Source organism: Danio rerio, chromosome 12 (assembly GCF_052040795.2).
Source record: "Danio rerio strain M-AB ecotype USA chromosome 12, GRCz13ab, whole genome shotgun sequence".
In the NCBI taxonomy this organism is placed as follows: domain Eukaryota; kingdom Metazoa; phylum Chordata; class Actinopteri; order Cypriniformes; family Danionidae; genus Danio; species Danio rerio.
In genome coordinates, this window is record NC_141032.1 from 14,438,702 (window position 1) to 14,510,790 (window position 72,089).

General features: G+C 34.4%; 2 protein-coding genes and 1 long non-coding RNA gene across 5 annotated transcripts; 1 reads left to right on the forward strand and 2 right to left on the reverse strand.

Annotated features, from left to right (window-relative positions):
- Positions 1-555: 555 nt before the first annotated feature.
- Positions 556-6,568, reverse strand: foxh1 (forkhead box H1). 3 transcript variants are annotated; one of them, XM_087275378.1, is made up of 4 exons: positions 6,507-6,568; positions 4,696-5,133; positions 3,093-3,197; positions 556-3,006 (listed from the first exon to the last, which is right to left on the reverse strand). In XM_087275378.1, exons 2-4 carry the CDS (start codon positions 5,059-5,061, stop codon positions 2,059-2,061), a joined length of 1,419 nt encoding a protein of 472 aa, XP_087131504.1. In that variant the 5' UTR covers positions 5,062-5,133; positions 6,507-6,568; the 3' UTR covers positions 556-2,058.
- Positions 6,569-14,037: 7,469 nt separating this feature from the next.
- On the forward strand, positions 14,038-58,798 carry ppp1r16a (protein phosphatase 1, regulatory subunit 16A). Its single transcript, XM_087275993.1, has 12 exons — positions 14,038-14,118; positions 14,265-14,418; positions 37,896-38,393; positions 39,398-39,468; positions 42,523-42,668; positions 43,337-43,440; positions 45,275-45,399; positions 48,211-48,336; positions 48,717-48,792; positions 48,873-49,002; positions 52,179-52,341; positions 56,683-58,798. Exons 3-12 carry the CDS (start codon positions 38,147-38,149, stop codon positions 57,154-57,156), a joined length of 1,662 nt encoding a protein of 553 aa, XP_087132119.1. The 5' UTR covers positions 14,038-14,118; positions 14,265-14,418; positions 37,896-38,146; the 3' UTR covers positions 57,157-58,798.
- Positions 19,108-21,982, reverse strand: LOC147841331 (uncharacterized). The gene is made up of 2 exons (XR_015503977.1): positions 20,834-21,982; positions 19,108-20,779 (listed from the first exon to the last, which is right to left on the reverse strand). It is a non-coding gene; the product is annotated as an uncharacterized LOC147841331 (long non-coding RNA).
- Positions 58,799-72,089: the final 13,291 nt, after the last annotated feature.

Consider the following 72,089-nt stretch of genomic DNA (forward strand, 5'->3'; position numbering starts at 1 on the left):
CTGTTTTGTTCCCCTTTTTTTACAAGTGTACACAGTGTACTTTAGATAGGCTACTTCACAAAATGAATATTGACCTTTAAAATAGATTATAAAACATATGATGCATTAGATGTATTAATCTCATGATTTTTTTATTCCTATCAGTGTTAAGGCAGTTTTTTGGGGGGTCATTCAAAAAGCTACTCTGAATGGCTTCAAAAAACAAAAGTTATGATATAACTGTCAGACAGTAACAATGTGATCAAAAATAATGTACACTCTTAGAAACAAAGGTACAAAAGCTGTCACTGGGGCGGTACCATTTCAAAAGGTACATTTTATACACACATAAATATAAATTTTATCAGGTCCACATTTGCACCTTAAAAGGTACAAAAGTAAACCCTACAAGTGCACAAATGTTCTTTTAAGGTACCAGTGTAAACCGGTGTAAAAAATTTACCACCCTGTGACAGCTTTTGTACCTTTATTTCTGTGTGTAGGAACCAAATATGTGCTGTGAGTCATATCACTAAAATATTGTATTTGATATTTAAACACTAAAAAATAGAGAAATTAAGGAATTAGGTAGCTTTATACAAATATGGTTAAAATGAACATACTGAAAACAAATCGACCAATACAGTTTGACTGCATTCTCATGACATAATAATACAACAAAGAAAGACTCAAACTTAGTGGAACAAGTTAATCTCTCACAAACTGAGGATCCCCTCTACACTCAAATTAAAGCCCATTGCAAAGAATAGACCTGCTAGAGGGTGGAAGTGTTGGGGGTGTGGATGAATGATTTTAAAAAAAGGACAGGACAGAAAATAGCAGCAGGAGGTGATGGGATGACGTGCACCAGACAGACAGAGACAACCACAGACCACAATTAAACGATGCTTACATTCAATCAATGACCAAATTGCTCAATATGAGCTTTTAGATCATTTTATACAAATTGACATTTTTAAAAGGGTGAAATAAGCAGTCATATTAAAAAAGGCAGATTCTAAAAATCGTAGTTACACCACCTACATTCCACAGGAACACAATGAGTAGTGATAAGGATTTGACACAGTAAACTGATAAAAATGGCTCCAATTACAGTTCTTCAAAGTGAATGTTTGCCAGTAATAACAAAACACACACACAAGACTGGATCTCATCAGATCTGTCAAGCCCCCACCACTGTTATCAGAAACTGAGATTGGACTTTACCAATTGGAATGGGGGTGTAATGAAAGTGTTTTAAACACAACTAAGAACTGGCTGTGGGAATCATGTCTAAAAAATATACACATACACAAAAAACATGGTAAAAGCTAATGTATAAAAAGTGACACATTCATGGCATAAAGGCCTGTCTTTATGTAAACATTGCAGGTTCCTCACAGTTTCTACACATTCACACACGAACACATTGCTTATTCCTGCAACTGTCCATTTACGAAGTAAAACAACTCATAAACAGACAACATTCCACTGCTCAAGTCAAGTGTTTCATTGCATTATCACAAAACATTACAAGGGCCAATATTAGAAAACAAGAGCAGCAAATGCACCTCTTCAAAGATTGTAAAATTCTGAGGTAGTAATTGTGTTAAAGAAAGTCACATGAGTTACAATGGAGTCAATTAAATGTTTGGTCAATATTGGCCTGTTTTAACTGTATTTTCAGTTCTGTTCATAAAGAATTTCCCTGAGACAAGCCACAGTTGGTCTATCCTGTGATGAGCAGCATTAGTTATTGCAAATCTTTGTATAAACTTGCACTGCCATGCCAAACATGTGCATAAACTGTACAACAGCTTGTTGCCAGAGCAGTGCAGCACTGAAAATATTATCTTTATACCCATCTACCACAAAAAAGTTACCTTTTTACCAGTAGAGTAGTAGCATGTACCCTTTAAAGTACTAGTATAAATTTTTGTGCGTAAATAAGGCAAAATATCCCTTTGAAAAGACTGCTCCTGCAGCCAGCTGTTGTACATTTCCCCCAGAGAATGTCAGCTGTGCCCAAAATAGGAAAACCTTTTCCTCCAAGACTATTCTGAGATGGATGTGGACAGTTTAAAGAGAATATTTGCAAAGGGAAGGTCCGTTCTGTAGGGCATACTGGTTTGGAGACGGATGAACAGTCTGATTGTTGGATCCAAGCGCATCAAACACGCTCTTATTGGGCGGAACTGATTGCAGCATACTGTCCAAGTCCATGAGAAGGGGAGGTGCTTGTATGGATACTGGCCCACTTGGCAGAATGGGCCAGTATGGGTGACCTATCAGATGTGATGTAGTAACGTGTGCACCACCATAACCATAGAATGGAATACCACCTAGTGGCATGAATGGATTTCCATTAAAGCGCATGCTTGGAGGGGCTACAGCATTGGGAGGGGTGTACTTGGCATAGGAAGTAGGTAGCTCCCATGGCGGGGTGTTGCCTCGTTTGGAACTTTTGTTTGGTGGAGGACAGGAGTCACTGTATGCATCTGATGTTATTCCTCTGTCTCCTGATCTTTTCCCAACAACTGTCACCCCTCTCCAGTCCTCATCAGAAAAATCGGATGCGGGACTGACAGAGCTGGCTGATGAACTGCCATTGTATGAAGCATTACAAGGGCGTGGGGGAGTGGTAGAGCGAGTGTGTGGAGGAGGTCCGACGCCCCAACTTTCTCTCTCCCGTAACCCCTCCCCAGCTGAACTGGCAGGCCTGAGGCTATGCAGGAGAGAATCTATAGCAAACGTAGAGTCCAATTTGGGACGATATGGGTCCTCTGATGGAGGTGGGCTTTGACGGGTTGGAACAGGGGGTAAAGATGATTCAGGGGGAAGAGGTTTGGACTTGTTCGGCTGACTGTAACCTTGAAAGATGTACGGAGCCAGGTCCTGAGCAAAGATGGTTTCATCCTGACGGGACACTGCTGTATTTTGTCTCTTTAGCAGCTCCAAGGGAATTCGGTTCACTTCCACAGTCCAAAAGTTACCTTTACCTTGAGGTTTTCCAGGATCTTTAAGCACCTAGATAGTTAAGGGCAACAAGATAATGTTACACTAATGGCAAACCATCATATAAAAGTCAATTAAACACTAGAAGTCATACACACCTTGACAAAGCAGTCATATGAAGACAGGTTGTGTCGGACAGAGTCCCTCCAGCCTTTGTAATTCCCCTTAAAGAATGGAAAGAGAGTGCTGATCTCCTTCAGAATCTGTTCCAGTAAGACAACATATTGAAAGTTAATTTTAAAAAAATCATATCATCATCATTATTATTATTGACCACAGCCTCTAAAATATTTAAACAGAGATTAGCCCACATTGTAAAAAAAAAAAAAAAAAAAAAGAAATTCTGAATTTTATGGCAGCTGAAGTGCTGGAAAAAAAAAAAAACGTAAAATAACAGCTGTTAAATTACAGACATTTACTGTAAAATAACAGAGGCTAAATTAAAGAAATTTAAATTTAGGGAAAATTTCTGTAATTTAATGTTCGTTATTTTATGGGTAATTTCTGTAATTTAACGGTCGTTATTTTTACGGGGTTTATTATGGCACCCAAGCTGCAGGAAGTAAACCGGAATATTGAAGATTTTTTTTTTCTTTTTACAGTGACTATATTATTTTTAACACTCAAAAAAGTTATTGTGCATAGAAACATGGCCTATAGTAAAATCGCATTCTTAAAAAAATGGGATGATGTTTATGTGCAAATATGCATATTTAATAAGATTAATAAAAATGAAGTCTCATAACTACATGGCATAGAATATTGTGAAATCACATAAACGCGAGTATTTTAGTACTTCAAAGTGCTAATTAATAAAAAAAATCATCATAATATTGTATGATAGCTGTGGCCGAGCCCATTTTGAAATCACTTTTTTAAATCAACATTCTTTGTGTGGTGAAATGTTATATGAGCATATATGTATATTTAATAATATCAATAAAATTTGAAATATTTTCGAAATCTATAATAAATTATTTTTTTAACCAGTATGAAAACGGGTGAAATCCCCACGCAAACACAGGATAAAACCGCAAGGCCTTCCACAATATATATATCATTTTTTTATTTTTTTTAATCAGGAGGCACTGATAAATAGTCAGCAAACTGTTAATCCCGAGTGCAGATTCTTACAAGTTGCGACATTTCATAACAATCCCGTAGTAATTGCAACACAGTGTGATTCCAAACACAGTTATCAGCATGATAGAGTATCGGCCTCTGCTTTCACTATTCACAAGACAAATCCCATCGAGATCCAGACATGAGGCAGATTACGCGCCCAAGGTAGATTTAGATGCGCAAAATGCATTAAACTCACCCCACATATAAATAGTCCTGTACATAGGCTAATTTAAAACATTTTTGGATGTAACTGCGGAAAGCCTCAACATTTCAATTAATGATATTGCAATTGCGACCTTACACTTTAAATTGAGAGTGAATGCGTGGGTTTGACAGTTTCCTAATGAAGATGTTTCAGCTAAAACCCTTAAACTTTTAAAACCCGCAAACAAATACAGGGGTTTGTTGGGGTAGAGCCACGCATCATATTTCAGTACAAACTTTCACATTTAATTCACTGTGATGCTTGCTGTTTCTTTGCAATTACATATTAAATTTACTAAGGTTTATACATTATTACTCATTGCGCATTTTGACTAAAAAAAAAGTTTAAGTTTTTCAATTACTTAACCCTACCTCTGATAAAGTAAGCTTCTTCTCTGGCGAGTTCTGGATGACCATTGCGATCATTGCCAGGTAAGAGTACGGTGGTTTGGGATAACGCTGATAGTTTTTCTTCTTTCCTCCACTGGAGTTTCCATCCTGCAGTTCCCATGGGCCTTGATTCGTCGCTTTGGCTCTATAACAAGAGTCCTGCGCCATCCCTGTGGACTTATCCAGCCGGCCACCGAGCTCCAGCAAAGGGTTTGAGGAGCGATGACAGCTGCGCTTGAAAGAGGAATAGCCGATTCTGCAGTCAAGGTGATGGTCGCGTTGTGCTCCTTCTCCTACGGTGATCACGGGTGGTGCCAACAAGCCTGGACCCCCCCAGTGCTTTGTCATGCTGATGTAGTGGGGGGAGGTGGAAGGTATGGTCGCTCCTCAACCCCTCAGACTGCTGGCTCCAGGTCAACTCTATTTGAGCAGCAAACAATTCACAGTTTCATGTCAATCCCGCTGCGTAATGGGAGTGAGAATGAGGCGCGATGCGCGATCACCGCGGGGGAGGACACTATACATCAGCGATCAGATTTACTGTGAAAGGCAGTTTAAGTGGCCTTTCCACGATATGTCCCACATGTGTGGACCTTTCTCCTACAGTAAAGAAATGCAAATTCGATTAAAAACGCTTGGTCAATTTCAGATTGCGCAACTTGGAATTTAAAAACAAGTTACAGAAAAAGAACATCTTTAACCACTGAGATTAGCTTAATATTTTAGATGACATGCCATGACAGTGACAGCAGTGTCACTTGAAGTCACAAGCAGGTTGTTGTTTAATAGCCTAATTGAAATGATTATCTGAGGGCATTTTATTTATAAATCATGAATACAGTTGTAGCGCAATTATATAGCTCGTACACCCAGGCCACATATTTAAAATAATTTGCAAAACTACTATTACCAACTTATTCTCTAGTAGTTTTGCAAATAATTTTAAAAGTGTGGCTAGGGAGTCTAAGAGATATAATTGCGCAAAAATTGTTTTCATCATTTATAAATAATCATTTCAGATAATCATTTCAATTATGCTAAACTGTTAACAAAGCCAAATTATGGACCAGTAATTGCTAGAATGTATTCCATTACTAACATAGAACAAAGGTTTACGTGTTGCTGAGGAAAAACACGTTTCCATGCTGTGCCAGATATTAAGAGGCGTGAATGATGAACGAATGCAAACAGCAATACACAGATTAACGCCCAATCAACAATCAGGAAATAACTGCAAACTGATCTCGCAGGTAAAGTTTACATGCACGAGATGCCATTACGAAAAAGATATATACATTTGTCAGATTAAATGACGTTGAAATTATATGAAATTCCCAAAGTCGAAGTGATTGCTTTTTGGGGATTGTGTTGGATTTAAAGGAGAACTCTCATATCTCAGCAAGAAAGAGAAAACAAGTTGGATTAGAGAGAATCTGTTCCGTCCCCGGGGTTCATAAACACAATAGAGGGATGAAACTATACTTATCACCCCGAGAGTCTTCAAAACAGATTGACAACATTTTTTAGCACGTTCATTTGGAAAGTTTTTTCCCCACGTGCACATCTCTTGATCTTGTTTGCTATATATTTGAAGGAAACAAATACATTTTTTAAAAACATAAGTTTAGGTAAAATAAAATATAACAATTCTTTAAATTAACGTTCTAATTTAATTTGAATTCTTAACGAATTATGTGTTGTGTTGCACAGTGCACATTTTGAAAACTATAACAGAGCAACTATGTACAGTAAATGCTCTTAGAATTTACAGCGTAAATAAACGCTTCTCTTACCTGTGATATCTGATTATATTCACGCGCGCCACTAGCTCTTTGAGAATGTGCTGCTCATTTCCGTAATGATAGCCTGGTGCTCTCTAATCAAACTAACGCTCCAAGCTGATTGGACGACCAACATTACCTGCCCAAATCAAGACTGCATTTTCCCATCTTTTTTTCTTTTATTGTAATAAGTTACACATTACATTAAAATAATATAAACATATTTAATAGGTTAAAAATACAATATAATTTATAATAATAATAATAAAACAAAAGTTTAAATTTACAAAAAAAAAACGTTGCTTTGTTTTATTAATAACTGCAGTTTTGTTACGTTAATAATAGCAAATAACTATTAAAGACAAACTGAACCACAATTTCCTGTCAGCTTTGTAAATACAAAATTACTAAAGTTTACTAAAGTTTATTTTCCAAACACTTACTGCAGCATAATAAATTCTCATGAAGAGGAATACATATCTTTAAATTGAACCATCTTCACTTCATCTAAGGAAAAGCAGAAAGACTCCATTTCCTTCTGGAGAAGATCAGACAAAGCTTTAAGGTTCATTTCAGGGGTCACCAGTTTCAGATTAAACACTTGGGATAAAGTTAGAGAGACCCCTCCCCCTTAAATTGGTACATTTTAACTGTAATATTGAAAGTGTTTATTTCAAACGTAAAGTTATTGTCCCTTCAGTTTTGGATGATTCGTTTTTATATGACCCAATGTTCTGCTATTGCAGCTATCAGTGGTCATGAGCTTTTTATGACCCCAATGAGTTAATAGACTGCCAAGCTGGTGTGTAACCTGCCTGCTGTGAGTGCTGGCCATGTGTCTTAACTCTGTCGAAATAGAAATTATGAATAGACTGGTAAGTTCTAGAGGGCCAGAACTACCTGTAAAGTACTGAATTTTCATTACTCTGTATGGTGAAACATTTTTATCAATTTGTTTCACTAGTATTGAAATTTTAATCAGAAAATCATTTAAGTCAGAAGTAAATCAGTTTGATTTAGATTTTTTAAAACTTGTTTGATTTTATTATTTGAGCTGGCGTGGGAAAGATTTAAACTGGACATAACTTCTTCTTGTTTTTTTCATTTGTCACAAGAGTTTTATATTTCTCCACATAGGAAAATGTAAATGAATTGAGCATCAAACACCTTAATTAAGTATTTCTGTATGGAGTTTGCATGTTCTCTCTGCGTTCGCATGGGTTTCCTCCAGGTGCATCGGTTTCCCCCACAGTTCAAAGACATGCGGTACAAGTGAATTGGGTAGGCAAATTTGTCCATAGTGCATGAGAGTAAATGAGTGTGTATGGATGTTTCCCAAAAGATAGGTTGCAGCTGGAAGGAAATCTGCTGCGTAAAAAACATATGCATATATGTTTTATGTGTGTGTATATATGTAGACAGTTAAATGTGTTATCTTTCATTAAAGATGTTAGGTGACCAAACTACACTGTAAAAAAATAAATTGTTGAGAAAATATTAAAAAAACGAGGCAACTTAATGCAGTAGGAACTTTGAGTTGTCTCAACAACTATTTTTTCATTCTTCTCAGGACAGTTTTTTGTTCAGCTAACAATTTGGTATACTCATGCAATGTTGATTGTTTTATTTTACTAATAAAGATATTATTGTCACATCAACTGAAGCAACAATTACTGCTATTGAATCAATAATTTTTTTCTGTTTAGTGGATGATTTTTTTTCAAATTTGCTAAATAAGTAATTCATGCTGGTTAGCATATCATCCTGTTTTTAATCATTTTGTTAACAAATGACAAACACAAACATACAATGTCATTCTTTTTCCTTTGGCTTGGAGCTTTTTTTCATCAGGGGTCGTCACAGCGGATTGAACCGACAACTTATCCAGCATAAGTTTTACACAACGGATGCCCATCCAGCGGCAACCCAGTACTGGGAAACACAGTCTTTGGACTGTGGGGGAAACTGAAGCACCCGGAGGAAACCCACACGAACGCAAGCCAACTGACCTAGCCAGGGCTTGAACCAGTGACCTACTTGCCGTGAGGCAAGGCACCCCTCTTAACTTCTCCAATTTATTTCCATTGAAAGCAGCAAATAAACAAGCTTAGTTTTCGATCGTCACGTCACAAGTGCGCAAATTATTTAAATATCAACATTCTTGTTCTACAAAAAAATATTTGTTCAGAAAACTTTGTTAAACATGTAGACAACATTTTAGCGAACATTGTTGACATAGCATATTTTTATGTAGATCAATAGTTATTCATAATTCTTAATATGCCAGAAAAAGTACAGTGTACTAAACAAATAGTGATACTATTTTTTACAGTATAAGTATATTTATATATTTTAATGGGTTGGTCTTCGTTAGAAAGTTGTACAGCATTTGCAGTTTGTAAATTTTTAAACAAATAACGTTTTGTTATCAAGCAATGTTTCGTCATGATCTCCTCTGTCAAACTGAGAGAGATAACAAGCAACAAGCAACAACACAACAGCATTTGAAAACCAACTGGGGAGTGCATACATCTTTAACATTCCTATATTCCTCAACATATGCAGATGGACACTTAATCCAAATTAGTTTCTCTATGTAATCTATGATTCCTGGAAATTTCCATATTCATAGAATAGCCTAGCACTTTGTGGGTTGTAAGGGCCACTGTCTGCAAGATCTTGTCTAGCTGGTGGTAAGCATTGTTTTTTCTTTGACATAGTCCAAGTAATTCATGTGTGCTCCAAAATGACAATAATGAGGTTAAACCTGCATCCTTGTAGGTTTAATTTAAGACTCGGTTAAGAAGCTCTATTTATCCTCTAGGATCCCAAACTATTAAATTCTCGACTAGACCAAGACCAAGACAGTTTAAAACTATGACAGAGAAATAAATAAATGAATACATGTTGTAATAATTGAATAAAACAAATTAATAAAATGATTATATTGTAAAAAATATTTAAATAAAATATACATGATGAAGGTAAAAAATGTAAAAAATATTTAAACTTAACCTTAATTAAAAATACAGTATATTTGTTAAGTAATGTATAACCTAACTTGTTGCATTTATTTATCTATTTCATGAAACACAGACACACACACAATATACACACACACAATACACACACACGCACGCACGCACGCACGCACGCACACACACACACTCACACACACACACACACACACATATATATATATATATATATATATATATATATATATATATATATATATATATATATATATATAATATGTAATATGTATATATAAATATTTATACAGTTGAATTCAGATTTATTAGCCTCCCTGTTTTTCCCCCCAATTTCTGTTTAACAGAGTGAAGATTTTTTCAACACATTTCTAATCTTAATAGTTTTAATAATTCCTTTCTAATAACTAATTTATTTTATTTTTGCTATGATGACAGTAAACAATATTTAACTAGAAATTTTTCAAGACACTTCTATACAGCTTAAAGTGACATTTAAAGGCTTACTTAGGTTAACTAGGTAAACTAGGTAGGATAGAGTAATTAGGAAAGTTATTGTATAACGATGGTTTGTTAGACTATCGATGAAGAATATAGCTTATATGGGCTAATAATTTTGTCCCTAAAATGGTGTTTAAAAATTAGAAACTGTGTTATTCTAGCCGTAATAAAAAAAATAAGACTTTCCTAAAAAGAAAAAATATTATCAGACTTACTGTGAAAATTTCTTTGCTCTGTTAAACATCATTTAGAAAATATAAAAAAAGAGAAAAAAAAATCAAAGGGGGGCTAATAATTCTGACTTATATATATATATATATATATATATATATATATATATATATATATAAACTTTTATTTACTTTGACTTGCATTCATGATGACCTCATGATTTTTTTTAAAAACTAAACACATATTCCTGTTTTGTTTCTTGCAACACATTTCAAAAATAGTTGAAACAGTAAAGCATTTACCACTTTGTGTTCTTTAACACTTAAAAGACTGTTTTAGGTAATGAAGGCACCAAGTGATGAAGTGTTTTAGATGTAATTCAATTTTTCCTGCGAACAAGTCTTAAGGGAAGGAGCAGTACGGGGTCTTTGTTGTTACATTTTGCACTTCAAAGTGCACCACACATTCTCTATTTTAAAAAAGGTCGAGAATGCAGGCAGGCCAGTCAAGTATCTGTATTCTCTTTCTCTGCAGCCAGGACTTAGTGTGTGCAGAATGTGCTTTTGCATTGTCTTGTTAAAATATGCATGGGCGTCCCTAGACAAGAAGGCAGCCTTGTTCCAAAATTTCTTTTCAGCATTAATGGTGCCATTGCATGGTGCCATCACAGAAAGGCACTGACACATCCCTATACCATGACAGATTTTGATTTTTGGACTTAATGGTGGTGATCAATTTGCAAAATTCTTTACTTCTTAGACCCGACCACACAGTGTCCAATTCTCCCAAAAAATACATGCAACACAGATTCCTCTGACCACAGTACAAGTTTCCATTGTGTGATGGTCCATCCCAGATTCCTCTGAGCCAAGAGAAGTCGACAGCGCTTCTGGACAATGTTAACAAAGGGTTTCCTTTTGATTCGGCACAGTTTTAATTGGTTTTTGTGGATGTAGCTATTATGGTACTTGACAAAGGTTTGCCAAAATAATGCTGAGCCCATGTGGTGATATCACTTATAGATGAATGATGATTCTTGATGCAGCACCGCCTGAGGGATTGGAGATCACAGTTGTTCAGCTTAAGCTTGCACCTTTGTTTTTTATGAACTGAAATTTCTTGAGATTTCTTGAATATTTTAAATATGTTATGCACTGTTAAAGGTGCAATATCAAAAATATCTTCCTGTCTGTCTTTGAGGAACATTGTTTTTAAACATTTCAATTATTTTCTGATGTATTTGTTGGCAAACTGGTGATCTTCTGCCCATCTTTGCTCTAGGACTAGAACTTGGTTGCTACTTTTGTACCAAATCATAATTACAATCATCTGTTGACATCCCCGGTTTCAAATCACATCAATATTTAGTCAGTTTACCTGATTATTAACCCTTAAATTAAGCTGCGGTCACACTACAGTTTGATCATATGAAATTCTGTTGTACGATGCTGCGAAACGGGATGGAATTAAACAAGACGATTAGACATTTAAAAAAGTAAGCGATTGGTCCATATTTTAAATTCCTGTCCAGAGAGGTCATGTTTTGATCCTCGATTGGTCTCACGAAGTGAAGTGATGCGATTTTGCAGCCTTACTCCTGTCCCAACCTTTTTTGAAATGGGTTGCAAGAACCAAAATTGGAATATGTATTTATTTTGAAATAAGAATATAATAATAATCATAATAGTCGACGCAGTTGCGCAGTAGGTAGTGCTGTTGTCCACAGCAAGAAGGTCGCTGGTTCAAGCCTCTGCTGGGTCAGTTGGCGTTTCTGTGTGGAGTTTGCATGTTCTTCCTGCGCTCACGTGGGTTTCCTCCGGGTGCTCCGGGTGCTCCCCCACAGTCAAAAGATAGCGGTACAAGTGAATTGGATTGGCTAAATTGTACGTAGTGTATGAGTGTGAATGTTTGTGTGTGTGGATGTTATCCAGGGATGGGTTGTGGCTGGAATGGCATCCGCTGCGTAAAAACGTGCCGGATAAGTTGGCGGTTCATTCCGCTGTGGCAACCCCTAATTATTAAAGGGACTAAGCTGAAAAGAAAATGAATGAATGAATGATAATTATAATTATAATAATAATAACTATTCATTTTCTCTTCAGCTTACTCCCTTATAATTAGGGGTCATCACAGTGGAATGAACCACCAAGTTATTATTCAGTTTTGGCTAATGCAAACAATTTTTTTATGAATCCATCATCCAGTTGTGCAAGAAAACATACAATGTAACTGAAGTCATCTTTCACTTTTTTATTGTTTTTAAACAAAGAAACCATTTTACTAGAAGCTTTTATTATAAATCTTGGACCTTACTCTTGAAACAATAAATGATCAATAAAAAGGTGTTAAGAACCAAAAGCGGCTTATATTAAAATTTATTTGAAAATTAGTTTAGTTTAGTTTAGTTTTGTGGCTTAGTGGCTATTGTTGTTATCCATGAATTTTCTAATTATTTTTTTTTACAAGAGAGGCTATAAATCATGAAGCTCAAATTATGAAGCTCAAATTCTGACTAAGGAAAATTGAATGTGCTGGCCAGTTTGTTATTTGCTTGATAAATTATAATTATACAGTGTTTGATTTAAAACTTTAACAGATTTCTATTTTTTTTTCTAATGATATATGATGTAATACATTTGTATTTCAAAAATAAATATTTATTAATTTTACTTTATTTTAAATCTTTAGGAAATATTTTGGTACATCAAAAAGTGTTGTTATGATTACCATCCAACAAGCTAATCCCTACTGAAAAAAAAAAAAAAACAGCTTAAACCAGCCTAGGCCGCTGGCTGGTTTTAGCTGGTCGACCAGGCTGGTTTTAGAGGGGTTTTGGCCATTTTCAGGCTGATTTCCAGCCATTTCAAACCTGGTCTTAGCTGGTCTGGCTGGGAGATGACCAGCTAAAAGCTTTACCAGCAAAGCTGGGAGCCCAGCCAAAACCAGCTATGTCCAGCTTAAACCAGGCTGGTCAAGCTGGTTTTAGGATTTAGCTAATCATTTTCCAGCCTGACCAGCTAAGACCTGGCTGGAAATGGCTGGCTGGTTTAGGCTGAATTTTTCAGCAAGGATCTAGCTAAATGTCACTAAAATGCAGTATTTAAATATAATAAATAAATAGAAAATGAGGCAAATAACCGCAAAAAGATACACATTTTGAGAAAAAAAGAACCACTCCTTTCACCAGGCTGGCTACTGGCCTGTAATGGCAGTGGGGTCTTAACAGAAAAATTATTAATGTCTTTCTTGGATGATAGAATTATGACATTGTTTTTGTACATTTCTGCTTAAAGGTGTGGGTTTATTTTAACACTTTCAGAGAGTTTTATATGAGAACTTTATATGCAAGTCCTAATTTTTGTTATGTTTATTTAAACGTTTCAATCTCTTCTGCATTGCTGTCTTCTGAGCGCATGCTATTTGATATGTAATTCAGAACATGAAGAAAATGATTTTTTTCTCTTTTTCTTTTATTTGATCAAGCCATACAAAATAAAACGAACATATACAGTCAAGGCCGAAATTATTCATACATACCCAAGTGTATGAGTAATGAATATGAAGGGAATTTCTCCTTGTCTTCTTCATAGACATGAATTAGTTGTTATAGTAACAACGCCCCCATGTTGTGTACATGAGACACAACGCAACGCTTGATCTTAGAACGCCTTTATTAAGAACTTTTCAACACAAGACAATAGTTTTGTTTAATCAATGCGGATGCAAATGCTTACTGTCTGGCATGGTCATGGAATTCTCCACAGGGATCTATCGATATAAATTAATTTAACGAATAGTGTATCAATAATTAAAGTCGAACATAATTGGTTAAACCTGACAAGCGCAGAGAAAAGTAACAGACACCACGTTGCAACGCTGTCAATTGCCATTTGCCACTTTGGAGGTCTGGGAAAGAGGTTACGCCTGAAAAATTAACACTGGTAACTTTAGAAATTGAGGTGAAAATATATAGTAAAATGTGAAAAAATAACGTTTTTTTCAGACCAAACCGGTCACTTAAAAAACTATTATTGCCCTTTAGCCGCATATTCTCCATTTGTGTTTCTGTGGCGATTCTCAGTGTGGTGTGTTTGTGTGAGAGTAGCGCCGACTGTCGGGATGCATTGAGCAAGTGGACGGACCGAAGGGCGCAGCGGATGTTATGGAGAGTAATATATTTCCCGTAAAAGCTGACGAAGGGGATTGAAGCGCCGTTAAACAACCATGAATGCACAGACTGATTTCAGCTGAAGCAACAGGTAAGACAAAAGCGTTGAATGTGACGTGTCAAACAGGTGTTTAAATGACAGGTGTGTGTTCAGGTGCGTTGACAGGCCATTGACAGTGTTACATACAGTAACATCAACGCTAAAACAGCTTTATTATGGAAGGACGGATTCAGCACAGTGTTATGTTAATGTTTGAAGCAGTTTTGGATCGTTGATACCTTTTGTATGCGGATTATTGAAAAGTTGAAGTGAACTCTGGACTTCAGGCAGGTTAGCATTATGCTAGTAAACAGGAAATAGAGTATTTCAAATAATATTTTTTGGCATGTTCTATTGTAATACTAAGCTTTTTACATGGTACAATTGCGTCATCATGTTTTGCTTAACACTTTATATATCAAAGTACTACGTAAATATCATAGTACCGTATTGTTATGGAATGCTATTCTTGATTCGAATCACGTTTCATGAGTTTTCGATTAAATAAAATGTTCAAATGTTGGTGACGGTTCACTTTTATTATCATAATGCATGAGTTTGAATAATATTTATTAATTAATTAAAATGTAATGTTTATTATAATTATGCAATATAATGTATAGTTCGAGTGAAATAGCTGAGGAACAGGGAAAGGAACAATATTTGAGATTGTTTACTGCTTAAAAAGTAATTTGTACATTACTGCCCCAACAGTGATTATACATAAATATAGCAATTAACAAGCTTAATGCTTCTTTAAGCTTTAGTCACTGTGCCTGCCCACATTTTAGTTTTATGCTAGTTTTGAAACCACACAGACGCGCACACACCTACACACATTTAATTAATTAAAAATAATGGTTAAATGTTGCCGACAAGTGGACGGTCAGTTATTATGAATAATAATGAATACATAATAAAATAATCACGAGTAGGCATGAGTTGATATCCAGTTTTAAAACCGCGAAACTTTTCTGTCATACTGTTCATATAGTATACGTATATTGTTCTTTTTAATGAATATTTTATTTAGTTTTTAGAGCAACAGTATCTCCAGCAGAAAAAGACCCTCCACATTAAAATGTACTTGTCAACCAACGATTCAGAAAACATCTGAAAAACGAACTGCTTATGCAGTAACATCCAAGCATGCTGGCCTGAACAGTGCAGCGGCTTACTTTTTTATCCAAAAAAAGAGAAAAGATTCAAAGATGCCTTTTCAAGTTGTAAAGAAATCTGTGTTTTTAAAACCAATAAAGACAGCAGAAGTCTCTTTCAGCAGAAGTGTTTCTTAAAATTACATTTTAGGGATGTCCTGATCAGGTTTTTTTTGCCCTTAATCTTAATCTGAGTCTGAGTAATTTGATTTTTACTATCTACCGATAACCAAACCCGATGCGATACGTCTATAATACATAAAAACAAAAAAAGAATAAAAAAGAGCAAAGAAACAGATCCAGAATGTTCCTTATTTTTTTTAATAGTTTACCTTATTTTAACATTCAACAACTCTGTTAACAAACAGAGCACTTCTGTGAGGTTGCTTGAATAATCAAGCGATAAACAACATATATTTTTTACTTTTGGACTTAAATGCAACAGTAAATATAAAAAAAACTAATATAAAAACAAATAGCACCTCAACTTAAAATGCCTGGCAGGCAATCACAAGTAGGCATGAGCCAGTATAAGATTCTGAGTGTACGATAACCTTGGGGAAAAAAAATCACGGTTTCAATGTTTTATGGTATTCTGCTGTCTTCATTTGTTTTAAAAAACACAGAGTTCTTTCAACTTGAAAAGGCTGTTTGAATATTGTTTCTGCTGAAGATACTGTTGTCCTAAAAAACTTAAAATGAAATGTAAAAAAAAGAAAAAAAACTTGCATATACCGTAGGAACGGTATAGCAGAACATTTTGGCGGTTTTAAAACCTTGACTTTTACAAACCACGGTATACCTTGAAAATGATTATCATTCCATACCTATTCCCAAGTTTAAATATCTCATAGTTTGCTATGGCAATGTTGTTGTCCTTAACTTTATAATACCTCCAGACTGCAGACATACTCACGTTTTCCGCTTCAAGCTACTTCCATGTTCTACTCTGCCAGCATTTGACCAATAGTTTCTTTGCAACAAGGTGATGTCATGCCGCATGCGTTGCTGTTTCTGTGTGAAGTCAAGAAAGAGGTTTAACTCTGTGCCACTGCATAACTATAGATGTTAAAAACAATGAGAATATATATATAATCAAGTCCTGATTGGGAGGTAATATCTGATTCCAGTGGAGTCTAAAACCGCATGATCAGGCCCGATTTCCGATCATGTGATCGGATCTGGACATCCCTATTAAATATGTTGGGTTCAATAATTTTTACCCACTCTGTAATCACAATACTCTGTTACCATAAAACCATGATATTTTTATTCAATGTTTTCATACTAACAGAATCTTGTACCAGCCCATGCCTAATCACAAGCAGTAGGAAAAACAATTCTTTAGCATTATTATTCAGATGAGCAGCGACATTTTTTTTTCTTTTCGATAATGCATATTGTACGATTTCATAATCTATATTTTGTAGCTTATGAAATGTTTGTTTTGTGTTTTTACAATCTTTTATTTCATTGTTGTACTGTTTTGCTTGCCTTGTATTGCTAGTATTTTGCCTTGTAGCACTTTGAGTTTACGAAAAGCGCATTACAAATAAAATTGGTTATTATTATTATTATTATTATTATTATTATTATTATTATTATTATTATTATTATTATTATTATTATCATCATTTACCATTGACTGAGGTTACATGAATGCCTTTCCAAGACACCCTTTTTAATCAATACTGGGTAATTATGCTGTACTTAGGTTAATGGGCTTTTACACTGTTGTGCAGTTTGTTGTAATTAGCTTAGTGGGGTTTTAGTGGCCTTTTTTTCAAAAGTATTTCTGACGGTGTCTAAAGGAGTGTTTTGAGTCATTATCTAACTGCCGGGTGAACCCTTGAGCAACCAGTCGGGACACTGAACAAAAAGTTTACAGCAGAGAGAGTGAAGGTCTTGGAAATTAACTTTTCACCTGATTACAAAAGAGTTAATTGCTCTGTGATTGTAGATAACTGTGGGGAGAAACGTGAATTTGTAGAAGCTACTGTATGTCGAGGTATTGTAAGAGGGTGCATTTTTAGAGGTATCAGCCTTTTAAGACCAAATGATAATGTTAAATACAAAGGGGGGAAAGGCTTTAATGACAATACATCAGTATTCTAGTATTTTCATCAGTCAGTTATTTCTATCCAATGCTGTACTTTGTCAGTAGGAAATACCAGTTTACCTCCTGGGTTGCACCAGCTCGTAAGTTCTTTCTTAAATTGGAACATAAAGTCCACCCTAGAAGCTTAACTACTAGTTGTAACTAAATGTATTATTAATTCGGTTGCACCGCATTAGGCATGGGACGATAAATGGTATCAAGGTGTACTGCGTAAAGTCAAGGTTTTTAAAACTACCTAAATTTTCTCTAATACCTTTCCTAAGGCTTATGTTGTTTTTTTTTAACGTTTTTCATAACCATTTAATTTTTTAGGGCAAAAGTATCTTCAGCAGAAAAGGAACCTCTACAGCAAAAGCTACTGGTCTAAAAAAAATTTAATATTTCTTAAAATGGAATATATTGTGTTCAGTGGGGGGAAAAAGTTGTGTTTTTTTTACTCAGATATTCAAGTAATTCAGTAATCACAATACCATAATACTGTGAAAACGTGATATTTTTATCCAAGGTTATAATACCATCAGAATCTTATACAGGCCCATGCCTACACCACATGTTCTATAGTCAAACTGTATTTAATAGGTCGTAAGCTCTCCGTAAAGTCATGCATAGTCACACTGAATGACATAATATGGAATAAAAAAAACATTTATATTGTTAAACTGCTTTAAAATTCTGCAACTAATGCATCTAAATATAAATGTTCTATGAAAATGAAATGGCAAATTACATATATGTACATAAATGTACATTTATAGTACATTACATGATAGTCAGTCACTCTAGATCAGAGGTGCCCAAATTGCGGCATGATGGGGAGTTAGTTGGGGCGAATGCCTTTTGAGAGATAACCATTTTGAATTTAACATAACCTTTTGTTTCTTTGTTTAATTGAGGAGCTACATAAAAAGCCAACCAAAAATAAATGTTTCATTTAAATGTTGTTAATAAACCAGACTTTCAAAATGTAAATATTGTCACTTGACAGATAAAGGACACAAGACATCTGAAAGCAAATTAAGGCAAAGGCAGGAGCAGCTCTCCATTGTGTTATAAATTGAATTTTTTATTTTTTCTTTTGTATTTACTATAACAAGTTCTTTATAAAAAATAAAAAATGACCCTGCATGATTAATTTTAATTATGATATTATTAATTAATGAATAATAGTATTATTAATTAATGAATAATATATTAATTACGACACTGCATAATTAATGTTTTAAAGCAACATTTTATATTTGTTTTTAAATCTTAGCAAATTAATTAGCAAAATACCCATGGCAAATTTAATATAATACAATTTATACTCAACAAATATACAATGTATATTCAACTTCGGCCCACAGCCCTCAATCAAGTTTGGTTTTTGGCTGTTTATAAGAAAAAGTTTGGGCACCCCTGCTCTAGATGACACACATACCTGCACCGTAAGCTGTAAATGCACATGAAATACGCATGAAGTTATTCAAACATTAAACTTGATTTTTAAAAAAAAGCCCAAACATGAAAGAGAAAAGAGCAGGGAGAAGAACTCAGTCATGAATAAATTCCCCTTTTAATTTCATAAATGAAAAAAATAAATAAGGCTGTAAAGAGAGGGAGATTATTATTCATTATTATTGTCAGCTCCTCAATGAAAACTAATCTTGCTTTTATCTCTTTTCTACCATTATACATGGCTGCTGTAAATATTACCTGGAATGTAGCATTACATTTAAACTAAATTTAGTGGGGCAACACAAAAATATTTAGTAGTGTGTAAGTTGGGCTGCATGATATTCTTAAAATCTGACATTGCAATATTTTATTATTCTACGATACAGATTGCGATATGAGTGCAATATCACCACATTACTTGAATATCTCTATTTTGAATGAATTAATAATTTTAGACTGATTGAGATGATTCTGTAGAGAAATGCATTTCTATTAAATAAAATAAACATTCTACAAGAATAGATCAAACAATAAAAAAATATACAATTGAAATAAACAGTGTTTTATTGTTTTCTCAAGTCTAAGAATTTTAGGTACAGTAATTGAATGCTAAAATTAACCAATATTAGCATTTACATTTAACCATGTAGCAGAGATGCTTTTGTCCAAAGCGACTTACAATTGAGTTACAATTTAGTATACGATTAAAGTTACAAAAGTTACAATGTATTATGCCCGAATGCTTTTAAAATTCTCATTGTCACAGGCCACAAAAACACATAAAAAAGGTTCAGTTATAATACAGAGTCAACATTGCATATACACTGTGATGTGTTTATTGCAAGTGAGCACATTGTGATATTGATGCTGAAACGACCCAACTAAGTAGGGATGCACCGATATGAATTTTTTGGCCGATACCGATAACCGATAATTCTTCAGACTTGGATGCCGATATGTATAGGCCGATAATCATAAATATTTTAAATTGTTATATTTTTATACAGCAAACTTCATAAAAGATTGAACTGATCTTATGAACTGAATAGCCTATACACAAAGCAAAAAAACTTCAAAATTGCAAGGTGATTATAGACCTATATTCACCATTTCACATAAATCTGCATGCAAAAAATTATTTGCTTTTCTTTATTGCAAATGAACATGCAAGTTGATTGTTGCATAAAAAAATAATAGTCTAAATGACAAAATGGTATTTAATTAACAAGCAAGATAAATATATTTAAATAAGATGAAAATGAAAGCTAAGAACTGAAACCATCATGAATAAAACGTGTTACAGTGATGTACACATGGACATATATGTCATGTCCGAAAAAGGCTTTTTCAGAGGTGTTTTGACAGTTTAGAGCTACCGTACAAGCCAACAGCTAAATACAGATAGTATGTTTTGAAAATGCGGCACAGATTCATCCTATTTGGCGTTTTGACATGTCACATGTAGGTGCTGCTTGTCAGTCAGACGCATCTGCGCTCGTTCTTGCCATCAATTGCGGGAAAATGATCGATGAAAAGTTTATGATAAACCCCTGAGAGTTTTACTCAACTGTAGAGCAGAGTTGCCATCAGAGTCAGATTTTGATACAAAACCTGCATTGAGCTGACTTTATGACAAACACAGAGCAGAATATAAAGACAGAATGAGCGGCTAGTTAAGAGCCCCTTTGACTGGATTCACCTCTCGCCTCTCCCCCGTGTGTGTGTGTGTGTGTGTGTGTATGTGTGTGTTCACCTCTCGCCTCTCCCCCGTGTGTGTGTGTGTGTGTGTGTGTGTGTGTGTGTGTGTGTGTGTGTGTGTGTGTGTGTGTGTGCGCGGTGACAGCTCTCACGCGAGCTCGTTATTATCAATATAAATATTCCGATCAAACTGAATACATCTTACATCAACAACACATGACCAGCAACGCGTTGATAATAACAAATAATCAGATTACAAACAACCGTTATGTTTATAGGTGTTGTAAAATGTGCGGGTCCTTCAACGGGACTGGGCTGCAGTTTGGGGTGTGTGAGACAGAGGGAGAGGGAGAGAGAAAAGAGGAGCGGTTTTTAATCAATGAGACCATTTTCTGTGATGTTCCCTCTTTGGTGACTTAATTTTTGTACCACACGGAAAGTAATAAATATTTTGGACCAAGTTACATGTGTCCTCTTTCATTCACCAGCTGCAACGAAAAGAGTTCACCCCGAAACTAACATTATTCGGCCCTGGAGTAATAAGTAAATCTCCCCTGATATCTCTTAAAACAACAGAGACAGAGCAGGAAAGGTTTACACATGTAATATTTTTCCTGAGGTGATTTAAAGCAAAATACACAATGACTCTCAATCAAGCATATCTACAATGATAAGGAACGTGGTTACTTACTAAGTTATTAACGCCCAGCAGTGCCACGTGAAGAAAGGACGGACTTTGAAGGAATAAACAGTGTGAGGAGAGCTCCATAGTGCACTGGACAAGTCTGAACATGTTCTGCCCATGCGAGCGCAGCACGCAAGTCTGTACAATTAAGTAATTTATCGGCTTAAATATATCAGCCTAATTATGACATCGGATCGATAACGATTATCTTAAAAATAGCGTTTATCGGCCGATAACAATATGGGCGCTGATATATTGTGCATCCCTACAACTAAGCTATGTTTTAACTTATGCCCTGCTGGTGCAACCGGCCCCTGGAGAACTGTGGCCATGTCTCCAAGATGCTTTAAGAAACCTACCTGCAAAGGTGCCTGAAAAACTATGAACAAGCATTGATTTATTTTTAAGCTTTTATTGTCATATGCACAATAAGGAAACAGATTCCCTGTACAACGGAATCCTTACTTTTTAAGAGTGTTCAAAGTCATATGAACAAAGTAGAAAGTTGTAAGACCATGCAAAAAAATAAACCTAAATGTTAACTATGAATACATACTGTAACTGTTGTCCAGAGGAGAATGAATAATTGTGCCAAACTCCCAGAAGTAATGGCATGGTACATGTGCAGTAATTGAATAATAAAGTGCATATGTGCGTCAGTTGTTGAGGAGTTTGATTGCAGAGGTCTTGCACTTTGCACACCTGTACCTCAGGCCTGTAGGAAGGAGAGTTAAGGACCTTGTTAAGGAGCAGGTGGGGTTCTTGATGAAGGCAGCTTACTTGTGAACTCTGATGATAGATGCTAAAAGGACTCCTATCAGTGTTTGCGGTCCATATCAGTTGAGCTAGAGACCCTTTATTAATCTGGGTTCACCTCAGCGGAATGAATCACCAACTTATCCAGCATATGTTTTACGCAGCGGATACCCTTCCAGCTGCAACCCATATCTGGCAAACATCCATACACACTCATTCACACACATACACTACAGACAATTTAGCCTACCGAATTCACCTGTACCAGTGGTTCCCAACAAGGGGGCCTTAGCAAGCTCTGTGGGGGGTCGTGTCATATTTTAAACATTTCTTAGCTGCGGACAATTAGGAGAATGATGATGTTGCCTTAGTTTATTTTATCCTCTAGCTCAGTGGTCCTCAACTAATGGTCCGTGGATCAATCAGTACCGGGCAGCACAAGAAATCATTAATTATTTCCATTTTATTATCTTAGTCTTAATGATCTTATATTTTGACAAATACCTGTACTCTTGCTTACATCTTGGTCATTTGAGTGCCCAGATTTAACGCACAAATAGCAAAATAAGTAAGAAACAGACGTCTTTGGAAAGTGTCTTTGCTTAGGGGAAAAGACCCTGTAAACAACCCACGAACTGCCAAGGAATAGATCCGCAACCTACTTGTCAACAAATCAGGTAAATTAAGCATGGCTCTGCAAGAAGATCAACTGATGGAGATTGCAAATAGGGCCGTTAGCATATCGCATATTTCTAAAGTTTGCACAAGTTTGCTGTTTCCAATGGAGGAGCGCGGCATGCACGCACAAGCGGCGACATGTCGCACCAATGACTCCCACGATCGAACCACAAGTCATGTGACAAGAATTGACCGATCATCCTCAGCTTGTATGGAATATTCACATTTCGGTAAGACTAATTTTCTCAGACAAACACAGAATACACAAACACTGCAGTGCTTTATACTTTTTGCGATAGATAAGACTTCTGAGTGACAGCAATGTTTTGTCAGCTTGTCATCCGCATCCTTCTGGGAAAACAATTGATGGTCACCTAGCAACCTACCTACCCCCTACTCTCCTGACTTTTCCTCTTTTTTTAAATTTGTATTTAATATTTTTCTATAAAATATAAATTTTGGTGAACTAGTTTTTTGACCATTCAGTTATTTTGTTATAACCTCCAGATTTGGCTTTAGTACTGACTAATCTAATGTTTATGCTCAAATATAATATTGTATGGCTTCCTATTAAAAATATGAATTTAAAAGATATCTTTATGAGGGGTGTTCTTATAAATGCTGAGTAGCAATGTATAGTGCTATATGTTTTGAAAACTTGTGAAAAATTTGCAAAATATGTAAGGATGTGAAAACAGAGCTAGCTATTTTTCCAATGCAAATAAACCAGTCTGACAATAGGATCGTTTTTCCGATGCCTGTACTGAACTGTATTCTCAAAGTAGATCTTATGATAGAAAAAAGGATTATGCTTCCTCACGCTTCATCACTTCATTCTGTCATTTTTAGACCTGCATCTTTGGACGTTTGTTTTAGGTTTAGAAAAATGAGATCTTTGTTGCATTCATATTTCAGTTAAAACGACCTCAGTGTTCATTTGCAATTGGGCTGATACACATCTTTACCCTGCCCCTTTTTGGTTTTCACAGATATTTAAATAAGCCTGAATACCTAAAAATAACACTATTATAAGCATTAGCTAGAGGGCTGAATGACAGAGTAGTGTTTAATGTTTATGTAATAACAGACAAATTCTGTACAGGATCAATGAATGAAAACATCCGAATCTCTAGGGTGAAAGAACAAGGGAATATTCTGTCAACTGACCCAAAACTGTCACATTGGCCATGGTACAGCTGGCATCTTTATCGTTGAGCTGGAGGGAAGTTTTATGTTTGTAATTCAAACCTATAAATTCGATCCTATTTTGTTTTAAGGATGGGTTTGAAAGCAGAATATGTAAAATACTATTTATTATTTTACATTCATTACTTTCTAATACTTTGTTAAACTGGTCATATGCTCTGGCTGATGACTAAGAAATACATAAACCTAAAAGGGTGTGTTAATGTGGGTTATTGGATTATGTTGGATTCAGTGCAAGTTTAATGCCAAAGGGTCATTCCATATAGACTCTACCAGATGTCCAGTGCTTAAATGTTTGACATAAATTTTTTTAACATTGCAAAATGTTGAGAATTTAAAGAATATTTTAAAAAGAAAATCTGTAGAATACGCTATAAAGAACAACTAGAAATGTGTCTTGTTTTCCTCTATCAGATCAAAAATGTGGCTGACTGTGTTGATTTAGAAATATTTAATCACTGCTTGTTTCTAAATTGTGTTGCAATTTAACACATGGGTGAATGAGTCTTTGTACTGCTGTGCTGCTGATCCTGCCTGGAGCCTTTGGATTAGAAATACTCCTCACTCTCGTTGTTCCAACCCTAAATCTGCTTATAGTGCCTATGAATAAAGAATCCCTTTTCTTTGCGGTTTACTCTTGTATTTAAAACGAGCTGAAAGAGGCTTGTTACATAAATTCTTGCTGTGCATTGTTTACTTTCAAATGTTTTAATTGTGATTTACTAATGAGTAACAAAAATACATAATCAAAAAAAGATTTTACAACTAAGATTACTTCTTTTTTTCCCTATTTTTAAGTCTTGTTTTTAATCAATTGTATGTTGTTACGGGTGAGAGTACAGCTTGATAATGCTCATATTAAAGTTTAAGTAATACTCTGCACTAGGGCTGCACAATATTCAATCATTTTTTTTAAATTTTATTTTCGGCTTAGTCTTTTTATTTATCTAGGGTCAACACAGCGCAATGAACAGCCAATTTATCCAGCACATGTTTTACGCAGTGGATGCCCGACTGCACAGTATATTATTATTATTATTATTGTTATACCTTTTATTTTACCAGGGAAGACATATTGAGATTAAAATCTCTTTTACAAGACATCAAATGGGTCTAACGGACAATAACAGGGTGTCTGCAAGGTCTTAAAAAGTATTAAAAGTTGATAAATCAATTATGAGAAAATTAAGGCCCTTAAAAGGTATTAAAAAGTCTTAATCACATTTTTACGAGGTCTTAAATTTTGTTCAAGCATTGTTCAACGGGTTTGCTTATAAAAATGCATAACTATATTTGTTTTCCTCATATTAACAACCCCGTGCTTGATCCACATGATTAGTTCCGGCCGGCCAAGCTCCTCCAACCAAATTATGTCACGTAATTTGCTCCAAACAAGGGAAGGTGATATGACTCTCTCCACATGAAGCGAAACCAGAGAACGAAATAGACGGCAAAATTGGGAAATGTAACTTTGCATACTCCTAGTTAGAGAAAGACGGGTTTAAACAGTGGCTGAAGCCTGTCACTGAAAACAACTGCGTTATTTATTCTTTATATAAGCTTTGTTTTTTAGAGCCTATTTGAGTTATGTTGCATGTTTGTGCTCCATTGATTTATTTAACTACAACTGTTTATTAACAACTGTTTATTAAGTTAAAGGTTTGATACTGTTTAGAACTTGAAGTGGCGATGAGGTCTAAATATAATCTGAGAAGGTCTTTAAAAAGTCTTAAAAAGGTATTGAAATTACCTTTAGGATTCCTGCATATACACTGAATAAACAAAAAAACAATTGACAGTTTTTTTGTTTTTTTTAAAGCAATTTGTGAAATTGATTCTTTAAACTGCAACTTTTTGTAGATCATTCCATGCAAGTTTGCTGCGTATTTAAAAACCTTTTTTAGCCATCTCAGTCCACACTTTAGGAATTAACAGTAAATAAATATCCGAAGGCCAAAACAAAGGACAGTTTTTTTGCGAATGTAATTCTGAATATATGATGGAAGTAAACCCAATATAGATTTGTAAACAGAGAAATGCCAATGCTTGAGCCTATGAATGGATAAAGCAGACCAATGTAGCCTACACACATGCAACACAAAATGATGAGTAAGAGATTTAAAATAAGTCATAAATCTTAGTGCACCATGGTTAACAGTATCCAATGCATGCAGATAACATCACCGTCCAATATCAACATAAATGTTGCATCAACAGGCTTCTTTTTAGCATCAAAATAATGCTTAAAAAATAATTCTTAAACATAAAATTTTATTTTTTCACTAATTGCTTAATGTGAGAACTAAAAGAAAATGTATCATCAATTAAAATTCCAAGATATTTGAACTGGGACAACAATTCAATCTCTTCAATCTCTATACTATCTATTACTAGTAGTAATAGAACCTAGCCTTTGCTTAGTTTGTTTTGAATCTGCAAATAACAGAAGATTTGTTTTATCAGCATTTAAAACAAGTTTTACTTTAACGTTAAAGTACATTTAAAAGCAATCTGTAGTTGAGAAAGGGCCAGATTGGGTGTAGATGCAGCTGTGTATATGACACATCATCATATAATCAGCGTAATAATGAAATAATGAAAATAATAATAATAAAAATGATCATTTTTTTATATTTTAATCAATATATATATATATAATTTTGTACTATATATAATATATATAAAAAAAAGTTTTAGCATCAATATCGCAATGGTATATATCGCAGGATATGCAATGTTATCCAAAATTTTTTTGGATTTTTTAGTTCTGCAACTGTATAATGATTTTAAAAAAGAATTCAGGCATAAGAAAATGTAATTTTAGTTTTAAATTTAGTAATGATTAATTTATTTAAATATTTTTTATAAATAAATTATCTATAATTATTATAATTTTTTAAAATAATTTTTCTTCTAATTAAATTACTGTACCTGTCTGAATACTGTTAGATTAAAAAAATCAAATAAAACACTTATTATTTCAACCGTATATCTTTATTTACTCCATTTATCTATGTTTGTAGATTGTTTATAATATTTTATGCTGATGCACTTCTCTACAGAATCATCCCAATCAATCTAAAATAATACATTTATACAAATAGAGATATTCAATTAATCTGGTAAAATTCTAGCTATCGCAATATATATATATTGCAGAATAACAAAATATGGCTATGTTAGATTTTTTAGAATATCATGTAGCCCTACTCTGCATAGTGCATATATTGTTTTGGCCATTCATCGATGATACTCTTGATTAAACCTATTAGTCGTTATTTTTATTACTAAAAACATTGCTATTGGTTACGATCTCTAAATTCTGGCACCAACTTTATACTAAAATCCACTCTAAATGGTCGGGGGATTTTTTTTATTATGTAAATTTGAAAGATAAAATATTATGCTTTCTTTTATATGATTCTTTCTTAAAAAATTTTTTAAGTGATGCAATTTGGGGTGCCAGATTGTTTTGTTTGTTTTAAAGGAGAGTGTGACCAAGAATGTTTGAGAACCACTGACCTAGTTTAATTAGCACATCTTGGCTTGGTTTGTTGCACGTTTACTGATTCAGGATGAGAATGTGCGACTTTGTGAAGAATAGTGTAGATAGCCTGGATAAGTGCACATTCCCAGCATTCATAAACAGACCACAGGATCAATAACAAAATCAATAATTACAAATATTGATAAAACCCGATGTAAATCAATCAGTTAATAAATGTAAAAATACTCTTCTCAGGCACTGATCTGGTAACTTACTGATCTTGTAATTACTTTCTTGAATTAACAGAAACATTTGTGTAGGTGAAACATTAACAAATGAACATCTAACAGTGAAAATCACGAAATGAAATTAGTTAGTACTAAAAAGTTATGGTAATTCATAAACTGATTATATCAGGTAGAACTCTATAGGTAGAATTTAATTTTTTTATGTTAGTATAACTCTAATGCTAGAAGCAATACCAAACCATTAGAGTAGCTACAGTATATATTTATTTGCTCTCAATTCATTCTATTAACTTAACTCATACAAGCTAGATAACTAAACCTAAAATGTTTAGGTTACTAATACTCTAAATGTTAGACGATATAAACACAAATTAATGTGTATATGAATCTATATAGGTACATAAGTTTACAGTACTCAAATTGTTTGGTTTCATTACTTAAATTATTTACCGCAATTGATTTTCACAAACAGTTTGAGTTAACTTAAATTATCGGGCATTACAGTGAATAACAAATGTTATTCATTTAAATGTGACCTATGGTCATTCATTTTATAGAATTGCGTGTCTGTTTCACCTGTTTATTTTATCTGATTATTCATCATCTATATTCTATTTTATTTAGAATTTTCTTTCTAACAGTTTTGATTTAAATATGATTATTTAATAAATTAATTAACTAATAAGTTTATGCATTTGTTTTTTTAAGCTTATTTTTTTTGTATCTTGTCTATCCCTCCCTTATGAAATGGCCAAATGTACATGCAGAAAATTACTGTTATTTTACTAATATATGTGAACATTTAAATTTAGGTTTTAATTGTACTGGTGGATTATAAATGAAAAGAAGAGTCACTGTAAAACTAAATTTATAGTACTTTTGACAGCGAGACTAACAGATAAATATGATTAATCCTGGTTATTAGCCTGCTCTGCAACAAAATAAATCTCCATAGTAACTAGAAAGAATAAATCTAAACAGTAACTTAATTCAGTCTGCTTTTTATTGCAACTAACTTCATTGAGTCAGGGCTAAATTTAGCCGGATATCTTGAAAATCCCAGCTTAAGCCGTTATCTTGATTTTATGCATTTTGTGTGATGCTAGATTTCTGCAATCTGAGGTCTTAGTAAGTAAAGCCTATTAGACCTGTTATTTTCTGCTATGATAGTAAGTCAAAGGACAATAATTTCCTACGCGGTCTGTTCTATTGATCTGAAATGTATTGTTCTGCACAATATCGGACAAATCAGACATTGTGTTATTTTGTTTTGCTGCAATATATATTGAGATATGAATAAAATTATACCAAATTATTTCAATTGGAATCTTTTTATTAATTAAGATTGACTGGGATGATTAAGTCTTTTTCCACGCAGTGTATCTGCATAAGATAAATGAATAAACTAACAGACAGTGCTTTATGGTTTTCTAGGAAGTCAAACAGTATTCAAGTACAGAAATTGAACAATTGATTGTAAAATAACATGGTCATTGTATAAATAATAATAAAAAAGAATATTATTTAGTTATATATATATATATATATATATATATATATATATATATATATATATATATATATATATATTAATCTTAACTAAAATTTAATCCTGCGATTTGACTTGCAGATACACTCATTGTAATATCAATGCCCAAACAATATATAATTTCAGCCCTGCTATTGTCTACTTATACATAAATATTTACATTTTTAAATGAGTAAAAGGAGTTTTTTTTAGTAGCAAATTATATTGCTGCAGTATTGATTTTCAGTTGCATTGGTGGTGAGGAGTGATGGCAGCTATTGATAAATGATCAATTTATTGTAGGTAATCAGTATACATATTGTGTATTTGTAAATGTATTTAATTCAATACACTTTATTGATGGTCAATTATGCACGAACATCATTGATGTCCTAGTTTGTGCATGTGGCTAATTCACAAAACATACTGTACAGCAGAATTGAAGGAAACAATAAGTGATTAGACTGAGCATGCATTGTTTAATATAAGAAAAAAAAAACTCTCCTACTGTGCTTAAAGAAACAGAATGAGGCATTAGTTTACCATCCAGACTAGGGTTGTTGTGATGTGTTGCTCTGCGTTGTATCACATCCATTGTGGATAGTGTTATCAGATTGTTAATTGTCTGAAAAGGATTAGAGTATCATCTAACTCAGGGCTAGCTCTGTTCTGGAGAGCTGTGCAAGTCCTGCAGAGTTTTGATGCGGCCTTAAAACTCATTTGCCTGCAGTTTTTTTTATTGAAACTAAGACCTTTGTTAATTGTTCAAGCCTGCAGGGCTTACGTCTTTTCTGTACAAAACTTGCCTATCAATTGGTCAAGAACATGTTATATATAAATATTTACATTTTATTTAGAGTTTTTTTGAAGGTAGATGCTGGTATCTTGGAAAGCAGTGGCTGAAATTTAGCCGATTTAGTTTGGAAATGAAAACGTAATTACATTTTAAATAATTTAAAAGTGGATAAATAAATGTGTAAAATAAACATAGTATATACAGTTGAAGTCAGAATTATTAACCCCCTGAATTATTAGCCCCCCTGTTTATTTTTTCCACAATTTCTGTTTAACGGAGTGAAGATTTTTTCAGCACATTTCTAAACATAATAGTTTTAATAACTCATTTATAATAACTGATTTATTTTATCTATGCCATGATGACAGTAAATAATATTTTACTAGATCTTTTTCAAGACACTTCTACACCGCTTAAAGTGACATTTAAAGGCTTAATTAGGTTAGTTAGGTTAACTGGGCAGGTTAGGATTATTAGGCAAGTTATTGTATAATGATGGTTTGTTCTGTAGACTATCAGAAAAAAAAATTGCTTAAATTTGCCTAAAGAAAAAATATTATCATACATGCTGTGAAAATTTCTTTGCACTGTTAAACATAATTTGGAAAATATTTAAAAAAGAGAAGAAAATTCAAAGGGGGGCTAATAATTCTGACTTCAACTGTATATAAACATATGCCATAAACATACACACACACACACTCTCTCTCTCTCTCTCTCTCTCTCTCTCTCTCTCTCTCTCTCTCTCTCTCTCTTTCTATTTTTATTTGACTGTTTTTTTGTAAATAAATTTTGTAAAATGATATTTTGTTTTTCTGCAATTTATATTGCAGCATGAATATAATTTTCAAACTCTATTTGAAACAATTGATCATTTTACATTGGTTGTGGTGATTTGTAGGGAGTAAATCTGCATAAAAATAATAAACAAATTAATTAAAGAGAACAAAGATACAAATTAAGTAAACAGTGCTTTATGGTTTCCTGGAGAGTAACAGTATTTAGGTACAACAATTAAATAATCAAATGTAAAATAACACATGCATACAGAAGTCAACATGTGCAGTGGATTAAAAGTAATCGAAGTCGACATTAAGAGACTATAATCGATATTTTTTTTCAATTACCTACTGCATGTGGAGTCATGTGACCTCACTCTATGAAGACTGATTTATACTTCTGTGTTGAACTCACTGGTGTGGTTTTCTCAAAAAATGAAACTACATGTCAGAGGTTTGCACTACATTGAGGATGATTGGAAGCTGCACCAGAGATGCCTTGAGACGGCATATTTTCTAATACAATAAAATTATTATTTACATTAAAATATTTGTGGGCGAAGCAGTGGTGCAGTAGGTAGTGCTGTCTGTCACCTCACAGCAAGAAGGTCACTGGGTCGCTGGTTAGAGCTTCGGCTTAGCTGGTGTTTCTGTGTGGAGTTTGCACGTTCTCCCTGCGTTCGCGTGGGTTTCCTCCGGGTGCTCTGGTTTCCCCCACAGTCCAAAGACATGCGGTACAGGTGAATTGGGTAGGCTAAATTGTCCGTAGTGAATGAGTGTGTGTGTGTGTGTGTGTGCATGTGTGTGTGGATGTTTCCCAGAGATGGGTTGCGACTGGAAGGGCATCCGCTGCGTAAAAAACTTGCTGGATAAGTTGGCAGTTCATTCCGCTGTGGCGACCCCAGATTGATAAAGGGACTAAGCAGACAAGAAAATGAAATTAAATGAAAATATTTGTTTACAGAAGATTCAATAAATGCAATATCTACACAGCGAAATAAACCTCCAACTTATCCAGCATATGTTTTACGCAGCCTGTGCCCTTCCAGCTCACTAGGAAACACCCATACACTTTTACACACCCACACTCTTACACTAGGGACAATTTAGCTTACCCACTTCACCTATAGTTAGCCTAGTCTTTGGAAGTGGGAGAAACCGGAGCACCTGGAGGAAACCTAGGCCAACACACCATGCTGCCCTGTTTTTATCTTTTAATATGAAAAATATTGAAAACTAATAACTTTTAATGTTTTAAAAGGTATTTATTGTCATTTTTTATAAGAATAAAGTGTACATTTTAGGCAACGTGTGTTTTAATTTCAGTTGTTCAGCATTGATGTTCAATAAGTAATAATGTGTATGTAGATAGTGTATGTATCAGTGAACTATGATTAGTAAAAATTAAAATTAACAAACAAAAAAATCATTCATTAATCGTAGTCGAGTTAAAATGTTCAATTAATCGAAATTTTGATTTTAGGTCAAAAACTATTCAACAACATCCATTCTTGCCTAAAGAAAATTTTGAAAAACTCTTTTGATTCACCTCAAATGTTGACTCTTTATTATAATCTTTGTTATTTGTTTACAAATGTTATAATTTGTAGAGCCTAAATGGTTTAAATTCTCTAAAAAACTTGCCTAATAACAGATCTTAAAAAATAATTTCACTCTCTTAGGGTTAAAATTTGTTCTAAAATCTGTTTTTGGTTAATTACAATCCCAATTGGACATTGCGGATCCTGCGACGTGGCTATTTTGGATGTGCATTTTGCGATATTGATGCTGAAGCCAAATATTGTGCTGCCTTAATTCAGAATTCACCCTTCAGTAATTTCTTATATAGACATTATGACGTACATATAATGTATAAATTCAGTGTATTGTAATAATAAAAATGCACAATACTCATTTTGAAGGCACTTCAAAATACATTGAATAATTATTTATTATTGAAACTTTTAGAGTGCCTTTTTAAGAAATTTCAGAATTCACTTATGTGCAGCATTTGTTCATCACAGCAACAAATGCTTGAAGGCTTATTAGGTGAATTATTTTTTAAAAATTAACCTTTTGCATATTAATCAGGTCTACGACATTTAATTCTGTAACTACATAGGCCTTTTGTTTATAAATGTACAGTAAGGTTTCATTTAACATCAGTCGATTTAACTGAAGTCAATGTTACAACAACTACAAAAACATGTATTAATTATAGTTGTTGTTCATTTCTTAATGTTTAATAATGAATTAAAATCAAAGGTCATAATCGTTTAAATGCAGTTAATAGCTAATAAAATTCAGTTGTATTTTTAAACATTATTCATTCATACATTTTCCTTCAGCCACTGTGCTGCCTTTTTTAAATGAACTTTATCATAGCTAAAGCTACAGCTATTTCTCAATGTTGATTTTAATGTATTAACTAATGAGACCTTTTTACCTATTGTAATTTTTTTTCCTTGTGCTATTTAATTTGCTTAAATATGTTTTTACTCTGAACGTGTATTGAGTAAAACATTTAAATAAAGTATTTTTTGGTTAATATATCTATCAAAGTAATCATTGGAGTGAATTTATTTTGATAATATCTTATATCATGATAAAGGCTTCTGCAATTTTTCAAAACAAGGAAGATGGACACGGGCAGAAGCCACATGTCCCCAGTGTTTACATCTGTAATGGGGCTTATTAGTTATATATACAGTATATGCTTATTAAAGAATATAGTATTATATAGTACATAATAAAGTATAAATAACTAGGCCTAATCATAAAACAGTTTTATTAAACTGTCAATCTATATTTTTTACAGTCATACTAGCCTTCTGTTTACAGTTAAAATATATTTATTTTGGATAAATATACTTGCATTTTGAATGTCATTTGCACATATTCCATCCTGTCATGTGGATAACAATGTGCTACTAAAGTAAACACATTTAACATTATAAAGGTTAACAATTGTGTGAAAATAGCACAATGTAAAACAATATTTAGTCGAATGATGAATACTAACCCCCACCCATTAGTTTATCTACAGGTAAATAATAATACCCTTCAAAAACTTTTGATTTTATGTTTATTATATTTATTTATGAGGTATTTCTGTGAGTGACAATTGATAAAATGAGTTTGCACATTATAACCAAGCACATACAAACGACATTTTCCTCCTTTTTGCATTTCACCTCTGCTCTAGCTCATTTCCATGTTTTGCATTCTAAAAAAACAAACTAATGCATATTCACCATGAAAAGCATCACTCTGTGTCAGCTTATCCTGCTAAACAATTGTATACAAAATTTTTTCCAATTAAAGAAACACACAAATGATGAAATATTTGGAAACATTTGATTTCTTATTTATTATAATAAACTTAGTGTACTAAATTTAGACTACAATACAAATATTTGAATACATTATCAAGAGTGAGACATTGTGTGCTTGCGAATTACCATGTCCACACATGTTTATGTCATGACTCATGAAGTTGTGAGTTTATATAAAGAAATACAATGTTGCAAAATAAAATAAATAAATGTAGTATTTGATTAAAACGTTTTATAGAAACTATAATAGATTTTTCATTAGACCAAAACTAACCCGGTCTAAACTCCGGCGCAGAGTTGCACCTCGCTTACACTCTGCTTAATACGCACAAGAGAGCAATAGGCAAATATCTTTACATATGAAAAAATGTAAATATTAAGGATATATATAGTATATAATAAGAATAGATATAGAATATAAATATAAAGGATTAAAATATTACAAAACATATTATTTTCTAGCCTACATAAATATGAAAAACCACTGCTTTTATGTCTTCTTCATCTCGGGAGGCTTTTTCAGTTCATTCATAACAATTTGCTTTTGTATAATGTTATTATTATTAGCAGTATTATTTATTATATCCATATTTATATTTGTTTATTAAAAACAAGCTTAGATTTGGCCACCTGTCAGGTTTTAGACCATATGGGGCACAGCATGTGTTTTAGGATATAACTCAGGTTTTTGAGCACATTTTGCTAATATTATTCATTTATTAGTTTGCTGGAAATTATAACTGAATTTAGAAATAGTTTTGAAATGAATATTTGCGCTTAACAAACAAAAGTGTTTATTTATAGACTAATTGATGTCTGTGCATAAAGGTTTCCCTATCCAAGAGCGAAAGTGAAAGTGATTCATTATCTTTCATTCTCACGCAGTAGATGCTCTGTTTAACAGCTTTCTGTTAAAAAAAACTGTTAACTGTTAACTGTTTGCTTGTGAAATGCTCATTTTTTCCACTTAGACTTACTTTGCGTCCTGTAAATAGCGAATGCGCTCTTGGCGCGACGCAGCTAACTCTTAAAGGGAATGGGAGATGAGATTCTAATTGGTTTATTCTCAAAACACACCTATAACTCATTAAGAAAATAATCTCAACCCTTTTAGAACATGCGCCACGGCGCAAGGCTGATTTCCCGTCCTTAAATTAGCAAAAACGCGTCCTGACACGCCCTGAAAGCGTTTGCGCCCCCTGCGTTTTGCGCTCTGCGCATGGACCGTCAAAATAGAGCCCATGAAGTTTGCACTGAAGTTTGCACTGTTTTGTGTTGTTTTTGAACTCAAATAAAGCCTGAATTTATGTTGTGTGTAGTTTTTCTGTAACATTTTAAAGACTGTAAGGGTCTGTGTGTTGACATATGTTGCATCTATCTATTTATTTATTTTATATAATTGTTGACAGTACAGTAGGCTATTTCACACTATCATTGATTTGCAGTTATAATCAAATTATGTTCGTAGAAAGGTTAGTAATGGAAAGTTATACACAAGTATTTATGAGTACAAAGCATCTGTTTTGTGAGAAGTGCTTCTCATATGATGTGAACAATCTGTACAGCTTTACTTTGACGTTTTGAGCAAGAATGATGTCTACTGAAACTTTGTCGAACACCACGTCTACCAAAAAGGTACCATTGGTACCATTTGACAGTGGAGACACAAGCTTGATAAAGGTGACCCGTACCAAACCGTACTGTACCGTACTGTACCACTCAGTGGAAATAAGGCATAAGCATGATGTACTCACTTTCAGTTGTTATGGTCTTTTTCTATACAGCTGATATTTTATTTTTAATAGCCAATGTCTGAAACAAAGTTAATATCATAAATGTGTCGTTTCCTTTGTTTTAAAAGCAGTTCCATAGAATGACCCTTTCTGGGTGGTCAAAATATTTTGAAAGTCCTCATGCGAATAGCTCAAGTATTAAGATATCTGAATAAAGTTTCTTTTGAAACTGCAAAAGTAGATTATTTCAAAACATCTTCTTTCTTTAAGTGCTAAAAGATACTCAAATGGTGAAGTTGGCCAACTTTATCTTGCTTTCCCTAGGCTCTATATATATATTTTGTATTTTATAGAATTCTGGAAGAAGGAATTATGATGGTTTTAAAGAGTTGGTTCACTCAATAACTTTATTAATTTGTCTCTAGCATTCCATTCCAAAACCCTGCATTCATCTTTGTAATACAAATGAGGGGTTTTTAGATTAAGGCTTAATCCCAATTCTACCCCTTAGCCCTTACCCGGAACCCTCGTTTTGCGCTATTTTGTGAAGGGGTAGGGATGTCTCAATTCTCTTTAGCTTGAAGGCATACGCCTAAGGGAAAGGGCTAGATAGCCCTCAAAACTAAGATTTTTCAGGACCACACTCGAAACAAAAAGATACGAAAGTTTCCCAAAATACACCAGCTACAACGGCAGGATGGCTGCACACAGTAAGTCAGGAGATGCACAAATTATTTTTTGTCATTATTATCAATTGTTACAAAAAAACAAGCAAATGTTTTAGTATAATCATAACTGCGTTCGTGTTTTACCATCATGATTTAAAAAAAAATTACAAAAAAAAAACAAAACACCAAATTTCGCCATCTTTAATCCCTAATAATAATTCCTGTATAGTAGTCCCACAACATACGTTCACATCTGTCACTCATGACACTCGTGTTAGAAAGGTCTAGTGGCTGGGAATTAGCTTTTCACAGCAACTGGTCCAACGGTAATGTTTTCATGTGTTTAGATGAATAAGGAAACGGTATAAATTTACAGTACAGTTACGATCTTATTGCAACATTATATCATTAGTAAAACATGACGTATGCCTTCAGTGATTTCCTGAAGATAAATAGCCAAAAAAGAATGCGACTGGAATAACTAGAGCAACCGTGATCGTCGATCTTATATGAAGTAAAAGATAACGATGACCAGAGTTAGGTGTAATGCATTCCACATTACACGTTACTGTAATCTTATTACATTTTTGAGTAATGCAGTAATGTAAAGAATTACATTTTAGATGTGTTATCCGATTACAGTTACTAAAGTAAAAGAAAATGTGTTATGTTACAAATGTAATGTTTAGAAGAAAAAAAAATCTTCTTTTAAATCACATTTTCTGCTGCAATGTCAGTTAATAAGCATGTTAAATTGTAAATAAAGCTTTTAAAATGCTGGAAAACACAAGGTGAAATAGTGCTGAAATAGCTGCTATAAAGAGCAGCTGCTTCTTCAAGTGGAAATAGAGACATAAAAAAAAGAATAGAATTGGGATTTGAGAGCTCCGTCATATTTGACAGAAATGGCCTCAACTCAAAGTTCAGAAGAATACCAAAAAAAAAAACCAACAACCTCAAAACAGACCATATGGCTTCCGCAGTTCAATCGCAATATCATCAAGCGAACGCTTTTTTTGCGCACATAAGACTTTATTCAAGTTTTTTCTCCTCAGTGCAAGTATATATTTTGGAGTGAACTAACACTTTATGAAAAGTGTAATTGAGTTATAAGATTTTCCATAGTGAGCGGATAAGATTACATTAATCTACATTAATCTGACATTAAAACCAATTTACAAAAATGGACACTTAAACGTTCTTCTCTTTCTTTTGTAGGATTTTCACTCCTATAAAAAAAATTCTTAAGAATATGGTTCATCATTGGCTTTCATCTGCATCTCTGCATTATCCTGCTGGATCTTGTGTTTGTTTGCAATTCTCATCAGACACTTGAACATTGGAACTGCAGATGTGAAGGAGTCATCGAATGCGTATGATAGGAGACCAAAGACAATCCGACCAGAAGCCACAGTCCTTGTGGTGTACGACTGGATTGGGAACACTTTAAAAATCTTGACTTGAAAGATATGGCAGAGCATGGAGAGCTGCTAGCAGAAATGGCATCTATTGGGCGTCTTTCAGCCACAGAGCGCCTGAAGCAGGCGCAGAAGAGACGGGCACAGCAGCTCAAAGGCTGGGCTCAGATGGAGAAGGACAGTGCCCGTGGTCACAAGGCCGACCACAAGGGAGATGGGGTGAAGAAAAGCAGAAGGGTGACCTTTAACTCCAATGTGATGCTGTTGGAGGCTGCTGCCAGGAATGATATCGAGGAGGGTAAGAATAGAGTACTATCACTACTGCACAATAATAATGTAAGAAATGAAAGAAGAATTAATAAATTGGTTATTACATTCAGTACTCTGCCTATTACCAGTTAATTCAGAATTACATTACATTATGAATTATATCATGAACACTACCTGACAAAAGTCTTGTTGTTGATCCCAGTTGTGAGAGCAACAAATAAAAACTTGACCTTCTAGTTGATCAAGAAAGTGGCAGAAGGTAGATTTTTGTTTTGATGAATCATCAGTTGAACTGCATCCCAATCATCACAAATAATGCAGAAAACCTATTGGAGCCCGCATGGACCCAAGGTTCTTATAGAAATCAGTCAGGTTTAGTCAAGGAAAAATCATGTTTTGGGGTTACATTCAGTATGGAGGTGTACGAGAGATCTGCAAAGTGGATGGCAACTTAACAGCCTGAGGTATTTGTGCTGCCCATTGCATTACAAACCACAGGAGAGGGCTTATTCTTCAGCAAGATAGCACTCCTTCTCATACTTCAGCATCCACATCAAAGTCCCTGAAAGCAAAGAAGTTCAATGTGCTGAATGATTGACCAGCCCTGTCACAAGACATGAACATATTTAAGCATGTCTTGGGTAAGATGAAGGAGGAGGCATTGAAGATGAATCCAGAGAATCCTGATGAACTCTGGGAGTCTTGCAAAAACACTTTCTTTGCCTTTCCATATGACTTATTAATAAGTTATTTGAGTAATTGCACAGATGTATGGATGCAGTCCTCCAAGCTTTAATGGAATCATATAAAATCCATATTTTTTTCCCACTGCATCATAACTTTATATTCTATACTGTAAATTATTTATGTTAAGTGACAAGACTTTTGTCTAAGCAAAGTCAGACCTTACTGTCCTAATTAAATAATTAAAAATCAAGGCATGATCATATTTTATTTTGGTAAAATAAGCATAATCTAGACGCATTTGCTATCCCTTTAATGTCATAACTTTGTATTTATGTCTTTTGGTAGTACGGCAGTTGCTGAATAATGGAGTCAGTCCAGACCTTTTCAACGAGGATGGGCTCACTGCTCTACATCAGGTACACATTCATTGACATAAAGGACACTCTTTCTTTCACACATAGACATGCAATTTGCATATATACAGTTGAAGTCAGAATTATTTGCCCCTCTGAATCATTCGCCTCCTTGTTTAATTTTTTCCCCCCAATTTCTGTTTAAGGGAGAGAAGATCTTTTCAACACATTTCTAAGCATAATAGTTTTAATAACTCATCTCTAATAACTGATTTATCTTTGCCATGATAACAGTAAATAATATTTTACTTGATCTTATTCAAGACACTTCTACGCAGCTTAAAGTGACATTTAAAGGCTTAATTAGGTTAACTAGGCAGGTTAGGGTAATTAGGAAAGTTATTGTTTAACGATGGTTTGTTCTGTAGACTATTGAAAAAAGTTAGCTTAAAGGGGCTAATAGTTTTGTCCTTAAAATGGGTTTTTAAAAATGTAAAACTGCTTTTATTCTAGCCAAAATAACACAAATAAGACTTTTTCCAGAAGAAAAAAAAACATTATCAGACATACTGTGAACATTTCCTTGCTCTGTTAAACATAATTCGGGAAATATTTAAAAAAGACAAAAATCAAAGGGGGGCTAATAATTCTGACTTTAACGGTATATGATCATTGAATTATCACCTAACCTTGCACCGAATTTATCAAATTGTCAAAAAATTTATGTAGACCTTAATGATAAAGAAAACAGCAAAACATTTATTAAATTAAGCTGTTAGGAATGGCTGCTGCATGAAATAAATATAAGAGCAATATTAAGTGCTAACATAAACTCTCAGCCCTGCCCAACTCTTCACAATGACAAATCTTTTGTCTTCTTAAAGAGAGAATCAATTTGTTAGCAAGTTATGTTTAATTTCCATTACTAATTGATGTAGATTTGTGACAAATTTACATGTTAGTCTTCACTGGCTGGCTGCCCACAATAATATTATGCACTGCCTTTATATAATTGTTTTGGTAACGCATTACAATAAGGTTTCATTAGTTAATATCAGTTAATGCTTTTACTACCATGAACAAACATTTATTACATTGTTTATTCATCTTTGTTAACATTAATAAGTGAAAATAAAGTGTTTTTTTGTTCACTTTAACTCATTGTACATTAATTACTGTTAACAAGCACAACTATCAATTTCAAATAATGCATTAGTAAACTAAACTAGAATGAACTGTGGTTAATAAATGCAGTACAATCATTGTTAATTCTAAAAACATTACACTAACGTTACACTAATTAACCTTATTGTAAAGTGTGACTATTGTTTTTGTCATTATCAACATGTTAGGATCATGCCAACATGTATTCTCAGAAAAAGCATTTTTACTAAAATTCCCATTATATTCACTGTTGTGTATGGAATATTTTGCACATCTGCGCTTTGTATGAGATTTTACATTTTTTCTAACTCTAACATTGTATTTTTGCAATGTTGCCATGTCCACGTCAATAGGCTCTAGGTATAACATAAAACAGTCCTGATTTACAACAAAAATTCCAGAAATGTTTTTTTTTTTTGTTTAGTAAAATTAAAAATATGCAGAAAAGATTTTTCTTTATATTTTTTAATTGACAAAAGTAAAACAAAAGATTTTCGGTTAGCAAATTATTTGTATTCTGGAAACATTAAATAATTTAAACTTTGATGGCTGCAATGCAACTCAAACAAATTGGGACAGAGGCAAGTTAAACGTAAAAAGGTAATAGAATATTATAAATTGAATTTATTGAATGGGATAGCCCCTTGAGATGAATCATCTCATTTCCGAGGGGGTCCCATTAATATCCAAATTGAGCAAAGCAGTCCACAATAAGTAGGGTTATATGCACACAGACTTTTACTTTCATTTAGCCAGTCCCAAAAATCGATGCGTTTAAAATCTGATTTCCTTAAAAAACAGCGATCTTCACTGCCTGGCTGATATACGATATAAAGTGGGTATCAGACCAAACAAGAAGCACTGCATTAAATTCATTTTTCCATGCCATGTTTTTAAAATATGAAAATTCAGTTTACCCCAGTATCATCAATAGAGCTTCTGCGCTAGCCTGCTACTAATGACGGCGCCTGTGTCTTTCATCTTTTTTACGCTTTAACAACTAAATAGATGCTTAGGTCTATTTAATTAATAATATTTGAAATACATTACAACACCAATGCTCTAAAAGGAACCTTAAGAAATTGAAAATAGTCACATAAACCTTTCACTGGAAGTTCATGATTGGCTGAAAAACACTAGCTGTGCATATAGCCCATTTGAGATATATGCTGGGTTCATGGTTGGAAATAAATGAGCATCTCAGTCTTTGCAAGTAAAGCATGATCATGGCTCATTATTTTGTGCCAAAAGTAATGTAGGAATTGTCAAACAAATTGGAAAATTACATTTATTCATGCAAATGGTTATTAGATCAAGTCTCATTTAGCTTGTGCTACAGCCAACTAGTTTAGTAGGCACACAATGGATATGCTTGACTGGCCTTTCTGCAGTCCAGATTTATCTCCTATTGAGAATGTATGGCTCATCGTGTAAAGGAGAACTGACTGTTCAGTTTTGTATCAAGGCAGATTGGGCAAAATATTTTATTTTTATTTTAGAATAAAGAGACGGCATTATATGCCTCTGTCCCAACATTTTTGGAGTGTTTTCCCGGCATCAAAATAAAAATTTGATAATATTTCCATAATACAATTAATTTGCTCACTAAAATCACGGGGATTTTTTTCTTTGTACATTTGACAACTAAGTTAAAGAAGTTCAGGATAAATTTGAGCATAGAATACGCTTATCACCCTTGTAAATCACTGAACTACTGTATGTGTGTATACAGCAAGTTATAAATCTACTGCTAAATTTTGCTACTGTCTATTTGTAACCTAAAAATGTTGAATAAAAATGCTAAATTGGCTTATATATTGGTCAACCACACTAGTCTAATTGTTGATTGTTGTTTAACTACTTGGTTAGTCCACTATCTTTGCTCATTCATTTCTGCTGAATCAGTAGTTCAGTTTTTATTTAGCAATTCATTAAACTTTTGTGTTTTTACAGAGCTGCATAGATGATTTTTTGGAGGTAGCACGCTGTCTTCTGGATGCAGGTGCAAATGTGAATGCGTGTGACAGTGAGCTGTGGACCCCTTTACATGCAGCGGCCACCTGTGGACATACTGACCTTGTCCAGATGCTGATCGAAGCGTATGTATAAATGTATTATTCATTTATTATGCCCATCTAGTTTGTCATAGCAACCCTCTAAACACAGCTTGGGCATAGAAATACCATTAGCTAGTAAACTTTTGTTCAGTTGACATATTTATAAATAATTTGAAATAAAACATGTATTATGAATTAATCAGAAATGTGCTCTTAGCAGAATGACAGCATATTATGAGCCTAAATCATAACTAATCGTTAATAAACAATTGATTTACAAGTATTTATACAATTTTTATGATAGAACTAACTTATTGCTAGTTAGCGCTCATAAGTAACCATGTTATCTGTGTTCACTTGAACGTGTTTTTCTGACAATAAAAGTTGAGCGCCAACCAATGATATTGCAGATATTTGCAATTCTCCCACCGACCACTAAATGAAATGTCAGCTAATTTTAGCTACAATAAAGGTGGTTTGTCAAGCCCACTCACCTGTGGGAAGTACAATCAGGATTGCAGTTTTTTCCCTGGAACATGAAATGTTTATAGGAAATTGTCTGGTGCATATGGTGGGGAAGTGTATGCTCACTTGTGTGAAACATAAGTTTTGAGGGTTGCATAAACAACTTGAATTATTTAGAACGGCATAAATTATGTGTTTTAATAATAGTGTGTGATTATCGACTGGTTTGATTTAAATGTGTTCAGGGGTGCAGATCTGTTGGCGGTGAATGCAGATGGAAACATGCCATATGATCTGTGTGAGGATGAGGCTACGTTAGAGCTCATCGAGATGATCATGGCAGAGCAAGGTAAGGATGACTGAAATATACCATATTTCTAGTTTCATTCAAAAAAATGTATGGCCAGTATTAAAGAACTCTTAATATGCATTATAAAAGGTCATATTTTGGATTTTTGGTCTCCAACAACAGACTAATATGCATGCAAGGTCAAAAACACTTTTGCTGTCTTATAATATGCATTTTTTCTAATTATCCAAGCCTAATTATCCCAACCATTCTTAAATGATTTGTTCAGCAATTCCTTTGTGTGATGCTAATTAGGGCTGTGCGATTAATTGAAATTGTATTGAAATCGCAGTTTAAACATGCAAAATTACTAACTTTACCTTACAGTACAATTTTTTTCCTCGCTCCAAACCCAACTGATACATCTCCCGCAATATGCTATTTGAACCTATCATAATGCAGCATTTCTAATAACTGATTTATTTTTTTTTTTTGCCATGATGACAGTAAATAATATTTTACTACATATTTTTCAAGACACTTCTTTACAGCTTAAAGTAACATTTAAAGGCTTAACTAGGTTAATTAGGTTAACTAAGCAGGTTACGGTAATCAGGCAATTTATTATATAACAGTGGTTTGTAGATTATCGAAAAATATATAGCGTAAAGGGGCTAATAATTTTGTCCTTAAAAAGGTGTTTAAAAAATTAAAAACTGCTTTTATTCTAGCCGAAATAAAACAAGTAAGACTTTCTCCAGAAGAAAAAATATTATCAGACATACAGTGAAAATGTCCTTGCTCTGCTAATTATAAATTGGGAAATATTTAAAAAAGAAAAAAAAAACTGTAACTTAAAAGAAGAAAAAAACTTAAGACCCTTTTTAGGTTAGATTTGTTTATTAAGAGCATGTAGATACAGTAGAATTTTATACGAGCAGGATTTTTAACCCTTTTTATGCTATTACACATTCATAAAAGATGTTAGTTATCAATATATTAGTCTTAAGACAACCTATATTCTAGTGTGCTCCAAAACAATGACAAAATCCACATAGAATACATAAACATTTAGAACTTTATTGTAAAACTCTAGTATTTGATACATCATGCCCACTTCAAGATGCTAATGCTTTTTGCTGAAATCAATCATTTGTTCACATCAAAGAGGGTTAGCCTAAACAATTGAAAATATAAGAAAATAGTAAATGGTAGCCAAGCTATGTTGATCTGAACTTGTTATTTGTTTTCAAATGTCCTGTGCACAACACCGCTCTATGGCAAGCCCCCATGTGGAAAATACATTGCACATAGACAGTCAGTATACATGAAATGAGGAGATTCAAAGGCAAAATGGGTTACACATAATTTACATTTTTATGTGTGGGATACAAACAGTGTAAATCAGATTTTTTTTTAAATGGAGGGAATCATGTCTGGTTTTGTGTTAGTTTCACTTGAACCACCACATGCTTGCATGCAGGTGTGTTGTGTTTCTTCCCAGAGAAACAGCAACACAGAGTCGATTAAGAGTCGGCATGGACCACAAACATATTGGACCCATTTGAATTTTGCAAAAAGCTGTGTTTTAAAGCAGAGAGAAAGGGCAAGTCAGAATCAGTAATACAGTTTGACAGCTAAACTATCTTTTATTATGGATACTTGCTTAAAAAGTTTACATCTTAGTTGTGTTTCAAGGGGAAATCGGTATAATGCAGGCTACTTGTCACTATAAGAGGATAGGCTAAACTAAATGATAATGGCATATTGTCAATTGCTTTATTAGCATTTATACATCAATTTTATAGATTGGTTTTAGTCAGTAGTCACTATACTTAAATTGCGATTTCCTTAACAGTTCACATAAGTCTATTGTCTACATGTTTGTATTTAGGGATTACTCAGGAGAAAATTGACGAATGCCGTGGAGCCAAGGAGAGGGTGATGCTCACTGACCTTCGAGAGATGGTAACAAATGGAGCTGATCTGAATGTGAAGGATGAGCAGGGAGCAACTATGGTAAGATAAAGTGCAGGCAGACAGGATGATCATTTATTAGTGTATTTTCGCTGGGGGAACATGAACGGTGGTGTAATTTCAGGGTGTCCATAGAATCAGTACAAAATTTATTTAAACAGTGACATTAATAGATTATTTTATGTTGGCTTTTTATTTCAGACTAGGGCTGAACAATATACTATTTAAGCATCGATATCACAATGTGTCTATCCGCAGTGGTCACATCACAAAATTTTATTATTTATTAAATATGTAAAGACAAACATATCATTTCAATATTGTTATTTTAGCTTTGATCATTGTTCAATTTCTGTAATCTATTTTATCAGTGTTAGACTCCCAGAAACTCCCATAAACCACTGTTTTTTTATTTATTTAGGGTCTGTCATATTTATATTTCCTTGTATTCTATTATATTTTATGTAGTAGCGCTGCAGAAAAAAGACTTGATCATTCTAGTCAATCTAAATCAATGAGCTTTTCAGATCATATGTTGAAATTATATTCGTATTGCAGTGTATATCGCAGCAAAACAAAATATCGCAATGTCAGATTTTTCCAATATTATGCAGCCCCAAGTCAGACACCTTTTTTAAGTTCCATAAACTGTATACAAATTCTGGAACGCCTCTGCCCGTTTCAATTTTTGCTTTAGCTTCTCCCCATGTTTCAGTGCACAGCAGTGGCACAGAACAGAAACTGAAAGCAAGGTGTGTTTTTATAGATTTGTAAGATTGTTCAGCATCTGGGCAGTTTTTTGTTATACAAACAGTTTACAAAATGTTATGGTTGAGCTGTTGGTTTCCTTTCTAATGTTAATTTTAATGCTAATATAGTTTTTGCAGTGTCTGTTCCTCATCACATCAAAGCAATTTCCTCCAGTGAAAATGTAACATATATGAGTGCTTTATGGAACAATATAATACTGTTTTGTATTTTAAAAGGACATACAAACCATATAGGCATGCGCTTAAATGTTTTTAAGATGACAGACAGAGGTCAGTGCATATTTTGAATGAATCAAAGTGATTAACTGAGGTAGTCATAATCTGGGTCTTAATTTAATACAAAACATGTAATATATTCACCTGTACTGCATGTCTTTGGACTTGTGGCGGAAACCGGAGCAACCGGGGGAAACCCATGCAAACACAGGGAGAACATGCAAACTCCACACAGAAATGCCAACTGACCCACCCGAGGCTCGAACCAGCAACCTTCTTGCTGTGAGGCGATCGCACTCTCTAGTGCGCCACTGCGTCGCCCTTATATTATTTCTTCTTCTTCTTTTTCTTCTTCTTCTACTTCTTCTTCTTCTTCTTCTTCTTCTTATTATTATTATTATTATAATGGTAATAGTAATAAAAAGCATTAATGACTGAAGTAATAATTTCATTTGAAATTACATACAATAAGAAAGCAGTTATAATTTTTTTAAAATAAATATTTAACAATTTAACTTTTTAAAAAAAAAAAAAGTTTGACCTCCAACTTTTGACTTTAAGTATGTATAAATTGAGGTAAAAATCTGCTTTAAATCAGACAATTGTGAGCTGGTTGAAAAATGTATTAAAAATTAACCATTCATGCATAGATGTTTGTATTATGATTAAGATTAGCGCTACACAATACATCGATTCAGCACCGATATTGCAATGTGCACATTCGCAATAGTCACATCGCAAAGATATGCAATGCCTAGACTGAATTATAGTTGACCAAGAGCTACAGAATTCTATTTAATCACTGAATCACCGTATTTATATGGACTTAGCATGATTTATGCAAAAATAAACTTTTATTTCAAATTTCTTAGTCCAAATATCTACATTTCACTTACTTGGTCTAAGATTTATTATTATTATTATTATTAGAAACAAGACAAAACAAAGTAAGAAAAGCATTTTTTGAATTGTGAATTATTCAATTTCTGTACCCGAATACTGCAAGACTCCCCAGAAAACCATCAAAGAGAGCTATTCAAACCATCTTCTGAAACTATTTATCGCAGAAAAATAAAATATTGCAATATCTGATTTTTCTGATATTGTGCAGCCCTAATTGAAATGCATTGTTTGCCTCTAACTTAATCATTTTCAGCTCAATCTTTTAAGGCTTAATTAAAACAAGGGAAAAAATTAAAAACCCTATATATTTATTGTACATAAATGCTTCTAATCTAATTTTGAAAGTAGGGGCTTGAGCATGTGTGCCCAAACTTTTTCTTATGACCAAAGGACCAAAAACCAAACTTGATTGAGGCTTGTGGGCTGAAGGTAAATATAGTTGCCATGGATAATTTCCTAATTTATTTATAATTATTAAATAATGACTAGAAAGCATAGCTTAATATTAAATAATACAATATTTTCGTGTTAGAAATGAACTTATTACAGTAAAAACTCATTTATAAGAGTTATACTAGTTTTTGTTTTGATTTGCTCGCCGATGTCTTCTGCATAGTCCTCTTTCTGTTGAGTGACAGTATTTGCATTTGAAAAAATCTGATTCATTTACAACATTTAATTGAAACTTTAAAACAAAAAAGGTTACATCAAATTAGAAATTAAAGTAACATGCATTCGCACCAACCCTTTTCACCATTCTCACTTTCCTCTCAGACAGGATGGTGGGCCAAATCAAAGATTACAATGGGCCACTTTGGCCCCCAGGCCCTACTAAGGATATCACTGGGCTTGAGAGTCATGTTTGGGGGGGTGGAGGGGGGGTCCAGTACTCAATAAAAAGTTTGAGAACCACTGATTTATAATATTGCAAAGTCTAAAAAAAACGTGTGGTTTGTTTCTGTAGTTGCATGTAGCAGCTGCTAATGGATACATGTCAGTCGGGGAGCTGTTGCTTGAGCACAGGTTGTCTCCTGATGAGAGAGATGCTGATGGCTGGACACCACTCCATGCTGCCGCCTGCTGGGGACAGGTGAACACTGACACATTTAGTTACCAAAGTAGCCTTAACATTCCGTCTTTGTAAATACAATTTTTTATTTAATACTTTACTAAAAACAGGTATTTACTTTACTTTGTAGTTAATATATTTATAATCCCATTATGTAAATGCACAGTAATTAGTTTATTTTTATGTCATTATTCAGATAACTATTATTTTTTTAACTGTACAACTAATTCAAAGTGATTACTGAGTATATCTTGCTAAAGCATGTGGATAAAGGACACTAGGTTCATGGCTGACATTTTCATTTGTTTGTTTTATATTTTCTGACCTGGCCTTCTATTTAGTGTGCAACAAATAGTATACAGTTATATATAGTAATAGTGGTTGTCTATCTGCTCCTGTAGATCCAGATGGTGGAGCTGCTGGTGGCTCATGGTGCAAGTTTAAATGCCAAGTCTGAGTTGGATGAGACACCTCTGGGTAAAACACATCTTTTACAGTATTTGTAATCAGAAATTTCTGGACTGAAGGCTTCACAACGCTTTTCTGTTATTTTGCAGATGTGTGCACTGATGAGGAGGTCCGGGCCAAAATGATGGAGTTGAAACATAAACATGATGCCATTATGAAGGGTCAGGACAAACACAAGAACACATTGCAGAGACGGGTGTCCAGCACTGGCAGCAGAGGGTGAGTACTCAAGAGGACAGTCAAATAAAGCATTTTAACAACTAGACGTGGGCTGTTATAAGTTTCTGATGGTATGATAACCTTGGATAAAAATATCAGAGGCGGCAAAGTGGCGCTGTAGGTAGTGCTGTCCCCTCACAGCAAGAAGGTCACTGGTTCGAGCCTCGGCTGGGTCAGTTGGCGTTTCTGTGTGGAGTTTGCATGTTCTCCATGCGTGGGTTTTCTCCAGATGCTCTGGTTTTCCCCACAGTTCAAAGACATGCGGTACAGGTGAATTGGGTTGGCTAAATTGTCCGTAGTGTATGAGTGTGTATGGATGTTTCCCAGAGATAGGTTGCAGCTGAATGGGCATTCGCTGCCTAAAACATGTGCTGGATAAGTTGGCGGTTCATTCCGCTGTGGCGGACCCAGATTAATAAAGAGACTAAACCAGAAAAAAATTTATGAATAAATGAAAAATATCACAGTTTCACGGTATCATGGTATTGTGATTATTGCTCTAAAATATGTTCTTTTTACATGTTTGGGTAAAAAACTAAAACTTTTCCCCCTTTGAATACAATAAATCGTATTTCTAAGAAACATTTAAAATATTTTGCAAGTGTAAACATGTCAGGCTAAATATTTAAAATAAATCATTGACTTCTGCTCTTTTCATTAGTTTCAAAAACATAGATTTCTTGAAAAGGGCATCTTTGGATATATTTTTCTGCTGGAGATACTGTTGTCCTAAAAAAAACAAACAAAAAAAACATGTTAAAAAAATCATACATATACCGTATGAACGGTATAACAGAATTTCTTTTGGTTTTAAATCTTTGACTTTTCCAAACCACGGTTACCTTGAAACTGTTCCTATGCCTATGTAACAAAACTGTACTCCATAGTGACAGTGACAGTTTTTAAAAAACTTTTTTTTTTGTAGAGATGTACTAAAAGTGAAAATTCTGGGCTGAAACTGAAAACCCAGGGTGCGTTTCTGAAAACCATCATTAACCAACTAAGGTTGCAAGTTCCATTGTTACAAACTTGTATGCCTACACCTACACCTTTGGAGCTGTAGTTAGAAACATAGTTCCTAGCTGTGTTGTATCCCCAGTTATCCCCCATGCCCTGTTCGTTTGGAACATTCTGACATTTAAACTGGGAATCAGCACTCTTAGGTGTAATTTGTTTTTAAAGTATTTTTATAGTTCAATTTTAGCGATCTTAATGTTTACAATTGCAATTCCTTTGCAGTGCACTTTGGAAACATTGATGTAATTTTCAACACAGTCGTTGCTCATGACGAAAGCTAAAGGTGACCTATTATTTAAAAGCAGAATTTATGTTATGTCTCCAAAGCTTGTGAAAATAAAAACATAGCATACATTAATGCATTTAATTTATAGTGGGTTATTTATTAAGTATTTGTGCTGTATATGACATCGACCTGTTGGTTAGAACATAGCCTCATTATTTATTTTTTTATATGATTTATATATGAGATTAGAATACGTGTTAGCTTTTTGTAAGTGATTTTATATTTTAGAATAAAATGTGGAATGTTCTCAATAATATTTGTAAAGGAAACAGGCCCTATATGTGCTATTTACATAAATTTAAATTAATATGAAAAACAGGTGCATGTTTTTACCAAAACTATTGGATTTTTTTAATGCATGTGTGTGTAAAACAGTATAATTTGCACAAAGAAATAATGGGGAATAAAATAATGGAGAAGTTGTTACCACCACGTTTGGAGCATCATTATGGCCGTTTTACATTATAACTAATGTGGTTCAAATGATAGATCTGCGTCAGAGAAACTACTGGTTTTGTGTAACACTCGTCACTACATCGTTCTTTTCCTAACTGATGCATCGTACTATGATAGTTCAGCCGCGAGTTAAGTAGTTGTTTGGGAAATGCACACCAGAACCCAAAAAATATTTTAAAAAAAAAAATTCTTATTTTATTAAATAATATTTTTGTTGTTGATTTTTTAAATATAAGTTAACTAAACAGTAAATTTAACATTTTAGAGTGGGTCGTGGGAACATTTTCAGTGGGTCGCGAAGTGTGTGGTGAAAAAACAAAAAAAGTTAAATTTTTAACTCATTTTGCTTATATTGAACTTTTATTTTGAAATACACGCACGAGAACCGTACTGTTTGACATGTGATATTTCATTTAATTAGAGCAATAAATTTGTCGAACCGCAAGTACGACCCCAAATATGTAAAGTATGGATTTACATATATTGACAACAAAAAAGGCTCAAAACCTCAGTATGTCACCTTAGTTTATCAACCTTCTAAATTAAAACAACGTTTAGGAAACAAACATCCCAGTTGCAAGGACAAACCTGTGGAATATATTTAAAGGTGACTCCAAAAGCTGAGGGCATCACAAAAGTGCCTAACATCTTCATGTTCAAAACAAGTACAGGCACTCCGCACATCTTACTGTGCTCACCGTGTAGCAAAGGCCAACAAAGCCCACACAATACAAGAAGAGCTAATAACTGGTGATTTATTATAAAAATTGTTTTGATTGTTTTAATCATTTTACTTCAGTTTGCTTTAATTGTTCTGTTCAACAAAATCAGTGTTAATGTTTTATTAGCTGTTCATTTAGTTAATGGTAACTGAAATTTTCCTTACTCTAACCTTTGTTTACTGTATTTGACATGTTTATCTGTAATATTTCTAGAATTTTTTTGTTAGATAAATTTTTTTTGAATGACAGTAATAAAATATTTTTATTTGTAAGTCTTGGTAATTTTCCTATGATTTATCTGACACTACTTGTGTATGTTAACAAATAAATACAAATGAATTATAATTCCTAAAATTATATTATAGTTCCTATAAATTTGGGTCGTGGCTTGATGACCATGTAAAAATGTGGGTCCCACAGCCAAACCAGTTAAGAACCACTGACTTAGATTGTACTGATTTTTCATAAAACACAAATGCACATTTGTGACACTGGACCACAAAACCTTATGTTAAAATGTTATAAAAATGTTAAAAGTAGGTAGATTGAAAATAATATAATAAAAAAAAATATATAGCCTATTTATGTATTGTGTTGTGTCAAAACACAAAAAAAACATAGACAATTTTAACTTTAACAAAACTCCTTGGCAATGGTATATGAGCTCTTCTTTGTGTGCTTTTTTTTGTTTGCAGAAAAGTAGTGAGGCGCAGCAGTGTGAATGAGCGTAGCAGTCTCTACCGTAGAGAGCATCAGAAGGAAGCCAAGGTGTGGCAGGAGAGAGGAAGACAAACAGAAGCCTTGGATGATGATGAAGACAGACAAACAGATGCAGAATTAAACCTGCATGCTTCACTGGTGAGAAATGTAATTATTTAAGGCCAGTTGTAAGAAATGTGACTACCATAGTTTTAAAGGGATAGTTTACAGAAAAAAAGCTTTTATTCACTCACTCTTTACTTGTTTCAAAGCTTTATGGGTTTATTTTTTCTGCCGTAAGAAAAGAAGATATTTTAAAGAAAGCTAGAAACCTGTAACCTTTGACTTCCATAGCATTTTTTTTAGCTACTATAGAAGTCGATCGTTATAGGCTTTCAGCATACTTCAAAATATTATCTTTTGTGTTCAACAGAAAATTAAACTCTTAAGTACATCTTAGAACTGAGGCAAATATGATACGCGATGCATAACCGAATTTGTCATGTATAACCAGTGTTGGGGGTAACACATTACAAGTAATACTATTATTTTTCTAGGTAACGAGTAAAGTAGCGCATTACTTTTATAAATTAATATGATATTATAAATTCAAATAATGTTAGAGTTACTTTTTAAATATAACATGTATCCTACATTCATTTATGTCAAGAAATACCCCACACTATTCTGAAATAGATCAAGCCTGAACAAGGTCAGAAAAAGTAACACAAAAGTAACGTAACGCAACTTTTTTGGAGAGTAACTAAAAACTCAGTAACTCAGTAACGTGCAAATTTTGACAGCCCTAATAATATGATATGCCCCTTGATTCAACACAATGCAATTAGATGCAATATGATGCAATGGAATTTTTTTGAAAAATGTTTTACCATTTATCAGTTATAGTAGCTGACAAATTAGAAAGATTAAAACATTACAGTCTAAAACTGCTCTTTAAAGCATTAAATTCACGAAGTCATAAAAAAACGCATTAAATAAAGATAAAGTTTTGCTACTTTGGATCTAAAAAACATTTAATAAACTCACATTGTATTTGACATATTATTTACCCATTATATACCAATTATAGTTACTGCTACCATAAGAAATATATGTATATGTACATTTATGGTCTACAGAGGTTATGTTCTACAAATGCATATTTTAAGTATATTGTGCCCTTATTATTTTGAACTGTTTAGTCAACATGCATGCAGTAGTACTACTTTCATTCACCCATTTCTGATAGCTAAATTAATATGTTTGCTTGACTTTGTTACAATTATAAATCAAATGTATACCTGTCTGTCTGTCTATCTATCTATTTTTACAGATGTAAATATGGCACAATGCATCATGGTTTAAATGCTAAATTATAACTTTTATTTTTTATAAAGATTTTAGTTAATATTTAGGTTGATAGCATTTTAAATCCTCATCCACAAAGAAAAACTGATTATATCTTGTATGTTGGTGAAACATGTCTAAAGCCAGGGTCAGATCACACTATTTCGGCACAATTTCTTTGATGTAGGGTGTTGTGAGGAGTCTTAAATGACAAGTGGCCGTCATGAATCAAGATTCAATTATTCCTTATCATGTAATGTGGCATATTTCACGACAACTGATACAATGTCTGTGATGCCTTATGACACCATTGCAGAAAGTCTAGCATGTTTAGCTGGACAATAGGAGTACATAATTTTTCTCAGTTATATTCACGATGATGCTGTTATGGGTGGGTCGTAGGGCAATAAGATCAGTCATTGGTAATGCAAACTTGAACTACTTTCTAAAAAATTTTAAAATGTTTAAAGCAATTTTATCTGAGAGACTGGCACAAATGTGCAGACATCTCTATTCTCAGAATGAGTTTTGAGTTCTTTTATACTTCCAAACGAGTTTGTTCTTTCGAGGTAATCTGGAAACACATTCAGTGCTGCTAATACATTGTAAAAGCCTGTCTTGCTTATTCAAATTACTCGATTTAATTAAATTATAACTCACCGGCAATGGATGAATTTGTCAATAATAATAGATTTCTCTGATACTGTGAATTTTTCACTTTTATATATATATATATATATATATATATATATATATATATATATATATATATATATATATATATATATATATATATATAATTTATTTATTTATTTATTTATTTATTTATTTATTTTTTGAGCCAGTCTACTCAACCCTGTGGTTATAGTTTGTTATGCTCTGTGGAAAATAAGGATTTAATTAATGCTTCACTGTAATTGTTGTATTACAAACCTCTGTCATATATGTGCTTTTATTATAAAAGGATTTGATCAATGTCATTAGAAATGCCTTTAAATAATGGAGCCTAGTTTTCAGCCAGCATTATTGTTTATTGAGATTAAAATAATAAGAAAAAGAAATTGAAATTGAGATGAGAAATATTGTTATAGCAACACTTGTGACTGCTTTTAAAATCATAGACATCATGGCTGACCGTGAAGAAACATGTAGCCTGGCACATTTGTTATGACAAGTCAAGATTTTATCAAGACAAAATCGCATAATCTGACATTGTGACATTCGTAACTAACAATAAAAATCATATGGTCTGACCAGGGTTTAAGACCAACCAGGCCACTTTATGAATGAAATTTAGGAATACGATGACACCACAGAACTAAAATAAACAAAAACGCATTCTAAAGTGAGTATTTCTATGATTTTAAAGGACGTAGACTTAGATATGGAAGACTTTAAAAAAAAAAAAAAAAAAAAAAAAAAAAATATATATATATATATATATATATATATATATATATATATATATGCGCTATTATTTATTTAACTGCTATTAAAATATACTACTAATCCACTCGTTAATCAGTTTTTTTTTTGGTAAGTTTTAGGCCTGTAGCCAAGGGGATTTGGGTGGTTCGAAAGACCAAAAGTTAGACTATTATTATTATTTTAAAATTTTTCTCATCATTATCAAAATAGGCAAATTCTGACTGAGGAAAGTAATAAATAAGTATCTTTTCATATTTTTTATTCAAAATGTTCATTATTTATATAACTATAATATAAAACTTACAGTTTAAATGCACATTTGTAAACAAACACTTAAAACGGTAGTTTGGCAATTTGACAGAATGGTTGAAAGTATTTTTTGGTACATCAAAAAGTGTGGTTATTATAACTATCCAACACGATAACCCAGCAAGCATTAGTTTTTTAAAATGTTACTAAAATGCAATATTATGCATAATTAAATGGAAAGTCAGACAAATAACTGCAAAAAAGTTTTTTTTAGTGCCCCTTAGTGCCCCCACCAGTGCTGATATACAGCCATATCTCGCTGCTACGAGTGTGATATTGTGTTTATACAACAGTTTGACGACATAATTGTGTATATAAAAACAAAATCAAACATGGAGAGTCTCAAAAACCCTTTTGTATGAGGAACTACTTTCTTCCGGATTCAAATCATAAGCTGACAGCTAAACAGTTGAGCAAGCATCATTTAAACTTTAGATCTGTAGTGTCTGCTTTTTGCTGGCTGTATGTGGGCGGAGTAATACACAAAGGGTAAAGAGGCTGTAGGAGTTCTGATATTGCAGAATATTGCACGGCTATCAGCCAATCAGATTTGAGAACCAGACAGAACTGTTCTGTGTGTGTGTGTGTGTGTGTGTGTGTGTGTGTGTGTGTGTGTGTGTGTGTGTGTGTGTGTGTGTGTGTGTGTGTGTGTGTGTGTGTGTGTGTGTGTGTGTGTGTGTGTGTGTGTGTGTGTGTGTGTGTGTGTGTGTGTATATATATATATATATATATATATATATATATATATATATATATATATATATTTTTTTTTTTTTTTTTAATTAAATATCGCAGACTAGCCTATATCAGCCTGCTACAACAACAGACTGTGCATTAAAGCCAGGGAAAACACGAGCATTAACGGCGTTATCATGATGGGCTCATTCAGTAGCGAACTTGCGTTTATGTGACTTACAATTTCGTTGAAAAATGCTCCTTATGTTCACCTTTTTTTTTTTTTTTTTTTTTTTTGCCATCATCCTCACTCGTGTGTCACCCAACACACCTTATTCTGGCACAGGAAAAAACAAAACAATCCACTTCATTTGGCGCTGCTTGTATCTGAACACAGCCACAGCCTCTCACATAATAGCATGGAAAGGCACAGCCAATCAAAATGTCCATGTTTGTTTTGGGGGCGGGAGGACTTAAGGAAAAAACGTGATTTAACCTGCGTGTCTAGGTCAATGTTGACATCGCAATTTTTTTTTAAAGTGGATTAAATTATTTGTTGGGACATTTCTATGGTCAGTGGATATTGGTGGGGACACATCACCTCCATCCACCTTAAATCTACGCCCAAATAATGGGATGATTATGTGAACTGATCTTGTGTTTATTGAGAGCTTAGTCATGTATTTGTGCCTTGACTATTCTTGATGGATTTTCTTGTATTTTTTCCCTCTTTTGATTTAGATGTCCAGCTCTAATGCCATCGCTGTTCCTCCATTAGACGTTGGCGAGGTGGAAAATGGAGCCCAAGTTATAGGGAACGGTAGCACAGGTTCATTTTCAGGAGAACTCCAGAGCGGGGGGCTCATGGATCGCAGCGCCTCCTATCAGCTCTCTCCAGGTTCAGCTTCTACTGGCGGGGACAGCATGAGCAGAGAGAGATCTCACCACACACTCGCAGATCTCAAACGACAGAGAGCTGCAGCTAAACTGAATAAGCATCCAGCACCACCTTTACCCCTGTCTGCAGGCACACAGGATGAGCCTGTCCCTGAGGGGCCTCCAGGGACGCTGGAGCCCTCCGAATCAGTACAACAGGTTGTAGCTCCTAATGCTGTGTACTTTACCCAGGCTAGTGGAGATCCACCTCTGCTGAAGCTCAAAGCACCAGAAGAGGAAACAACCAATACAAAAGAGCCATGCTGTGGACTCATGTAGAAGCAGCAAATGAACAGATTTGGTTTCTTATAATTTTGCTGTTCTTTCTACATTAACAGAATGGAAAGTGTCTGGCAGGTACGTGGAATTCAGTTTTATATCTTACACTTTGTCTGACTATTGCACATGAACTTTTTTTCAACACTAATATATTATTACATGTATATTTCATAACACTAAGAAATGTATGATGGACCAGACAGATTTCTGACTGAATATCGCAAATGTGAAGAAGTTAGAAGTTCCCGCATTTGCAAAACTTTCATGGAGTAATTGCAATGTTTTTGCAGTATTTCACACTATTATGCTTGTATTGTTTCTTTTATTTAGTTGTTGTGGTCATTTAAAGTTTCATAGTATTGGCAATGTTCAATACATTGAGAAAAAAAAGACACTGAGCACTTTTGACCAAACTTTCTGCAATTTTCTTAACTTTAACACACATACACACATATACAGTATATAGATAAATGTGACAAAAAAAGCACATTTGAGTTGCACTGATCACTATAAAACCACATTTCATTAACATTTCATGTATTTTAAAGGCTGCGTCTAGAAAGTACCATAGCACACTTGCTCTTGGGGTGTGGGCACACCTGGCACATTTGGTTTGATTAAAACAAGCTTAATATAAAAAATCGAGAGTTTCACCAAACAGACAGACTTGGGCCACTAGGAGAGTCCTGGTTAGCTTCCAAACAAACTAGTTCGGTTTGACTGAAATGTCCACTTAGCATCAACTTAAGATCTGAAAATGAATCAGAAACAGGTTGTGAAGTCACAATCACTTGATTTAATGCAGAAAAAACTGTTTATCTTACAAAAAGGGGGAATGGCATATCCTGGCAACCATCTATTAAACACAAGCGTGCTTGGTGGACAAATAAGAAAGTCTTTGAAATTAAGCTTAAAGGTTTGATATTAATAGGTTCAATCGTATCTAAAAGATCAATGTCAATGCATAGTGAGCTGGATTAAATGCATAATTTTCTTTTTTGGAACAAATCAACTAAGAGAACCAAACTACAAGTGTGAACACATTCTTAGTCTTCTTCAACACCTGGTTGGATCATTTCATATCTCTTTCATCTGGCTTTGTCTTTTTGGTGTTTACCATAAAATAAAATGCTGAAAGATTGTTATTTTAGTGAGTGCAAATCATTGTTTATTTTATATTGCTTACCTTTCCTTAAATGTTTATGTCGTGGATAATATTTTAATTTATTTAAAACATGCATAAAATGTTGTCTCAATGTAACTAAATGTATGTCGTAAAAGACACTTTACTGTACATTGGAGTGCTTATTGTAATCTAAGAAATAAAATGGGATTGTATTTTACACCTTAAACTGTGCTGAAGCATCACAATTTAAAAGGCTATTTTATACAAGTATATTCTTCTGATTTCAAATGATTTCTTATTGAATAAGGAAAAAATATGCAGACCATACATTTTTGAATTTTTAAAAAGTTTTTTATAGTGAGAAACTAAGTAGACTTAAATAAAAAAACAACAATTTTGTATCTATATTCAGGAAATGTGGTTAATTTCAGTTAATTTTTTTTTAATTTTAAAGATGTATACAAAAGTCTTGTCGTCGATCCCAGTTGTAGGAACAACAAATAATAACTTGACTTCTAGTTGATCATTTGATTCATCTGATGTATCATCAGTTGAACTGCATCCCAATCATCACAAATACTGTAAAAGACCTATTGGATTCCGCATGGACCCAAGATTCGAATAGAAATCAGTCAAGTTTGGTGAAGGAAAAATCATGGTTTGATTTTTACATTACATTACAAACCACAGGTGAGACCAGATCTTCAGCAGGATTGCGCTTCTTTTCATACTTCAGCTTCTACATCAATGTTCCTGAAACCAAAGAAGGTCAAGCTGCTGCAGGATTGGCCAGCCCAGTCACCAGAGATTAACAGTATTGAGCATGTATGGGGTAAGATGAAGGAGGAGGCACTGAAGATGAATCCAAAAAAATCTTGATGAACTCTAGGAGTCCTGCAAGAACGATTTTTTGCCATTCCAGATGACTATTAATAAGTTATTTGAGTCATTGCAGAGATGTATGAATGCAGTCCTCCATGCTCATGGGAGTCATACACAATATTAATTGCGCACTGCACCATCACTTTATATTCTATACTGTACATTATTTCTGTTAAGTGTCAAAACTTTTGTCTTAGCAGAGTCAGACCTTACTGTCCTAATTAAATTTAAAATCAAGGCATGATCATATTTTATTTTGGTAAAATAACCGTAATCTAGAGGCCTTTGCCTCTCATATAAGCCACTTCTGATACCAAAATGATCAACTAGAATTCAAGTTATTTTTGTTGCTCTTACAACTGGGATAAACAACAAGACATTTGTGAGACACTGTACCCCTGTAGGGTAAATTATCACGCCTGAATCGCAGAAAGTTAGTGTACTTCTGTTTCTATTTTTTTATCCTGCTAAATAATTGACAATATAGTGCTGTAAAAAAGGAATGAAAGCAAGAAGTATGGTTTAATTGGCTTTTCAAGAGTTCACACTTAGATATTGCTTGACGACTGTAAGCAGGTTTGGCATGCTGTCCCGGGAGAGAACCCTGAGCTCGGAGATAGTTGAGCCCAGGGCTCCCGCCAGGTCCATAGAGCATGTAAGGGGAGTACGAGATCAGGTGGTTCTCGAGAGCTCCCCTTTTTAAAGGGAGGAAAGGAGGAGATAGGGGGTGGATGGGGGGTTTCTTCGGAAAACGAAGGTAAGGGAGTAATATCTAGCTAGGCTATTTATAGTAATTTGGAATAGATCTGATTGGCTAACTACTGAGTGTAAATTGGCGGCCAGCTGCGGTCAATTATATCACGTGCTCCTCTCGAAATTAGTTTAAAAACTTCACTTAATTGATTTAAGTCTATTTTTAGTCAGATTTTAGTCAGATTTCTTTGCACTTTAAGGCTTAAGGCTGCATTTGATGTAAAATTGTGCTGCTTTGTTTACAAGCAGATAAAAGTAATATTTAATAGTTTTGTGTAAATAATAGTGATTTTTCAATAATAGTGAAAATGTGATTTTTCCAGAATAACGTGCAAGGTCTTCTTTACCTGTTGTGATAAGATTAAGTCCTCTTGTTATTTTGCTTTGGTGCTTCAGTCCTGAAATGTCAAGAACATGTCTTTCCTTACCATATCTTTTGTGCAGTTTTACCTTGGAGTTTTAAATGTATTTGAATAATAGCTAATGATAATAATAGCAACAATTCACTTTCAATAATAATTGACTTACAGGTATAAATTTACCTGCTGGATCTGTTTTTGTGTTTTTTAACTATTGTCTGTAAAATGGTTTTATTAATTTAATTTTTTTTTTTACTTATTTAATGAACTGGTAACACTTTATAATAACTACATGCCATAAATCATTTATTGAGCATTAGCAAATAGTTAATTCATTATTTGTTAAGCATTAACTCTACATTAATAGACGTTAGTAAGCAGTTGGTAAATACAGCTAACAATGCTGTTTTCTTCACTTATAAGCACACTTTTTAATGATTGTATTTTCATGCATCGTTAAAGATAATTTTTTCATTACTTAAGTACAGCATTATTTACAAATTAGTTAATTAAGAATAGTTAGTGCTATTTTAAGATCGTTCAGAATGCATAAGTAAATTATTAAACTATTCAAATTAACATTCATTTATTTTATTTTCGGCATAGTATTATTAATCTGGGGTCACCACAGTGGAATGAACCGCTAACTTATCCAGCTCGTTTTCCAGCTACAACCCATCTCTGGAAAACATCCACACACACTCATTTACACTCATACACTATGGACAGCTCACCCAGCCTACCCAATTCACCTGTACTCCATGTCTTTGGACTGTGGGGGAAACCAGAGCACCCAGAGGAAACCCACGCGAATGCAGGGAAAACATGCAAACTCCACACAGAAACGCCAACTGACCCAGCCTAGGCTCGAACCAGCAACTTTCTTGCTGTGAAGCTACAGCACTACTTACTGCGCCACTGCGTCGCCAAATTAACATTCATATATCTTATTGTTCAGGCATATACTAATAGTTAGCTGGTTTGTAATAAATGCTTTATTAAGTTCACTTCGTCCAGTTTTATGACACAATCTAAAGTAAGGACTATTTATTCTTTATAAATCCCTCACAAGCTACAGTTAAAGGCTCAGCTGAATTCTAAACAAGGAAAAAAAAATGACTTTATTCATTTCTATTAATTTGGAGATGCACAAATAAAACTGTATCAAATGAAAAATGAATCTTCTCAATTATTTGTATTGTAAAATAAAATTACTGTGAAATTTGAACATCGCTAAATAACTTTGAAATGTTGTATCATAATATATAGTTAAATTAATATATTGTTGTTGTTTTATCCATTTTTATTTGATTGTATTTTTTTCTAATTGTATTTTGACACTCCTGTTATTCGACAATGTTTAAAGTTCACAGTAATTTTATTGTTTATTGTTCACTTGACACTAAGCCTTTAATTGTCATTTGTAAGTGTTTTACAAAGCATAAATAGTCTAGGTCTAGGTTTAGACTTGGTCACAAAACTGGATGTTGAGATAATAATAGCATTTATTAACATACATAGTAACCATTACTATATGCCTGAATAATAAAATATATAAATGTTGATTTCAAAAGTTTATTAATAATTTATTAACTCATTCTGAATTATTCTAAAAGCCTAAACTACTCTTAAATAAAAAATAGCTTGTAAATGATGCAAATCTGAATTTAGTAATGAACAATTAATAAGTTATAAAGTATGAAAATACAATCATTAAGTCAAGAATACAGCATTTTTAGCTGTTTTAATAAACTGCTTACTAACGTCTGTTGATGTAGAGTTAATGATTAACAGATAATAAATTCACTATTTGCTAAAGCCTAATAGATGTGTGTAGTTATTATAAAGTGTTACCAATGAACGTTGTAAATCATTTGTGTGATGATGGTTTAAATTTGTTAAGATTTACAGACTCAATGAAGAACAGATGTTTAATGACATTTAGAGATTACGCAAACTGTATGATTGAGTAATAACTTAGGAGTAACTATAAATCTACAAAATATATTGTATACATCTCATATTCTTAAACTAAAGCCATTTAATTGATGGTCAGTCTGATTGCAGAAGTCTGTATTATAATTATAAACCAGTTTTCAGGGATCCTTTTGAAAAGTTTGAACTTGAAAAATATCTGCACTATTTAATACAAGTTCTAACATGAAGCATATGCAAACATTTCAACTTGACATGCAGTGTATAGAAACCACTTTTCATGTTGTGAAATGCCTTAAATGTAAAATCTCCTGACATTTTTCATGTTTTGTTGTTGTTGTTTTTGGACATACATTTTGTACATATGATCCTTTTCAATGTCATTTACTTCTTCTGTTAAACTGAACACTAATGTTTGTAAATATATTCCAAGACAGAAAACTGGTTTGAATAAATTATACTTCCATTAAGAAATGTTGCTTTTCTGTGGCCTAAACAGGATTTGTTTGGATGGTGTTACTAAATTAACTTTTGCTTTTAGTAATCCAATTATAAATGGTCAGCATAGGTGTCTTTACTCTTTCCGTTGAAGAAAAAAAAAAAAAACATCTGATTATTGTTATGGTGTTTGTCACACTAATATGCCATTGCAGTATTTCATCATCAGGAATTTTATATAATTTATTCATTTCATGTTTATTTGAGCTTCTGATATAGTATTTTTGTTTAAAGAGCACACACAGAAATACTGTTTACCATATACAGGGTTTATACGGTCATGGAAAACCTGAAAAAGTCATGGTATTATGACATGACATTTTCCAGGCCTGGAAAAACTTTAAAGTTTTTTGAAAAGTCATGGAAAACAGATATCTGTATACTTGAATAATATTTACTTCTTTTCTGTCCTTGGCAAATCACATACTCTCAAGTTATTAGTGTGGTGTAAGCATTATCTAAATCAGTTTTACACAGATATAAATATAAACTGAAACTAAATAGATTGTTGCGTGTTTTACCATATGCGGTAATAAATTCAAACATGAATTGTTTTTCTTTTACCATTCATATGCCGACATTTGATGAAACATTAGGTCATAAAAAAATTATTTGAAAGTCTTGGGAAAATCATGGAAAATCATGGAAAAGTCATGGAGTTTTAGTAGTAGAAATGTGTATGAACCCTGCATGTAAGTAATAAAGGCACAGCAGGAAATCTGCCAAAATGTTGTCTGTAAAGTCATTCGCCGAAAGATTTCTGTGGCTGAACAACACTTCTGTGCATATAACCTATTTTTAAAACAACAAAATCTAAAATATGTTTAGAACATAACAATACCTGTCTAAAAGAAATACTTTAGCCAGGGTGTCATCCTTCCTCCATGCAAACATGCAAACGGCGGCCATTCAATTAAGACATTTGCAGACGACTCATCCTTAATACTGCAACAAAACCAGAGCATTTTTTGAGCGCATGGGAAAAGAATTGACACACACCCAAAATGAGATGAGGGACGTCACAGCTACAGACAAAGAAACTTTTTAAAAATTGGCAACTAATATAGGGGCAATTTAAGGGCCAAAGGCTTAAATTTTTACAATAATAAAAAAGTTATTTTAATTCAATTGACCACATGAGTATTTACATTGCTAAAGCAATCAGATATATTGTTTCCTGACTGCTTCTACAAGTTTAAATGTTGATAAGTGGATAGCTGACGGGTGTAGACAGGTCCTTAAACATCTTTTACAGTTGTTCAGTTGGTTTAGGAAACCATTTAAAACTAGGGTTAGCTGTATTTAAAAAAGTTCAAGTAAAAACATAAGACAGTAGTAAACACTTTGTCTTCACCAGACAGGTCCTGTAGAATCTATAGCATCACTGAACAGCTGAACCAAGATGATGTTGCTGCTTTTACACAAAGTCCACAGCTGAGACAGCAGATCCTTTCTAGAAAACCCCCAAAAATATGATTTCAGCAGTAGAGCAAAAAAGCAGGACATATTGCAACTTCTCATTCATAACCTCGCCCAGTCTGAGTGTGCTGTGCTTGTTCTTTCAGGAGACCATTAGTGCAGAGATTTTGCCTAGCATCATGCTGTCAGTTTTGCTGATAAGGTTAACAAAAATTGTCTGGCAAAACAATATACATAAAATGTAGTCAACAAGGTCTGAATAATATTTATTTTTAGAATTACTATGTGAGTTTTTGAATCTCAGTGAAGCCTGGAATTGTACGGTCTGGCATTGCACCATATGTTTTGCTGATAAGGTTAACAAAACAGTCTAGCATCACAATATACATTTCAAGAGTTCACACTTAGCTGATGATTATTTATAAAAGCTTGTTTGGCATGCTGTCCCAGGAGAGAGCCCTGAGCTCATGAGATCCTCTAGCCCAGGGCTCCCTCCCGTTGCAAGGTGGGAGGGGAGTTGAGCTCAGGTAGATCTCGAGAACTCCCCTGCTGTAGTAACCAATGAACAGTAAGTGATTGCTCTTGAAGATAACTACGTACTAGAAGCATATCTTTGGTGCCAATTTGGGTTATTCAATTAACTTAATTGCATGTTTTTAGACGATGGGAGGAAACCGGGGGAAACCCACGTGAGCACGAGGAGAAGTGCAAACTCCACACAGAAATGTCTGCTGGTTTGGTAAAGCCTGGAACCAGAGACATTCTTGCCTTGAGGCAACAGTGCTACGCACTGGGCCACCGTGTCCCCCATCTAAGAAGGAGGAGTAGGGGAGGAAGGGGGGACTCTTCAAAACGAAGATAGCAGTGGAATGAAACCCAGGGTATTTATATTAGTTTAGGAGTCACTTGATTGGAGCGTAGTGAATTGGATAATGCGGATCCAGCTGCTAGTAATCATAAGCATGTGATCCTCTCGAAATTTGTTTATACATAAACTTCACTTCAAGAGTTCACACTTAGCTGATGATTATTTATAAAAGCTTGTTTGGCATGCTGTCCCAGGAGAGAGCCCTGAGCTCATGAGATCCTCGAGCCCAGGGCTCCCTTCTGTTGCAAGGCGGGAGGGAAGTTGAGCTCAGGTAGATCTCAAAAACTCCCCAAAATGCTTTTGTATAGCTCAGGACAGCAGCAGCGTATTAAAGAGCTCCCCAAAATGCAGATGTAACAATGCCATATTCGGCTGCAGGCTGAACTCCTGCGGGAGTTGGAGCTTGTTTTAGCAGGGTCCCCGCGGGTCCTTAAAAAGTCTTAAAATGTCTTAAATAAAATTTTCGATTTTTAAGGTCTGAAAATGTCTTGAATTCTGTAATTTTCCATAAGGAGGTCTTAAATTTCATGTGGGATCTTAAATATCATGTCCGACTCGTCTTATGTCGGCAAATCAATGCCAATATAAATCGAGCGCAGCGGTGATGTTTGCGCGCGAGGAGAAGTGAACCGTGAGCAGATTACAGGTCTACACGCGAGAAAACTACAGCTGCAAGCGCACAGGGGATCTTCACGCGCGCGCTCAACTGATCCAGCGCGAGAAAACAAGTCCGATCAGTTCTCTCCGCTCGCTCGCTGGTTCTTCTCTCTGCTCGCGCGAAACATTTTGGATTTTTGTGAGTCCTAGGGCGGGACTTGGTTTACTTGTTATCTCTAACGCTACTGGCTACTCGACCTTTCCAGAACTTAGCCGGGATTGGACGCAGGTAAGCTAGTTTCCCCGTTAAATAAAAATATATAGGATATCTTATCATAATGTCACAGTGTGAAACTAATAGACTTACTTTCTCAGTAATAATAGGTGACGACTTACTTTCAATAATGAGATATTTCTTGTAATAATTAATCTCATAATATTCCTACCATCATGACCAAGTCATATAATGACATATTAAAATAATGAGATATATTCTTGTAACAAACTTTATTACTAGGGAGAGAAAGAGAGAGTTATACCATGTGGCAAAAGATCTCTCCATTAAACAGAAATTGGGGAAAATATACATGGGCTAATAATTCAGGACGAATAATTCAGACTTTAAATGTGTGTTTTGAACCATTTGATGAAGTTTAGCACCTACATTTAAACTGAACTCAAACCAAATTTATGAACATGAACTCACGTGTTTAAATTTATAAAAAATCTTTTTTTTTCTAAGACTCATTGTCCTTGACTCATTTTCTATAAAGAACAAGTCAGAATAAATTGGATGGACAATAGTATACAAAATAGGCTATACATGCATGAAGTGCATAAAGTACAAAGGTTTATAGTAAATATATTGCCATTAGTCTGTTATTCCACTATACAGTTAAAGTCAGAATTATTAGCCCGCCTGAATTAATAGACCCCTGTTTATTTTTATCCTAATTTTTATTTAACGGACAGAAATTTTTTTTCAACACATTTCTAAACATTATAGTTTTAATAACTCATTTCTAATAACTGATTTATTTTATCTTTGCCATGATGACAGTAAATAATATTTGACTAGATATTCTTCAAGACACTTCTATACAGCTTAAAGTGACATTTAAAGGCTTCACTTGGTTAACTAGGCAGGTTAGGGTAATTAGGCAAGTTATTGTATAACGATGGTTTGTTCTGTAGACTTTCGAAAAAATAAATAGCTTAAAGAGGGTAATAATATGGACCTTAAAATGGGTTTTAAAAAATTAAAACAGCTTTTATTCTTGCCGAAATAAAACAAGAAAAAAGTGGGCTACTAATTTTGACTTCAACTGCATATGTGACCTTTAAGATGTGGCCCTGTCGTATAGAAAGTGGAATTTGTATGCCTCTGAAGTGGAATGATGTATTGCATAGTGAGTAAAGCCAAACGAAGATTGTAGAAATTAAATTGTTGCTCAATAGGTGGCGATAAACACCCATCTGAATGTCTGTCACTGTATTTTTTGTTTAATTGGGCTAATCATTTTTGATTGAAGTCTTTATATGCAGGTTATTCAATCATTAACTAAAAATGAGATCGAAAAATATATATAATATATAGATATATATATTTTACACTGATCTATATTACAAACAGTGTTAACAATTATAATAATATACAAAGCTGCACTGCACATATAGTATGCATTGTATGGAATGATCTAAAACGCAAATAAACTCTTCTGAAGACAATATTTCCTAGAAAGATCATCCCCAAGTGTAATAATGAGCACTGCTGTTGTGGTTAATAATGAAGTAAAATACAACAAACCAGACAAGTGCTGCACGGACAAATCAAATGGGTTCAGAAAGTCATGTTACAAGAATGCAAGTCATTATTTTAGAAGATTAATTTTTATTATTTGACTGTTTCTCGAGATTGAATCCTCAGAAAGTTCTCAGAAAGTTTCTTATGATTATGACTTGCAAATTGTATATATATTTAACGGCGTGATCTTTTAACCTGCGTCCAATCCCGGCTAACTTTCGGAAAGGCAGAGTAGCCAATAGCGTTAGAGATAACAAGTAAACCAAGTCAACCAAGTAATCTGCTCACGGTTCACTTCTCCTCGCGCGCAAACATCACCGCTGCGCTCGATTTATATTGGCATTGATTTGCCGCCATAGATTTGCCGCCATACTTCATCACATCATTCTGTGTTGACACACTGAACATTTTCCTGTTTTTTTTTTTTTGTTTAGGTAAAGTCTTAAATTTTCATTTTAGAGGACTTAAAAAGGTCTTAAAAGGTCTTAAATTTCCTGTTAAAAAATGTGCAGATACCCTGTTTAGTCATTCCTGCAGGAGTTAGAGCTGAGGATTGAGGGCCTAAGCGGTAGGAAGAAAATAGCGAAATGAGCGACGCTGAAAGAAAATAGTTATCGGAGAACTCAACGCTGGAAATGAAATTGGGAAATAGAAGGCTAAGGAGATAAGGGAGGAGATCAAAGAAGGGTAAAGGTAGCGGAAGCACTCAATGCTGTCAGGAAGAAAGAAGGGGCAAATAATTGCCAGGCGGAGGATTCAACTCAATTCAATTCAGCTTTATTTGTATAGCGCTTTTACAATGTAGATTGTGTCAAAGCAGCTTTACATAAATGGTCATAGTAACTGGAACAGTGTAGCTCAGTTTTTAGTGTTAAAGTTCAGATCAGTTCAGTTTAGCTCGGTTCAGTGTGATTTAATCATTACTGAGAGTTCAGCTCTACCAATCCTGAACCATGCGAGCCAGTGGCAACAGCGGAGAGGGTAAAAAGCTTCACCTGATGGGAGTGAAGAAAAAAATCCTTGAGAGAACCAGACTCAGTTGGGCACGACCATTTTAATTTCTCCGCTGGCCAAAAGTCTTGTGCAGGTGATTGACTCCTGCGAGAGTCGAAACTCGGAGCGGCCCCTGCGGTGGTCAGAGCTGCTGTGGGCATTTCTCCTGCTGAAGTCTGGGAAAGGGAGGGGGCAGTCGAGACTGCAGCAGGAGGTTGCCAGGGCGGGACTCTTGCGAGAGTCGAAGCTTGTTTTAGTCACTCCTGCGGGAGTTAGAGCTGAGGATTGATGGCCTATGAGAAAGGAAGAAAAAGAGAGGGCGGAGGAACTCGACTCGAAAGGAGAGAGGGGATAACCTGCATAAGTAAAGGGGTGGCCGGGAATGGGCTTGGGGTGACTCTGCGAGAGTCCAAGCTCAGTTTGGACTCCTGCGGGGGTCAGAGCATGGTGAGGGAAGGAGCATAGCAGGCTTGAAAGAAAAAGGTAGTAGCATACGTACAACCTGTACAACATATGCGCGCACCCATAGACTCACATACTCAGTCACTTGCACGTGCATATGCATACCTAAATGTACACCCACACCTATATACATACACACGTGCAAATATGCATGTATACATGTGCATCCACACACCGTATCTGCGCATGCAAATACACACGTACCCATGCGAACTTATACACACACACACACACGCACGCACATGTACACACACTCAAGCCTACATTGAGTTGAGCTCGGACCCTTAGTTGGAGTGTGGTATTAGCTGGTTAGGGCTAGCTGGGCTGTCTTGAGGTGGGATTGGCTGAGGCGAATGTAAGCTTTGAAGGCATCGGAGGACCAGCGGCCTAGGGTCTGGATTTGGTGAGAGGATAGACCTTTGTGAGCTGCTGTGGTAGCTGCGCCGATTCTGAATGAATGGCTGGCATACAATTCAGAGGAAAAGCACGAAAGGCTTCTTTCAGGTGTTTTTGAAACCAAAAACGAGTTACTGGACGGTTAGCGTCTTCAGTAAAAAGTGGGGCATGTGGGTCAGACTCCTTTGATCTCCTTGAATGGAGAAATGCTAGGAGAGTTTAGAATAGCTGTGTGGGAGAAAAATATTAAATATGTAAATGAAATGCACTTTGCTTGTCTGATCTGTTTTGCTTAATAAAAAAGGCAAGGGTTTCAGCATTCGGCAATGTTAGAACAGATATAGTAGGGTGTATGGTGGGGTTAAATTTGGATGTAATAGCCATTTCTGAACACCTCAGGAAGCCAAAATAGCCAGAGTAAACATGGCGTCCTGTGTATGAGCTGGATGCAATGGGTGGTTTATGGCAATATAATTTGTGAATAATGTGGGACAGGTGTTGGATGCTGGTCTGCTTCTGGTGCCAAGAGCTGAAATTTCTGAAAAAGAAAGTGTGAGAGAATCAGCAATTTGATTTTTGCAACCTGAAACATGTTCATCAGTCATAATGAATAATTTTTTGGCTGTCTTACAAACAAGGCGTCTTAATAAGGGTATAATTGAAAGTGTATGCGAGCGTCCTTTATTAATGCAATGAAGAAGGCTTCATTGTCACAATGAACTAGAATACTGGAGACTAATCATTCGTTTCCCCACAGGAGAGCAGCTACGACTATGGGTAGTTTGAAAAGGGCAGATGATTGCTGATTTTTTGGGTAAACTGAGCATTTGTGGGCATTTTGCGTTCCATTGCTTAAGGAAATAAATCCATGAAAGTTCATTGCGACAGGGTTTAGAAGAGTTATTGTATCTTCTAAACTGGGGACCGAAGAGGAGAGCTGAAGGAGGTGAGTAATAAATGGACAGCCTTGGGATATTATACGCATAGCAAACCTGAAATGCTCAAGAATAGGTAACAGTTCGCATTTTGTGCATGTTTGCTCTCGAGGAAATTTTGAGAAAGGAAGCTTATGCAGATGGTTTTCTCTTTAGGAAGGGATGCTTGAAATTTATTAGAATCTTGGTTGATGCCCAGGAATTCTATAGAAGTGCTGGGACCAGTTGTTTTCTTCTCTGCGAGGGGGATCCCTATATCCTCGAAACATTTTGGGTGATCATCGGGTATTTAGCCAGGGGCAAGGAGAAAATTGTCAAGGAGATGGCTAATGTGCCGGATTTTGTAGTTATTAGATAAAATGCAGCATAATGCTTCTAAAAGCATGTTAAAATTTTGGGGCTACTTTTGCAGCTGAAGTTAGTCGGATTTATGTCATGGTAAATCAGCGAGTATTCGTCAGAAGGAATAGTGCGGTTAAATTCTAAGGAATATAGAATTGTGAGGAGCGGAGACCGATAATCAAGCGTTTTTGCTAGAGAATTTTCAAGTCGCAATGCCAATAGGACTAATATGAGAACGCTGAACAGTGGGGCAAGAATGGTCCTATTATGAATTTATTATCAATTCTTTTTTGATTAATGAATCCACTGTTGCAGGTACAGTAGTTGCAGATTGTAGATTGGAGCAGAATAAGTTTAAGGAAGGGAGAGCTGAAACGCCCGGGTTAGATCCTTGGGTAAGACCTGAAATCAGAAATCAGTAGTTCGTATCAGAGTGACAACGCAATTCAAAGCAAGTTGAGAGACATGGCATCGAGGGTGTGGGCTATGTGAGTGGAAATGCATCCTTTATGTAGAGTGTGATTGTATTTGAAGTGCATATAGAATGTAATGGGTTGGATGAGGGTCAGGTTCTGCAGCCGAATGTCATGGTCTCTTTGTTAATGCATGGTCTGATAGCTTGACGTCGCTATGTGCAAGGATGGTAGAGGTGAGCATTCATCCCCTCACAGAATGGCAGATGGATGGAGAGCTGAGGACAAGGGGTATGGTTTGTCTGGTGTTCCTGGAAGTATTTATTGAAGATCCGTTGTCAGAAATGTCCTCCTTTTATTCATAGCAGCCAAGCAGGAAGTTTGTTTCGTTGCTGTTTCACATCCAACTGACTTGCCATAATAAGCTTACATAAGACACTAGTGTATGAATAAATGAGTCACTGGTAGGGATGTAACGGTATCAGAATTTCACGGTACGGTAATACCTCGGTATGAATGTCACGGTACGGTATTTATTAAATCATTTACAGGAAAAAACAAAACTTATGAAAATACTCCAAAAAAGTGCCAAAAGTGTCAATGACATACAAATTAGCCATCTATCTGTAAGCTTTGAAACGGGAACTTCAATTTTAATAACAAAAAATTATTAAACCATGTAAAAAAATAAAGTTGCAATTTAGTATTGTTGAAAACTCATCACATTCAACATTTAATCACTCACTCACTCACTTAGATAGAGATGGGTTTTAAGGAAAATTATCATATAAATATAATCTGGTAAAAGCTGGTATCTCTGGGCATTTACAATGTCCCCTGCAACAGAAAAAAACCCTCTCATTTGGGACTGAGGTTTCTGGGACAGAGAGATATGACTTGGCCCAGGTTGACAGCAGTGGGTAACGTTGTGCATTGTCTTTCCCCCACTTGAGAGGGCAAGCCATGAGTGAGATAGAGGTCTCATGTCTGTATCAATATGAACAGTGTGCTGTGTCACACCCTCCGTCCCGCCCTTCAGTAGGCACGCGACAACACCGCTCTTGAGTATGCGCGCTCAACCCCCCCCCTCCCCGCTTTACAGTACGCGCGCGACAACACAGCTGATCAGAACGCGCGCAAAAACACCGCTA

Coding starts and splice junctions, on each gene's coding strand:
- foxh1 (XM_087275378.1), bottom strand. CDS start 5,061: ATGACAAAGCACTGGGGGGGTCCAGGCTTGTTGGCACCACCCGTGATC. Junction 3,198..4,695: donor AGAAGCTTACTTTATCAGAG/GTAGGGTTAAGT, acceptor TTACTGGAACAG/ATTCTGAAGGAGATCAGCAC. Junction 3,007..3,092: donor CATATGACTGCTTTGTCAAG/GTGTGTATGACT, acceptor TTAACTATCTAG/GTGCTTAAAGATCCTGGAAA.
- ppp1r16a (XM_087275993.1), top strand. CDS start 38,147: ATGGCAGAGCATGGAGAGCTGCTAGCAGAAATGGCATCTATTGGGCGT. Junction 42,669..43,336: donor GTCCAGATGCTGATCGAAGC/GTATGTATAAAT, acceptor AAATGTGTTCAG/GGGTGCAGATCTGTTGGCGG. Junction 48,793..48,872: donor GTTGGATGAGACACCTCTGG/GTAAAACACATC, acceptor GTTATTTTGCAG/ATGTGTGCACTGATGAGGAG.